At 43.7% G+C, this 71,003-nt stretch overlaps 5 protein-coding genes across 5 annotated transcripts; 3 read left to right on the top strand and 2 right to left on the bottom strand.

Annotated features, from left to right (window-relative positions):
- Positions 1-29,953: 29,953 nt before the first annotated feature.
- LOC118796097 (inner ear-specific collagen-like) lies at positions 29,954-34,138 on the bottom strand. Its single transcript, XM_036554928.1, has 4 exons — positions 33,724-34,138; positions 31,879-31,968; positions 31,481-31,552; positions 29,954-30,840 (listed from the first exon to the last, which is right to left on the bottom strand). Exons 1-4 carry the CDS (start codon positions 34,136-34,138, stop codon positions 29,954-29,956), a joined length of 1,464 nt encoding a protein of 487 aa, XP_036410821.1.
- A 4,463-nt stretch (positions 34,139-38,601) lies between these two features.
- On the top strand, positions 38,602-39,524 carry LOC118795290 (ADP-ribosylation factor-like protein 14). The gene has a single exon (XM_036553681.1). The coding sequence runs from the start codon at positions 38,875-38,877 to the stop codon at positions 39,175-39,177; it is 303 nt and encodes a 100-aa protein (XP_036409574.1). The 5' UTR covers positions 38,602-38,874; the 3' UTR covers positions 39,178-39,524.
- Positions 39,525-41,172: 1,648 nt separating this feature from the next.
- Positions 41,173-41,940, top strand: LOC118795671 (ADP-ribosylation factor-like protein 14). The gene has a single exon (XM_036554329.1). It carries the CDS (start codon positions 41,264-41,266, stop codon positions 41,858-41,860), a length of 597 nt encoding a protein of 198 aa, XP_036410222.1. The 5' UTR covers positions 41,173-41,263; the 3' UTR covers positions 41,861-41,940.
- A 1,524-nt stretch (positions 41,941-43,464) lies between these two features.
- On the top strand, positions 43,465-55,108 carry LOC118795502 (importin subunit alpha-3-like). The gene is made up of 17 exons (XM_036554024.1): positions 43,465-43,699; positions 45,361-45,405; positions 46,331-46,420; positions 46,696-46,725; positions 47,094-47,146; positions 47,785-47,880; positions 49,064-49,149; positions 49,558-49,644; positions 50,563-50,732; positions 51,075-51,119; positions 51,627-51,758; positions 51,850-51,978; positions 52,402-52,506; positions 52,772-52,843; positions 53,053-53,215; positions 53,348-53,442; positions 53,696-55,108. The coding sequence occupies exons 1-17, from the start codon at positions 43,631-43,633 to the stop codon at positions 53,792-53,794; spliced, it is 1,566 nt and encodes a 521-aa protein (XP_036409917.1). The 5' UTR covers positions 43,465-43,630; the 3' UTR covers positions 53,795-55,108.
- A 3,083-nt stretch (positions 55,109-58,191) lies between these two features.
- Positions 58,192-64,633, bottom strand: LOC118796096 (zona pellucida sperm-binding protein 3-like). Its single transcript, XM_036554927.1, has 9 exons — positions 64,448-64,633; positions 63,703-63,818; positions 63,305-63,408; positions 63,056-63,233; positions 62,748-62,865; positions 62,587-62,672; positions 62,042-62,193; positions 61,465-61,686; positions 58,192-58,613 (listed from the first exon to the last, which is right to left on the bottom strand). The coding sequence occupies exons 1-9, from the start codon at positions 64,631-64,633 to the stop codon at positions 58,192-58,194; spliced, it is 1,584 nt and encodes a 527-aa protein (XP_036410820.1).
- Positions 64,634-71,003: the final 6,370 nt, after the last annotated feature.

The following is a 71,003-nucleotide window of genomic DNA, read 5'->3' as shown; positions in this document are numbered from 1 at the left end:
AATATTAACCATTTTTACAGATTATATAAAATTAAAAAATAAACTTTTTTTCCCTGTGCAAATACTGATTTTGTGAAATGATTCAGGAAATCGATGACAGTTACAGCTGAATTTTGAATCGAGTTATTTTGAAAATAAAAAATAAAAATATATACTAATAAAAGAATGCAGGACACTACATTGGCCAATCTGCACTTTAAGTAACAATAATGCCTCCATCATATCTGAGTAAACCTGACTACGGCAACAACAGATGTTTTGGTGTCGATCCAGTTCTCATAACCCTTCTGTCTGCCTTAAATCAAGGGTGGAAAGAGAAGGGAGAAAGAGGAAAGAAGTGTGTGTGTGTGTGTGTATGTGTGTGTGTGTGTGTGGGTGTGTGTGTGTGAGAGAGAGAGAGAGAGAGAGAGAGAGAGAGAGAGAGGCAAGGGTGGGGATGGGGATAGAAAGGTGGAGGAAGGCAGCTGCAGATTTTTCTAGTAATCCATCTCAGACTCCCAAAATTTAAAACCTGTCATAAGATAACCAATTTAGTAGAATGAGTACATGAAGTAAATTAACTGTCCTCCTCTGGATGTTTATGTGTGTGTGTGTGTGTGTGTGAATGTGTGTGTGCGTAAATTTAAAGCTGACATGTTCATTATTTTTAGAAGAGTTCCAACAGTAAAAAATGACAGGACAGGGGCTCCCAGACTAAGATGGCGTTCGTTATGGAACCATTACACCGGGACACGTGCTATTTTACGTCAGTGACCTCACATGGCTCCAGAGTTTCCTGTTCATTTTCTGCTGTCTTCCTATCCGGCTCACTCTTCCTGCCATCCTTGATGGGCGATTGCAGGATGACGCAAAGCTGATCATTAACAGCAGTCGGCACTCAGGTAGCGCAATTAAAATGTCCACCCCACTGCTATCACCATTTCTAGTACATAGGGAATCTGTGGGAATAACAGTCCCATCAATGAAGATGATAGGAAGAAAAGCTCTCACCCATAGGTTTCAGTGATTAAATAATGTTCAAGGTAAATGTTAGTCTGTAACAGCAAAAGATAGCACCTTCAGGCCCTTAAATGTCAGCACATTCCCCATGAATATTAAACAGGATGCCTAATCTGCATGAACTGCTCAGTAGGTTTTAAAGTTGCTCAGCTGGAACTGCCGCCTCTCTCTCTCTCTCATTCTCTCCCATGAAAGATGGGGGATTTGTCCTGGAGCACCTTTCAGCTTAAGGCCTTCAGCTCCTCACGCCTCCTCCGTGAAATGGTACAGACACGCAAAGGCTGCCCACAGGGTCTCTGGACAAAGACTGATCAATGCTTCGATGAAAACATTTTGACAACAAACAACAAACAAAAAAAAAACAGGGAAGGTCTCCATGGCGATGGCAGGCTGACGGGGGCGGATCAGAGCGCAGGTCTGCGCCCCCGATAGAACAAGAGCAGCTGGCCGTGCAGGGGGGCCTATTCTTGGGAGTTTGTATGATCCTTAGCTGGCATTCATGTCGCCGTAATAGAGTCCATTCACAAGAAAACAGTCTGTAACTGTGAAGAAGCATCAGCATGATACATGGGGCCATATGAGGCTATGTATTTAGCCATGATAGCTGGAATGAGGAATATTCCTACTGATGTTAACCTGGCCAGCTCTGACGCCGGTAGAAAACATTAATGGTCTAAGCTTCCACTCACAGAGATGAGACAGATAATCTGTCCACGGGCAGCCATTGCCTTCATCTGTGTTTAGATTGTTTATTGAGATTTATTGAGTTTTCAATTATATGGCTGCTATGTGCTGTGCAATTAGTTTAATTTAATAACTACTGACTACATTAGTGTAAAATTGACTTGTACTTATCATTTAAATCAAACCGTACTGAGCTCTCTAACGACACCGAGTGTCTGTGCTGAAAGATCGGGTTGCAAATCCTATCTTTGTTGTTTTTGTATGAGCCATAACTCAGTATTGAATAGAAAGAGTGCATATGTTTCTGTGTCCCCGTTCATTGATTGAAAACAGCAAACCATTTTGATAGATTAAATGGAAGATGACAGCCTGGGTTGTTGTCATATGAGGGTTTTTTAAACCAAAACACCAAGTGTTAATATGTTCACTATAGCTGGTTGTGAATGTTTGTTTCTGTGTGTACATTTGGGAGGAAGGGAGCTATCGAGAGAGCAAAGCCATCAAATGGATTAGTCTTGGGTAGACAATGGGCTTAGCACTCAATCCTGTCTATAACACAGTAGGCGCAAATCAAATTCCCAAATGGATGGTGGAGGGCAGGAAGAGTGGAGAGAGGCTGATCAGTAATGTTTTCATCCATACTAGTGTGAGCAAGTGTACATGTAAGTGTGAGTGTGAATGTGTGAGTGTAAGTGTTGGTGATTATGTGTGTGTGTGTGTGTGTGTGTGTGTGTGTGTGTGTGTGTGACAGTATGTGTTCATGGACTTAAAGTCACCAAGTTTAGGAAATTACCCTCCATCTTCTACACACACCTCTCTATTCAGCCAATAAGAGTATCGTTTCCCACTAAACACCATGGAGTACAGCTGAGCAACATTATATTCCATTAGCCTTTGAAGTGTTGAACCACCATCCAACTGCTGACTGCATAACAAAAAAACTTTAATGGAATATATTTATATTCAGTGGATCACGACAAGAAATTGTCTTCATTCTTGGAAGAAATCCCATTCACTTCAGATAATAAAATCTCAGGCTCTGTATTGATTTTCGTCTCACTTAATGGGATTCTCAGGTCCTGTAAGGTCTTGGAATTAATAGAATATATATAAGTAAATACATCATTCCTGTGAAGCTGTTGTAATTTCATTGAAGCCAATTTCAGGTGAACAAACCGTTTAAATGAACCAGTCAGTTACCAAAGACCGACTTTAGAGATTGACAATAAATGCTTGTACATTAACTGACTTTTTCAAAATGTTTAAATTCAAAATAATATTATCCTCCATCCGTGCACGTTGATCAATATGTAAATGCTTGCGGTGAAGCAAAGACAATCTCATTTTGCTTATCTCGAGATATGTTTTCTAATGCTTTGTTTCTTGCGTAATAGTTAAAGTTGAGTCAAATACCTATCTGTTTATTGGATTTCCCTTGTTATGTTCAACCGAGGAATTAAATTAACTCTATCTGTGTCTGGCAGGCCTATGAGGGCTGATGCAAGTTTAAGCGGTGTAGTCCCCCTCTTCATCACCGAACACGAGTGCACCGAGTGCATTCCCAATTTTTACTCTCCCGCCCCAATGAGCAAAGGGTCATGGAGTTCCTGATGAAATCAATGAAGATGCATTGTGATTTACAGTGGTATCTCTCTGTTCGATTACACCCCCCCACACCGCCACCTCCATCACCACTGCCACCACCATCTTCACCGCATGTTAAAAATTCAGGACAACATGCCTCCGCACAGGAATCAAAGAGATATGAAACGTGCGCTGCGTGGAAAATGCCGGAAATGGAGGCGGAGGGAGGCATTTGAGCCACCACGCAGCTATTTCCCCCACGTCGGAGCAGAGGAACCGCGGGGTGAAAAAAAAAATCGACTAATGGAAAAACCAAACGCATTCCCCTCCCACATGTTTATAGTCTCCATCAACCTCTGAGTCCCTCTGAAGAGAGGGCTTCCCGAAACGAGGACCAGGAGCCTGCCTCGTGTCTATCCGGGGAAAATAAACCATTATGCGCTGATAACACATCGCCTCGTCTGTGTTGCTGCTGTGCTGTGCTTCAGTTAATCAAAAGAATGACAGTCAAGAACAGTGTGCGTGAGGACTGCAGGATTCTCCTCCCAAGGCCGAATGTGTTCAAAATAACCGTCATTCAGCAGCTTTAATGAGGGACATGATTCTTTCCCGTACAATATCAAAACTACTATGCCGTAAAGACAAGGTTTGCACGTGTGAAATCAGCAGGTGCGTCAGTGGCCGTTTTTTGCCATTAATTTCCAAAAATATCAGATTCACAATTAAAGCAGACTTTTTTAGTCATAGCAACTTACAAAGTAGGAGTACAGTGTGCATCCAATAAATTTACAGGAACAATGTAACACATTGGACGCGGTAGAGAGGCTAAATTTTTCAGCTGCTGCTGTTTGTTCAGCTGGCACTGCCTACACTGTTGTCTTTGAGCATTTGTGTTTTTGAACTTGCATCCGCTGAAAGGATGTGTTGCTTCCATGCATTAATATAATGGGTAGCTGTAACAGGTGCCTTGCGAAGGTCAGCTAAGGTTTTGGCTGTGACATCAAAGGGCTTGTTTATAATAGCACATCAGATTTAAATAAGATTTCACAGGTCTGCTTGGCGGTGACTTCATCTGGGAGGACAGAGAGAGAGAGAGAAAGAGAGAGAGAGTGTGTTATTGCATTTGAACAAGAAAACAACAACAGTAATGATGGGAACTGAGGACGTCTTACAAACCAGAAAGTCAGGAGTAATGCAAGGTCAAAACTTGTACCGTTGCCAAATTATAATGAATTCTGGGATAGCAATGGCACTTGGAAGCGACTCAGCTCCTGAGACAATAACTTATTTTAATACTGAGTCACTTGAGAATCCCCCTTGGAGCCTGCATAACTTCAGCTCTGAGCATGCATTATCTGCTACGGTCATTTATGAAATTAAAAAGGAAGATTTTGTGCCAGCACAGAGATTATTGTAACATGTCAATGTTTACTGTGGTCCAAGAGCAAAGTGAAAGAACCAAAACTATTATCCAATATCTATTCCCTGCAGAACTGTTTTCTTTTTCTAGACATCAGTGTAGTTTATGCTACCTGGAAACTGATATGAGGTAGGGGATATTTCCATAGAAAGATGAACAAATATACTTCACTGTGTATTGTTTTTCTAAGAAATGTCTGCCACCTTGAGATTCGCTCAGCACGCATCTAACAAGGAATTCATCTTCCAAGAGCAGCTCTCTCGTTCAGAATAGTAACACGCAGGCAATAGACAGAGGTCACCTTGCAATAAACGAAGGTCAGTGTCGCCAGTATTATACCCTTCAAGAGCCGATGTCATTGTCTGCAGCTCAACAGTAGCTCCCTTACTCTCCACAGTCATCCTGTGTAAACGGAAAAAAAAAAAAAGCGCCCTGACATCAACCTTTCACCTTCCAGCAAGGTTTAAGGGCTGCTTTTAGTATGCAAAGAGCCCCAAATCGTGTAGCAGAGGGTATAATTAGAAGTGTGCTCTGGAGCTAGAGGTTGTGCAGCATGTTAAACAATCTCTCAGCTTCAGCTCCTATCAGCCGTTGTGCAGAGCATCATGCAGTGTTTTGCCTATTTGCAAGCACCCCAGAATAATGACCTCAGACCTCAGTCTGGGAGAATTCATTCAAGGGAGAAATTTTGTCTCGATGTATCATGCAGAGGCTGACAGTGAACCTAGAAAGAATCGTTTCCTATAAAAAGATACGGCACAAAAATCACCACAGAGCCACAGAATTTAAGGAAAATAAAAATCATTCAGGCATAGAGGCTCACAAACATGTACACGGAGGAGTTTCCCTTTGAGGCATAATGTTACAAGGATCAGAAATATAACCATTTCATCATGACCACCGTACCGATTTGGACTCCTCGTGACAGGGCCGAAGGCTGCTACTTTTCTAGAACGACATGGAACTCCATGTTCTTTCCTGCCACTTCTAAATGGTACCACCAGTGTTAGGAAGTAACTAGTTACATGTAATGGCATTACGTAATTAAATTACAAAATATATGTAATCAAAGTAATCAAAAAGTAATCAAATGTAATAAGTTACATTACTTTGATGTAGTAATTAAAATAGATGAATTATTATATTATATATATATATATATATATATATATATATGTATATATATATATTATATATTATAGTAACTAGTAATCTGTAACCTATTACATTTCAAAAGTAACCCTGGGTACCACTCTCTTAATGAAATGTCATGAGTCATTCATCTTTCATTCTTCTTGCCAATAAAAACATACTGTAAGTACCATACAGCAGTGTAGTGGAGGGGGGGGGGCTACAGGGACATGGCTGGCACTGTGTGTCAAAGCAGTGAGGAGTGTGGGTTGAGAGCCGTACACACTTGCATTCACTGCTCGATATGTCACTAGAAGAATTTCTGAGCGAATCCTGAGCAGGAAACAGTACAGAATTTTACCTGGATTGCTCCTTTATTCATGTAGCTCTATAAATGGATACAGGAGTACAGTAATGTGCCCTGGATAAGGATGTGCTATGTGCAAGTAACAGTATGTCATATCAGTGCAGCAGGACCAAACACAGCCTTCACTATCTGTGTACTCAATGTGCATTTCCATACTGTGTTGCTGTTTGATGTAAATCAGCAGTGGGGATATAACATTTTAAATCTTCACCATTTAGTTCCCATCTTCAAAGGCAAAGATCTTGCTGATACGCTGTTGAGGTAAATGGCTTTAAATGTAGTTATAAATGCATGACTGTCCTTGCAGCAATCGCAGGGAAAAAAAATGACACAAATGACCACATTGGCAGATTGAAGCAAAGGATCATGTGACTTGGGAGCAGCGAATAATCAAACAGACGAGTTAATTTAACAACCCACTGGGTTTGAATGAAGTCCTGGTTGGAGAGAGCTGAGTCAAATTACATGTTTCTGTCGATTTAATTTCGATTTTCCCCAGAGCAGATAGCTGGAAGGTTGATGACATTTTTTCCAGAACTCCCACCAGGGTGGAAAAACGTGTGCATGGGCCACAACACTGAACAAGGCAAACCCCCCTGGGAAACCATTTTCAATGGACCGTGGCATGCTGGGAATTGTAGGCTCAGCAGGAGGATGAGTCCTTTGTTTTTAGTTCACTGTTTTGCATAAGTGTACAATGAAGTAAAACTGGATGCACATATATTGTTGCGCATATTATCCAGCTGCAGATATGACAATTCTGACTGAAAATACTAGATGCAATGAATTTTTCCACATTGAGAATAAAATCCTTTCCTTATTTTAGGTCATATTTTAACACATAATAACATATACAGTACTGCTCCATCTCACATAAATCCTCCGCCTGAAACAAGCAGCCAATCCTCAGAGAGCTCTCCCTTCCTTTGATGCTGAGGTCACAGCTTTAGTGCCGCTTTCACGTTCTCACTGCGGTGATGGCTGTCACAAAAGCATACGCACACATCAACACTCAGCGCGCAAGGTGAACACGGGTTCACAAACCCCCTGCCGGCACATCAAACGCGGCTCACATCAGCCGGGGTCTCTCACAAAAGACAAACTCCTTAAGGGGCGAAAACTGCAGCGGGGAGTGACGCAACGCTTCAGAACAGGAGAACTATCTCAAAGCATCTCCGAAGAGGAAAAAATAGCAAAAGGAAGAGGAGGAAAAATAAGGAGACCTTGCTTTTGAGTAGGCAGCATATGTTAGAGGGAACACCTGCTCTATTAGGACTGTCCAGATGTGTCCACACATCATCCACACTTAATCTAGACATTGAAAGAAAGATAGTTATGCTCTTTTTCTGCAGAAAGTAGATAAGAAGCAGAACAAGTGTTTACAAACTCCAGAACACACTTTGGACACTTTTGGAACTTGTGTAGGCTGTCAATATGACCAGTGATCCCAGCCTTCTGAATCCATGGGTCAAGGAGTCCAATGGTGATATTTCCCAGGGACACAAGAAGACTAATTGTATTCACTTGCACGGCTGGTCAGCACAGCAAAAACTGCTCCAGCAAACAGAGACAGCTTCCCACCGCATAAATTTACAGTTCTGCAGCTGATATTTTGTACTGCTATTTAATGTAAGACTGTTCCCGCCTCCTCCCCTCGCTCATTAAAAATGGCTTGGAAATAATGCTGTCACTTTAGACAAGTTTTGCTTCCGACATTTAGAGCGATAATTACAAACAGACTTTGGGGCTGTTGCAGAAGGGACAAACCACAATAATTTGCTGTCACGGCGCAATTGTTAAAACATTAGACTGCCTTTACATTTTCCACACACTAGAAACCTTTAATTAAGTCATGTTACATGTTTCATGCAAACACGCCCATGCAGGCACACTTTGTAAATGGGCACACACGCCCTTACACATATGCGCATGATTTAGTCAGCTGTGGAGTTCCTCCTGCAAACACACACACACACACAATCACAGTTTGTGAAGCCATTGGCACCAGTGTGCTGCTGTGTTTTCCCAAGACAAGATCTATGAGCCAAGATAAGGATTGCATATGACACTTCTTAAGGAAATCAGCGCACTGCAAAGACGTCGAGCTTCAAGTAATCAAACTTTCCTAATTATCTGAGCTTTGCTATCCAATTAAACATACGATACATCAACAGCTCAGCAATTATCTGAGATTACAGCTCATTAGTGGACGATGAAGAAACGTTCTAATTATGTTCGTTTTTTGTTCTTTAAGCAGCAGTGGCTGTGGTTAGCTCTGTCTACAGCAACACTGTCATTATATTACTTGTAGGTTGTTCGTTACTTGTACGGCTCTGTTAACTTAAAAATATCCCATTGGCAAAGATGTCATACAAATGTGGCATAGACTGAATGACTTCAATAGCGATGCCTGTCAAGTGGCCAGTTTTACACAATGGTCACCCACACTATTAACTGTCTCTATTCACATTCATTGCAAAAACTGCACCTTCAGATTCACAGAGAATGGGCCAACGCAGGTTTCATGAGTTTGTGGAGGAAGTAATTAATTCATTTATATATTTCCCCAGCGGAGGGAAATTATTATCGCTTGCCCCGTCTTTCATACAAAATCGGTATTATTCACCGACATGATTCACCAGACGCTCTTTACATTAATAATCGGAGGGGGAAAGAAAATCACCAAGTGTTTGCGAAGAGCTTCTCATCTATCATCATAAATAAACCATTTAGGCACGATGCTTTCTTTAAGGTAAATAATCTCTTCAGCTTTTATTGGACAGATGGAAACAGGGCTCTAAAAAATGATCACCCGCAGTGGTGAACATAAGAGAGAAAAATCCCTTCGAGAGCAGCCACACACAAGCTCAGATATAAGAGGAGGGAAGACACATGGACGCAGGAGAGACTTCATCCTCCTCACCTTTCCCACTTTCCGCTTCCACTTCTTAACACCGCTGCTGTATTCTTTTCTCTCACCCCCCACAGCTGGATCGTATTTTATTTCCTCCCATTCCATGAAAATGTGGGCACAAAATGTTTCGCTGGGGGGAAAAAAACATAAGCTATAACCATTACAATGATGAGCAGTAAAAAAGCACTGACATTTCAGCCATGTTTATACAGTAAAGTGAGCGCTTTGTGCCCGTATTTTTACACTGCTCTTGCTGCGTTTCTGAAACAGCCGGAATTGGGAGTGGAGTCGGATGAGTTTCATCTGCGTCAGTCGCTGGGTTCAGCGCTGCACACCTGTGAGATAGATGACCTTGTGCATCAAGGCTCTGACATCACCACACGTCCGTCTGCCCGCTGTTCAAACACTCCCGTCTTGCCGTGCTCCCGTCTCTCAAACACCAGGCATGTTGATGATTTCTTATCGGGACGTGTGTCAGTACATCCCCTTGACCTTTCACAACACAGAGACAACACTGAGTTATGCGGGTGCCGAGTGGTTCAGTTAGTGAGGCGCTCATTTTGAGCGCAAGCTGAGCCATACACCGACAGGTTTAAAGACCCTGTAAGCTGCATAGGATCCACAGTGTTGGAACGAGTTGGCCACATTCTGACGGGGTCAGAAATAGGTAGATAGGGTCTCGCCCATCTCACCGCTCTCAGACACCCTGCGATTAGTCAAGCGCCTGCGAGTTGCCCTGACGATGTCAGTAGGACCCAATTCTCCATTGAGTGCCCGCTTCACTGTGGCGCGCTGTGTGACTTTGGGTGTGAAAAACAGCCGCTGGCTACGTGTGAGTGTATCGGAGGTTTGTACTCGTCACGCTTCGGCACAGAGGTTGTCACGGTGAGAAGAGCTTAATCCTCAACTGGCGATTCTAAAATAGGATTGCAGGGAAAAAGCATTAAAAACAAAACACTGTGTTATAAAGCTGGCTATCAATATTGAAGCCCCTGTGATTGGTTATGGCAAAGCCTTATAAGAGAAGAGGTGATAAGCATATTCAGTGGTAGTATATATTTTTTTGCACTTACATAAGATCAGAACAAATACAGGAAGAGATAAAATGAAAAAAACAGCACTGAACTGAATGGGTTGGCTAGAGTGAAATAAGCTGACATTTTACAAGTTCTCACTATTCACGGTAATGTATATAATATCTCAATCATTACATTCTGTCACACTTTCTTCAAAAGCAATTACAGTTTAAAAGGCCAGACAACCTTGTAGAACACAAATTGTGTTTCACTCACTCCTGCTGAAAAAAATTAATTTGCAATACAAGACATTTTTCACCAAAGAGGAGAACAGGCAGTATTCAGACAACTAGTAATAAAAAAAATTGCAAGTACAACATTCTCTGAAGGGAAGATGGTCAAATAACAAGCAACAGTCTTGTCTATTCTATTTCTCTGAGCATGTATAGGGTTTACAGCGTGACAGTTCAAAAGATTACACCAATACCACTCACAGAGCTGTCTATGCAGTTAAATGGCAGGGCTGGATGTACCCATGTCATGCCCTTTTATATATGTGTGTGTGTGTGTGTGTGTGTGTGTGTGTGTGTCTGTCTATTTTGCAGAAACCTCAACCATATAACTGACTTTTGTTATTTAAAAGCACTTTTCACAGAATGCTAATAATGCCTAGCATTGAAAGCACAGTGTTCTTTGTCCCCTGCCACCCTCGCACGGATTGCAATTCTCAGTATGTGCCCCTGGAATAATGCGCTAAAGGTCTGACGCTTCACTGTCTAATGAGATGAGATTTGTCTGAACCAAACCTCGGCTTCAGAGATTTAACAAGGGTTAATGAACTGTAATTAAAAAAAGCGTGATTAGGGATGTGCTTCAGTCTGCAAACTCAAGAAGGCCCTTCAGTGCACATCACAGTGATTTTTTTTTTTAGAAATCTAATCCTCTCGTTACAATGATGTTGTGTCTTTGATTAAACACGCCCTCGCTCACCCCTACCTGGCCCCCATGACAAGAACCACTGGGAGATAAACAGGGGGGAGGTGAGGGGGATCAATATTTAGGGTCAAGCCTTCAATGCAGCCTGGCGGCCAAACAGGCTCGTCTTTCACGAGTACCTGACCAGTGTGGCCTGACATTCCCACTGGGGTACAAGGTGGCCTCCTACTAACACAACGCAGCGAGAGGAGTGATGGCAGTGCCTCTGCCAGAATAGCCACCACAGGAAACAGCGGGCGAGGGGGGGCGGGGGGGTGACATCCCATGAACAGCCTCTCAGCGCACAGCAGCAAGAACAGCGAGAGCGGCAGACGGCTTACGCTGAGAGATCCCCAAAAGCGAAGCGGCACCCCTGAAGCGATGAAAGACGGCTCGCGCCCGCTCCTGTCCGCCTCTCTCTTGTGCGCGCTTGTCTCCAATTTCAGGCCGTCTCTCGCTCCTCCTCGGTTCCAGTCGCCTCCCTCCCGTCGGGACCCTCCCTTCACACAGGGAGAGCTGAGAGGGATATGCAACAGGAGGAACAGAGAAGAGGCACAAATAGGGAGGAAAAATCCTATTCCTATCCTATCGCTGGGGTTGGGCTAAGCGAGGCATGAAAGAAAGGCGGGCTTACCGGGGGTGTCCCACAGAGCTCGGCACAGTTACACCACTCTCATTTCCTCGTCTGCCTCACGTCCCATTTTAATCCGCCTCCCCCCACTTCTGCAAACGTCCCCTGCTGCAACCCTGGCCTTTACTAAAGCTGAGTCCAGCTCGCAAAATACCACAGGGAGAGGCCTTTTATCAAGCCCATTCTAATTCACTGTCATTGACTCACCAACTTTTAACAAGTAACTTCTTGTGGAGGCTTCAAGCAGCTAATGCACATTGTGGCTCTAAGTATTGGATGAGTCCTGAAGAACCCCCGAGGCTTGGGCTATGAAACAGGACTCGCACGGGCTTTCAGCTACTTTCCTTGCTTTCCACATAGCGCAACCTGAGACGTGATTGGATGGCTAAGCAAAAGAGGCACGTCCCCCCTAAGTGAACAAATTATACTGAGTCTAGGAACTGACACCTTCTGTAGCAAACTCACTAATGGACTGTCTCTTAAAATGGGAGCAGAAACAGACGGTTCGGACTGGAGAGAAATGATGTGGAACAACAGGAACAGACCACTGAAGGTGCTGCAGAATGATTTTCGAGCCACATAACAATGGGCTTAATCAATGGGAGTTTTGCTTGCAGCTGGCCGAGAGCAGTGCGTTATTCAAAAACTCCAAAACTGGAGTGACTTGCTTCCACCGCAATGCATTATGGGGGATGTGAATTTAGCTACCCATGTATTACCAGCAGATCCCTCGATATATATTTTCGTATCTTGCTGGGTGTGTCTAAGTGAGCTAACAGGATAACTGTTGTGTAGCGTTGTGAACATATCACATCGCCTATACGTGTAATGGATCTCACTATCTGTTTGTCATTTAGAGGACAGAGTGGAAAGTGGAGAGCCTTGTTGATGGAAGTTAGATCCGTGATAAAGTCACCATGCCGGAAAAAAAAAGGATGAGGACTTTGAGAACGGCGAGCCGATAAATCACAGGTTTCCTGTTTGGGGTCGAAAAGGGGGCACCTTTGATGACATCAGAGGCATCTCCCGCCCCCGCTGGGTCTCGGCATGCATTAACGTTATCGCGGCGTGTTCATAAGCCACCCTGACGCCTCGGAACACGGGTGCATGCTGTGCTCCGTGGACGCCAGCTTATCTCCCGTGCCGCCAGAGAAATTCTAGACTTAATCCTCGGCAAAGACGTTTTCCCTGACTCTTTCCTGCTGTCTCGCGTTGTATCTTTTGAACCTAATTCAATCTGTCTGGCTGTTCTTTCTCTTATGAAAAGGAGAGGGGTAAAAAACAAGGAGAAAGGAGGCGCAAAGTAGACAATGGCAAAGAAAGGGGAAACAAACAGATTTCCGGGCAATCTAGGCTCGTGATCGACTTGCTTCTCATTTACACATTTGTGTCTTTTCCAGGTTTTGATCTGCGCTCATCCGGTGCTAATCCCAGCTGCCTTGTCATTTTTTTTCCCATACTGGTTCCTGTTGAAGTATGAATCTGTCACCATAAGCTAACAACATCCCTGCAATTTCAGACTTTACGTGAATCATTGTGAAATAGTAATTTATGCCTTTGTACCTCAGTATTTGAAATCCAAAAGATAAAAACTTGCCCCTGTATAGGTTTCACACAACCCTGTCATAGGGTCACTTGGGAACGAGGCACTCTATTAAATTCGATTGGCTCTAAAAAGCATGTCCAAATGGTTTCCCTGCCCTTTGACCCCGCAGTCCGACAGCGTAAGGATTTTATCCCAAGGAGGTGTTGAGTCGGGTTGGATTCCGCAGTGGCCGCTTTCCATTCCACAATCAAACTGTCAATTCCAATCCGGCGCCACAATTGGACGTCCTATTGAGTGTATTCGTGCAGGAGGGGGAATTAGAACCTGAGCAGGGTGAAGGGAGATGGATTTCAACTAGAATGGAACTGAACAATGGAATCAATCTCCCGGGCCCTGCCACCAAGGCTGATCAGTGCTCCCGTGTTTATAAAATTATTACAGCTGACACTGCTAACGTCGGTGAACGAGGGCAGGATTGAGAGAGGGCTCAAATTCTCAACCAAAAGGAGAGCTGGGTTCCTGAGTGAGATGCAGAAGCGTATTTCTTTTGACTGGCTGGAGCCCCTGGGTAACGATCTTTCAGAGGGTATGGACTCGGTGAGGTGATGGCGCCATTGCCAAGACAGCCAGACCCGGCCCATAGCTGATCTGCTGACAGCAGGCTCGCAGACTCACTAACATTCATCTGGACATGGATGCCAAGATTATACTGGAGTCGTGCGGCACTCTAACTCACTCTCACTCCCCCTCTCCCTCTCCCTCATGTACAAAGCAAACACATACAGTATGCGTCATCCTTCGAAAATGTAGATCTGAGAGCTGCTGTGTCACCTCTGTACATTTTTAATGTGTTTATAGCAACACCAACAGTTCTGCTCGGACAAGAAGCCCTCATGTTCTGCTAAGCCAGTCACCTTTTCTCTCTGGAGGTTATATTCTGAATTGCATTAATCCCATCCAACCAAGGCAGCACCCCTCTGGACTATATCCTGTCCGCTTTGTCCTCCATTGCCCCGTTCCTGCCAACAGCCTCACCCCTGGCAAGAAGGAGGGAGATGGCATAACTTAACATCCTGGCCATGATCTTGGAAAGCAGAGATCAAAAGAAACACATGACGTTTGTTGCTTTTTTGTGTGTGGTTTGGGAACAACAGCAAAAAGCCTCACCTCGACAGAAGGCGAAATAGCTGATTATTATTTAGGGAAAAAAAACAGCTGCTAGCAAAGAGAGAATGTCTCTTGTGATAATCATGTATTCTTATGAAATGTTCTTCAGCAGCAGTCATTAAGGAATCATTTGTTGCGGGCCATTTAAAGGTCAACGCCAGACTTCTCCTCTCAGCTAGACAGAGCTGCCATATAATCATGCGGTCCCTTTTTCAGAACACAAAGCACACACCTGGGCTTTCAAAAGTAACCCAGCCAGCTTCAGTAAGTAAGATTAATTATTCCTTCATTCTGGGTTACCATGGCAACCAGCGTGGCAAGACCCAAATTTGATTTCACTGGCAGTCCAGCCAGGCCTTCGAGAATGTGAGTGCTAAATGGTGAAAGCAAAAAAAAATTAAATTGAATGAATTTCATTATTGCGAACAAATATTGACAATTACTGGTAAATAATTTGCCATTGCTGTTATGCATTCCCATCAGATATATAATGCTGTCTCGGTATAGCTTCTGCAGTGGCAGCCATGTCATGACACAGCAAATAAGGCAGATAAATAACAAAATTTGTACACAGGCCGTGAGGTTGGGGAAGGGCATTTGCTCAGCACCTAAATTATGCTAATATATACATAAATCATCAGATTGGTTTTCATTTGTCAAGGAAGCACTTGGTGCATTTGCCTGGACTTCTGCTGTAATAAGACAGCAATGCACAAAGCCGGTGAAATCCTCAGCCCCAGCTAGTCCAACAGGGACACTTATGGGCAGCTCCTGGAACAGCAAGCACTTGCACAGTGGCCACCTGATGGATTGTGGGTAGTGCGATGCTATGAATTATTAAACATGCCCTGCTCAGTTGAAGTGCTGGCTGTCTCTCGCTCTCGCCACCCATAACAGTATTCTGTCAATGGAAGGAAATGATCTGATACGGTCAAGTTATGCTAGACTCTGACAAAAATGCCTCGCTCTGTGCGAGTTTCAAAATGTCTGACCTTAAGGCGTTTCAGATTATTTTCACTTCTGCCGTGATGGGGGTAGTGTAGCCGAAACATGAACCATTATCCATGAAGGTCAGATATTTCATTGTCTGAGCCAGGTACTTTTGTGATTTTTACTGAATCTCTTAAAGAGTGCTGTTAATATGATACACTGTCTTTCTATGATCACGATATGTTAATATGTCACCTCACCTTTCTTAAATAGTGGTATGTTAATATCTTTCTTATGTAGCAATGTTAACATGACATAACTTGATACTAAAAACCAATACAAGGACATAAACAGTAAGATCAAGTCTGCAACCTGCTCAAACATCCTTGCTGATTATACTTCTGCCAGATCATTTTGAAGGCCTCAGACTAGTTTGGTGATAACCCAAACATTTTTGCAGTATTGCTTAGTTTTAAAATATTCATCTGTTTGCAAATATGTCCCTATTCAAAGTATAAACAATCTGAAATTGTAATGACTTACCAGTCAGCAAGGCCTTTTAAACCAACAAACCTACAAACTCTGCTGGAAACAAGTTTCAAGCATTATATGATCCTTTACGCAAAGCATCCAGAAGAAATTAAAAGTTTCCATCCACCCATCCATTACATCTTAAATCCATGAAAACCAGCAAAGTCCAGGCAGGAATCCAAATATTCCACATTAAAACATGTACAAAATGAAGTGAAATCCCTCTTCACACCACATCAAGAGGTGTTAGAGTTAGGTGTTAGAGTTAGTTTGGTGCCACACAGACCATGTGTCCAGGCTACTCAAAAATTACCCACAATCCTTCACTCACCCAGAGCCTACTAAAAACTATGAATTGAGGTGGCCCCAACCAGAGTATAGAAACTGTGCTGCCTTTTTTTATTTCTGTCCATTTTATTATTATTTTTTTATTATTTTCATGTTCAAAAGAAATGAAATTACAGATAAATGCAATTAATATTCTTTGATAAATTGCCAAATTTTGGCTCTGAAGCAGCAGGGCTGCTGGTGACATAATGATTTATTTTGTGAATCTGATGCTGGTAAATACAGAATCGGGGTGAAAGAGACAGTTGAGAAAAGCATGAGTCACAGTGAAAGTTATAAAAATGGTTTGCCCACGTAGTCAGCTTACAACTTTTAAGATATGCTTCTTCAACCATGCAGTTTCCATGGCTTATGGAAAAAAGCAATTTCTCTTAGATATCATCTGTAATATGTGTGTGTATGGATGGTAGGCATGCTCACTGGCACATAAAAAAAGCTATAGTCAATCCAAATAAAATTATTAGACAAAAATCTGATACTGTTTGTTTTGTTCTGGTAACTTCCTGCTTTCTTGCTTCCTGCTTCCTTCATCTTTGCCAAGACTCAAGCTGTTTTATTGAAAAATGCATTATGTCTGAAAGACATGCCTCTAGATAAGAAGCAGCCACTTGTGGTGCTGACACAAATACTATCTTGCTCAACTCAATCTGAGCCAATAAAGGCAGACCAGAATGTAAATTGGGTTCTCTGTCTACACTTGCTATGTGAGGGACAGTTCAGCCTCCCCACTATCTCTTCAGCCATGGTGTTCATCTTATAGCATATGCCTCCTGTTCAGTTTCAGAACAACAATCAGCTGGAAATACGTCTTTAATGACCAAAAAGCTACATTTGTGGTTTATTTCCATTTACTCAAGACTTGTTGTACAGCAGCTTGTAAATGTATCATTTAGGTTTTTTTCCAGCATCTTTCTAATTGTTCATTTTGGCAATACAAAACTTTGCCATAGAGGCATACCCATATCCAAACCCATCTTTTCTGGGTTTGCAGACATGTTACACCTGATACCTGGCAATTGCAGATGTATCATTAAGTGTTAGTAAGAGAGTGGGAGTATTCTGGTGCACATATTTCATAAAATCTATTCAAAACAGCCGGAAAATGGTCATACACCATGAGTTGAGCCTTACCCTCATCATGCTAACAAATGACAATGCTTATTGATTGTTACTTGAGTCCCTTTTCATTATTGTCCTTCATTTTGTGTTGCATGTGATGAACCTCCATGCATTCAGTGAAGTTCTTAAAACTGTGCCAGCTGGGACCTTGTTAGCTTCCAGAACTGCATGTTCTAACTCTGGTTGGCTAACGAGTGTGTGCCTTTCTGCCAAAGTCAGGGCACCTGTCTGCCTCTGAAAAACTTGGAGCTTGAAAAAAAAATGTTGGTGTACCACGCAAATGAAGAATAAACACGAGAAATGAAATGATCTGAACCTGCCCCCTTAAAGTGCTCTGAAGCTGCATCCAGAAAAAAATTAGTCCACAGATGGCTGGAACATTGCATCGTTGATGTTTTCTCTGTGCTGCCTCGGTTTTTATATTCACCTTCTTCGGGGCTCTCCAGAGAACTGTGGCTGAAATGTAGGCGCTACCTCTGCTTAATTAGTTTCTGTTTTGTCTCCATTTCAAAAAAAGCGAGGTCAGACCTGCCAGAGGTGGAAGATGGCACCATCACAGCATGAAATATGAAATATGAAATACATTTGAAAGTAAGACACATAAATAATCATACTGTGAGTGATCCTTGGACTTATATGCCTGCAGCTCAACTTAAATCTTACAGATTCCATAACCTACTTATACAGCTGGAGCAGCTGGGGTAAAGTAAACTTTAATAACGGCTACAACCACAGTGCTCAACCTTGGATTTGAACACTTGTCCTTCAGGTACCCGTGGCCCTGAACACAGCATAAAATGGGGAACTTCAGACTCCTCAGGAGATTGGTTAGGTTCCAGTTTATCAGTCTTCAAGTCCCAGTGATCCATAAACATCTCATGAAGTTAATTTCTTTTGATTTGATGTTACCTTCATGAAAACTGTTTCTGTGAGAGGAGCTTTGATTTTTGCAAAAGCTTTGGTGAAGTAAAGAAGCATCAGCTGTACTCTTTAAAACACCTTACCCACATCTGCACTGTTTGCACATTTCTAAGAATTAAACAAAAATTTGTCCTTTCATATCTGAACAATGTACAATATTGACTTCTGTCTTTTCTATTCGTGTTATGCTAATGTTTCCTTTTTTAAAAGCTCATTTATCATAAATTGATATTTCAACTGGAGTTTTTGGCAGAACGGCCTAACAAGAGTCTACTGGCTTCAATATTGGTGTCAGCCTTCACAAGAATAACAAGAAATATCATAAACAAATGCAACATGCAACATTAATATATTTACTTTCCATATTATGATCACCGCACATCATCACATTACCTTAGCCGTGTGCTTTGATGGACGCCATGGACATCGGAGACCATGGGTTTAAATGAAAGAAGCTGCAGCCGGCAGCTTTCAGTAAATCAACGTGGCAGACACCCACCAGCCTAGAAACGGGCACGCCTCATCAAGGCCTTCTCACGTTGTGCTGAATCATGATCCGCCCCGCGACCTTTCATCCTTTACCACGCGCTGCCACTGAAGAGCTTGGAAGTCCTGCCTGTAGGGTGTGCTGTGTGTTGGAAGGGGGGGCGCTTTGAACTTAAGCAGCTCAGAAGCCACAGTAACATGAGAAATGACTTATGAAGATTAATTAGGCCCTTCTCCGCTCGTGCCCTGGAGCTCTTTCATGTGTTTTGCAATTTTAGAAAAATAATGAAGAGGCCTCTTGAATATTGGCGGTGGGTGCTGAAATTTGAATTCTGAGCCATAATTAAACAGGCCAGTGCCCAGCTGGGGGAAAGGAGGCAGCGAAGCTGAAATACCGGCTTTAATCAAGGCGCGCATTTCTCTCATTTTTGTGCACATTATTTTGAAGACCTGCTTGAGAGAGTGAGTGAGAGAGAGAGAGATAGATACAGAGCAACAGAGAGAGAGAGAGAGAGAGATGGAAAGATCTCTAACACGTATTAATCAGCTAGCAAAGGGGTTCAGGATGAAGGACTTTTATCTGCAATGTATAAAAGAGGTGACAAATTGGGCACCAATAATTACACAGGAGTTTATCTCGGAAGTCATCTGGGGCATGATTCTCTGCAGGAGCTCGCGTGCTGGTGTCCAAGCAAAACGTCTTCTGCTAAGATGCAGTTCTTCCAAACGAATGCACAGCTAATGATGTTTACACCCTACATGCTCCGGTACATAAACATGCCCATCAAATACCACATTGAATTAAACAAATAAAAAATCATTTGTTTCAGTTTGGTATCAAGGATTGTTCTATAAAACTTCTCAGTGTGGAATGACACAAGCCTGTAATCTGTGTCCAACACTGTTGTGTATTTACATATTTATCAGTCAATCTTTTTTTATGCAGTCTTTGTTGCTGACCTCCTTCTGCTGTCCCCCACAGAACAAGTCTCTGCTGTGGCAATGTGATCAGAATTGGACCCTGGCAGCAAACCTAATAAAAATAACTCAATAGTTCCACAAAACAAAAGAGCCAGACATCCACACTTGTTTCTTCATTATTTTTGCAACCAGTGCAATAAGGTGCTTTTATATGGCAGTGAAGGCATCAAAAGAAAAAGGTAATCGAGGTATAAAAAGATAAATTTCAAAAATATATTGACTACAATCTTGTCCAAAATCTTTAGGGGTGTAGCCCAGCGTTTTACGCTTAATGATAGTGAGCTATGCAGGACTGCTCAGTCAACAGAGCTACATTAAATGGGACACGTTTCCAAACTGCATGCAGAATTCTGTTTAAACACTACATACTGTATACACTGAAAAATACTGAATAATGCATGAAGGGCAGAATTAGGCTGATATCCAATGCTAATAAATATTCATAAAGAAACACGAAAATTTCTGGATGCAACTCAGATCAAGTCCCTCAAGATAGACTATAATGTAAGGCACTGAAACGCAAGAGCTGAGCCCGGAAAAAGGAGTCCACTCAGAGAGCTGGCACTGCCTATCGCCATCCATTCACAGCAAGAGAAAAAGAGGCAAATCACTTTACCTTTCCAACAGGAGATGACAGGAGAACAGAGACACCATCAATCAAGAGATAGGTGATGGCACACAAAGAGGAAGGGGATGTCCATGGACAAAATTCCTACCTTTTTTGGCATTACATTCAATACCCAAACCTCTTTATCTTTTTTTTCATAATGGGAAAGCATACACGTGAATTGCTCTGTATTTCAGTGAAAGTAAAGTAATGGCTTAAGCATCTTTGAATCTCTCTGAATGAGGCTTATCATGTCAGTGAGCAATACCTGCACGCTTAATTTCTCTCCCCTGCCAGTACGAGCATTGAGGTGCGCTTACAGCCCCACTTTGCTGACCTGATTTTGATGCATTTCTCACTTTGTGCTCTGCCATCGCCACCATTTTTCTGGTGTTAGCTAACAGGAGGTGTCAGGTACCCTGTCTTTTGCACATATCTGCCAGACGTTGTGCCTTTCTCCTTGCAAAGGGAGGCTGGTGGCCCAAAGAGTGGGCCAGGATCACCAATAAAAAAAATATATACCACTGTACTTATCATTCGCAATTGCTTACTTAATGCAGTTATAAATGACGAGTAAAAGGCCGATCTAACTTTGACTTTTTACTTGACAATTAACTTTCCATGCCGTTCTGGCTAGTTATGCATTTGCTCGTTTGAGTGCTATGTTGTGGGCAGTTCAAATACTGAGTGGAACGTGATCGTAGCACTTAAAAGAAAGGTACTTGCAGCTGCAAAGAGAGTATAAATGAATGATATTAAAGTGTCTCTTCATCACAACTTTAGCACAAGTGAGCCGAAACGCTTCAGGTGTGACTCTCAGCGCCCTGTTTCCGCATCCAACATCCTGGAAGCCCTGGGATAGGTTGACATGATTCAGGACCATTTCCCTTTCTCCTCTTCTCCCGATCCCTTTGCTTGGCTGAATTCTTAATGCCCATTAACCTGTCTCCATCCATCCGTGATGCAGAGAGAGAGGGAACACATCAGGTCTTATCATTAGGAGTCTCTTATGAACCGTGGGAGTGAGATTGCTTCTCTCCTGGCCCGGAGTGCGGCTTCCTGTTTCGTTTTTGTAATGCAGCATTCGAGAATGGCCACTTTAGAGAGATGGGATGTGTGACTTTGGTTTATAGTGTGGGGTTTAGAGTTCTCTGAAGTGTTTGAATGAGGCACAGTTTAAACAGGTGGGACACTGAAGGTTTCCAAGCCTCCCTGCACAGACTGTCCAAATACCCCTCTAAAAATTCTATTTGAATTTCTGTGTTAATAGCAGGGTAAAGAGACTGAATTGTGCATACAGTCGTCATCTGTGTCACCGTCACATTTGGAATATTAAACATCTTTCCTTCTTTAGTGACAGATGGTCCCCAATAAAAGGGATTGAGCAGAGCACCATTCATTTCTGTGGTCACAAAGCTAATGGTGTCAGGCGTGTTGCTTTTTTACCAGCAATTACTGAACAATTAAGTGGCCAGGAAAATTATACCACAAGGACCCAGACTTCAGAAAGAGAAAATACTACCACTTTGGGGAACGCCAAATATCATCATCTCAAAATCATGGAAATGTGGGAGACTATGATATGTAAATATGAATGTTGTTTTTAAGGTTCTCTGCATAAATAGCAGTCTGCTGCATCTGATTGTTCTTTCCATTTTTTGGACAGAAGAGCACATTAAGACATTGCAAATGCAGGCTTAAGATACCCGTTTGTACATGAAACAGCTCAATGTGGCCTCCTTTATATTTTTATTTTGGAAATGCTGGCACCAGGGATTTTAAAAAATGCTGTAGATGTCTAGAAAAATAATTACAAGATATTTTAAAAAGGTAAAACTGCATGTTCTGAATTAATACAGTGCATTAATACAGTGGTACATTGCCTCCATATTTATACCCCTGATTAAGTAGGTCTAAAACATGATATGAAAGAAAAAATAGATGCATATTAAATCACTTTTGTAGCTTTTCAATGTTATATTTTAATTTTAATAACATTGGACAGAGCAAATCCAGATTGTTCGCAAATAATGAATTTTAATCCAAGAAACATGAAGGTTGTATTTATTCATAGCTTTATGTAATCTTTAAAACAAAACCCAGCAAAGGAAATCTGTACCAAATATCTGCCTATTGCAAGTTCAGTGGAAACTTCTGGAAATTTACAGAGCTATATAAAAGTTTCCTGTTACCCTATGGTATAAAAGGAGGTAACACACAGAGGTTCATCAGTAGCATGCAGTGGCATGGTAAAGGTTAGAGAGCTATCTGAAGACTGGAGGTAAATGGTCGTTGACCTTCATAAGTTCTGTAAATCTATAAATCTGTAACTGTAAATCAATTCACACAAACCTGAACGTACCAATTTCCATTGCAGTGTTCATCATGTAGAAATCTATGGTTACTGATAAAGTGGCAGTCCTGCCGTGAAGAGGCTGCATGTATGTCATGCCACCATAGGCTGTGAGACAAGCGGATAGGAAGGCAATAGGTAAATCATTAGATTACATTATCATCGTTTAGCAGACGCTTTCATCCAGAGCGAATTACATAGGTTGCAATTTTTACATATTACCCATTTGTACAGCTAGGTATTTCTTGAGGTGACTTTGGGTTGAGTACCTTGCCCAAGGGTACAGCAGCAGTTTCCCAGCAGGGAATTGAACCAGCAACATCTCGGTTATGTGCCCTGTTCCTTCCCACTATGCTACACTGTTGCCCAAAGAGCCATTCAAAGCTGTATGCAAGAATGTTACATTTTTGATCGGGTTGCAAGGAAGAAGCCTCTTCTGAAAGCAAGCCACAAAAAGAGGCATTTGTGAATTTGTCATACTGCATGTGAATGACTGAATGTATTGGAAACATGTCTCATGGTCAGAGAAAAATGAAAATTGAGCTTTTGGGGCGTGCTAATCAGATTTATGTTTGGCATGAAAAGATGAACCTTAATGTTGAGAAGGAACCCACAGCCGCTGTGAAATTCGGTAGAGAGAGCAAGATTTTCAACCACCAGCATCAGACCCCTCTGAAACAAAAACAAGGGATTAAGTTGTGACAGTGTGATCCAATGTGGTAATGGGATGCTAACCTCCAATTAAACAGCAAAGGGAGGGTGTTTAAAGCCACTGCAGATGAACTAAGGATTAAGAAATTCTCATCTCTCATTTCTGCTGCTGTAGATATTTGCTTACGGCTGTTGTTGTGATGTTTTTTTTTTTCTTTCCCAAATCATCTCGATGTTTCAGTGCCTGGCTTTGACAGGAGAAAGCATTGTCTTAAGAGGGGTTTAAGCTTAGGCAATCAGCTCCTGTAATAGGCAGGTAGAAGGATCTCAAAGTTGTGTGGTTTTTAGTTGTTTCTCAGCACAGTGCTCTGAAACTGTTTCACTGAATTGCTCGGGGGTTTAAACCACAGGGAACAGGTTTTTTTTCTGTTATTATCGTCACCTTGCTGGTGCATCACCTGGCGACGTGGCTCCTTTCTGTCTCTGTAATCTCAAAATAAAACAAAGTGCCCGCTTTTTTAATACCTTCTCCGGCTCCTGCTAGAATCCTGGCCAAATAAATACGTCTGAGACTTGGGGAATAGCGGAACGCTTTCGACCGTTAGGCACACGGCGTCCTTTTTGGTTCAGCGGCAAAATCTTCGCGAGAATCAAATGGATCACAGAAGATGTGCATAATTTTGCTTTCTGGGAAACGTTACCTGAATACATTTTTAACAGAGGTTGTGGAGGAGCACTTTCAGGTCCAAGCATGTATTTTTCAAGTGCTTTAAAAATTGCCTTGATGTTTAACAACACACCAAACCAGGCATGTCTGGATACTCATTATATTACATTACATTACATTGATTTAGCAAACACTCTTATCCAGAGTGACTTCCAGCACAACAGAACATAAGTATATCCATTCAAGTTGAATAAGCTACAGTGTCAGACTAGGCTAACAACATTTCCAAACCAGTGAGTGTGAGCATCACACTATTCAAGCTCTGCCACAAGTTAACATGTGAAAGCTGACAGAATCCAAAACACATTGCAACACTACACATAAAATAAACAGCAGCACAATACTACAAGCAGCAGGTGATACTCCTTGTAACATCAGGCTGGCCGAGCAAAAAGAATGAAAACACTTTTTTTTTATTTCTCCCAAATGCTAATTCAGTGCTGTCCTTGCTTTTTATTCATGTTTTCCTGATACAACTTAATGCAGTGCAGTGGGATAGCTGAGAGTCTGTCTCAGGGTTACAGAGAAGGACGAGCGGTGACGGAGCCGTCAGGTAAAAACATGCTGTCTGTTAGCCGTGCCGCGGTCCCCGCCTGCAGGCCCGGATGCATGGCAGAGACTCACTCGGCAGGCACGGCCTCCACAAGAGCCTATCTCACCAGGCAGACAGGTCTATATTCGCTCGCTCTGTCAGTGCCTCATCCTCACGGGGCCTGGAAACAGACAACGGGAAACAGCGGCGGGAAAAAGAATCGATGAGCAAGCCGCTGACAAGCGCAGAAAGCTCTGATGCTTTTGCCTTATTATAAAAGAGAGAAAGGAATGTGTGCAAGTGTCTTCGAAGAAAGACAACTATTATTATTCTTAAAAAAAAAATCCCTTCCACTCCATCTATCCAGTAATCATTCGCACTCAGAAAAAAATGCTGACATCATTTCCTCATTTCCACTGCTAACCTTCTCCCCAGGACCTACTACAACCATTGTTTGTTTTATTTGCTATTAAAATAGGGTTAATACAGACTGTGACATGTACTTATTGGTGCCAAAAAACAACTAAATAGCTCCATCTATTTACAAGGCTACTTTACTTCCAGTTTGGCAGCAATAAGTGGATATATCACAGTGTCTTAACTCTCTTTTAATAGCCCTTGCTGCAACCAAGGAGCATATCTGATCTGGGGATGTCTGTGTGTAATGGAAGATTGCCAAAAACCAAAAATTAAAGTTCTGACTTTTTTTCTAGGCAGTAAAATATCCTCATTTATCTTGGTAACTTGCCAGTTTGATGTCATTTACTATCAGACCTAGCAACATTACTGTTCTGATACTCCTGGCACATTTGCTAGCGTGTAGGCTTGCGGAGTGCGCGCACTACAAAACCGATTGCAAACTCAAACTGCTTCTGCAATTCTGGCAGGGCAGACAAAAAATATGATGCAACTGACATGTCTCAGAAAGTATCTCTCGCTGTGATTTTCAAAGTTGTCCGATGCCCAGTGACTTTGACTGTTAAATAAAGGAGATAAAAAAATACAAATATTAAAGGGAATCTTGCATGTATCTTTACCAAGCCAGTGAAAAGTCACTGAAATGTGATCTGAGTGGGAGCCCTGTGATAAGTTTTGTGCAGATAAACACATACAGGCGGCTTCTGAGGGAGACATCATAAATAATTCAGCTGAGACCTCATTAAGCGCGTGTGTGTGCGTGTGTGTGTATGTGTGTGTGTGTGTGTGTGTGTGTGTTCGTGCACACACATGTTTGTGTTCAAGTGCACATTTGTGCTTGTGTGTGTCTGTGTGTAAACTGTCTCGGGGTGAACATGTGTGTGTTCATTCATGCATGTGCATTACATTGTATGTGTGAATTCTCATGTGAAATGCATGTACATCTCCGTGCGTGTGCATGTGTGTGTGCGTGTGCGTGTGCGCGCACGTGCGTGTGCGTGTGTGTGTGTGTGTGTGTGTGTGTGCGCGTCTTTTCCTTCCTCTGTTGTTGTGACAGCCATTCTGGTCTCACGTGCACTGTGAACACAGCAGTTCTGCTGCAGAAGAATGAAGTTCAAGGAGTCAGTGCGAGACGGCTGGGCCCGTGGAGCCTGTGTGGAGCACGTGTGAGCGAGCCGCCAACTGTCTCCTCAAAGTGGGGCACACTCGCCGGGGGAAACGAAAGGGGCGAGACAAACCAAGGAGAAACCAACCCCTTCTGTTCTGGGTCTCTGAAGGATCGTATAAATACACAAGAAAGACAGCCAATCAAAGAGTCAAAAAAGAAAAACAAGGAGGCCGTGAGGTAGGCCGCTGGAGAGCCGTGACTTCGCCCCTTCCTTATTTTTGTACATCACCCTGAACCTCCTACTCTTCATATAAAGCGGGTCTCAATAGTTTCTAGAACATCACTGGTAATGCGGCCAAGTCATGTGCAATAAAACTCTCTCACAGTTGTATTTCTCCATTCACCAGAAGTGGTTATATGCACCAGAGGGTGTTGCATTTGAATACTTGTTGGATCATACAGATGACAAAGAATGTCAGGGGAAGTTACAAAAGACACCATGGAAAGAGAGAGCTCCATAACAATGCAGCTGCTTCTTTCATACCTCCAGGTTCATTCATGTGCAGCAGCGGCCCATTAGCAGATACCTCTCCTCTGCTCTGTGTGATTTAGTGAGGTAATGATTTTCTTCTGCCAAATCAACCTCAGTGCTCTATTACTTTTACTGTGGTGATTCAGTACCCTCTGGTGGCCATGCTTTGCTATGACAAGTGTTCGCTGCCTCTACCATGTCCCATTAATTGTGACACTGTCATTTATTCAGCTGGGTGCTGTATATCATCCACCTCCTGCTGTAGATACATACAGTGTTATATCTCCATTAAGAACATTTGCGTGTTTAGCATGTGTATTGAACACCCGTTAAATACAGAGAGGATCCCGAAAGTACAGAGGAGTGACGCCGGCAATATTGATGTCACCGGGGTGTGGGAGTGTAATGCAGCATCTGAGATGAAAAAGACAGCGGGGTTGGGGGTTATATATCATACTTAGACTGTGTCTGCATTGGCCTGTGTGTGCACGTTGGCAAAAGCAAAAAAAAAAAAAGCCTTTCAACTTTTTTCTTTTTTAAATCTCATGTCAGATCAGCGTGCAGCCGCGCACACGGCGTGCATACAGCCCCGCTCGAGCCGCCTTGTAAACCTGTATTATTTCAGACCCAGAGGGGAATGCGGGGGAGGCGGCACCGGGCAAGGAGGGAGGGGGGGGGAAAGTTTTTGTTTCCTCTCCTTCGCCACCATTAGGCCTTTCAATCAAATAAATATGTAAGCGACAGGCCTCCTTTGAAGTCCTCAGTCAGCGGCGAAACAGGGCTCGTTTGATCTTGATTAGTCCCGGCGAGGCTCTCAGGTTGCCCGCTCGTGAGTGCTTTTCCCTCGCTCCGCGTGTCTCTCTCTCTCTCTCTCTCTCTCTCTCTCTCCCTCCCTGCCTCTCCCCCCACCCCCCCGTGCCCATCTCTTCTCAAAGGCCTTTGTGTGTGGGCAGAAAGGGAGAGTGAGCCGGAATGGCAGCGCCGCCGACGCGACCCGGGCTCCGATACCCTCTCGGCCGCGTCTCCGGTGGCGCGAGTGGGCGGGGGTGCCTGCCGGCCTGGGCTAAAGATAGGGAGGCTTTTACCAATTAAGCCTTTCATGGAGAATTAAGTGCCCGAGAGCCGCCGGCCTCCTCTGCCAGGAATTTTCCTCATGCTGTCGGTGGGCGCGGAGGTGAACATCGCCGGTCATTCATGGGTTTGCAATATTCTCTGCGTCTGTGAACACACATGTTTTTTTTAGTGTATGTGTGTGTGTGTGTGCATATGTGCAAGTGCTTACACTGGTGTGAGTGTGTTTTTGATGTTTGTGTGTGTGTCTGTGTGAACCTGTATGTATGTGGGTACATGTGGGCTGGTGCATAGGAGCAAGTGTGTGTGTGTGTGTGTGTGTGGGTGTGTGTGTGTACATGTGTGTATTTGTGTGTGCATGTGCATGGTGGCGTACATGTATGGGTGCATGTGTGTGTATGTGTGTGTGTGTGATTCTTTCACTGTTCATTGTTGGTCACCTGTATCATGCATGTCATTCTCTAACCTTTGCTTCTCAGTTCACAGGAGGAGCTTAATTTAGTGATGAACAGCGTGGAATGATGTTTGATTTTAGGCCCATTTTACGGCACGTACTGCAAGGTCTGTTTTATTCAAGGCTGCATGCCCATTCTCAAGTACACAGAGTAAAATTTTTATTTCAACTCTTGTATCTGGAGAAAATATTGATTTTTTTCAGTTTATCGATTTTTTTTTGTAGATTCATTTGAGCAAATTAATTCAATCTTTCAGGGCTAGCCTTAAATCTGCCACCTTGTTTGAACCCCGATTTTCAAAATCTCAGCATAAACTGAAAAAAGTTTCATCTATAGTCCATCACTAAACATGCACCCACAACCAAACACACACACACATACACACACACACACACACACACACACAAACACCTACAGCACACACACACAAAAACACATGCTCTGTTTCTGCCTCTGTCACGCTCCAGTTCCGTGATGTCATCCGCAGTGACACCAGCAGAGATAAGGCGGTTTCAAGGTGCTTTCCATATTACTTGTCCACACAGCGTGAACGGGGCAGACAGGGCACGTGAAAGAGTCCGCTGGATAACATCAAAGCTCTCAGCTAAAGTGCACTGGAAAAGCACAGAGAAGGCCTTTTCAGGGACAGAACTGGGGCGCTGATTACACCAGAGAACCCCCCCCCCCCCCCCCCCCCCGAGATTTGTCACAATGCGGTCCGTCCTTCCGCTCAAGTAACAAATTGAAACATTTATGCTTTTGTGTCGCAATGCACACAAGTTTGTCACTTCGCTGGAATGAGTTTAGATTGGATCTGGGCCTCATTTCATACCTACTGGGTTAGCAGCTGCTCTCACGCTGCACAAATGTGTTATTTATGACTCTTAAAAAGGCATGTGGGCTCAGAGATGGCGAGAGCACCCTTTGAGCTGTACCCACTCCGACATTATCTGGACACAGCAGCCTTCGGAGAATAAACATATTATGGCCGCATCATTGATTCTCCACTGTAAATGTCAGGTGCAGTAATATTATTTACCTCATTCCCGTAGCTGAGGAGTCTCTCTCAGAGCAAACTAAAGGGCCTACATTTGCTATATTCATAAACATATACCCATGGGCACATAAACACACACACACACACACACACATCCGCCTACGCACCTACACATAAACACACACACACGCGTCCACCTACACATATACATATAAACACACACATACACTCCTACACAGAGTTGACTTTTTCCACTGTTGATTTTTTTTTCAACTTTTGATTTGCGGCATGATTTTATTTAGTTTTCTAACATCGCTATTAGCAATTACAACATGATAGATCTTTTATGAATTACCATTTTGCATTTGCAAACATTTCCATTAGTATCGCCCAACAACTCTGTCCTCGTGGTACCCAGCTCACAGCGATCACTACCATCGATTCATCCTTAGACCTTACAGCACGGACCAGGTGGAAAGATTCACCACATAAACAAATCAGAACAATCTACACAACTTTTACAGGTCAAAATGTTTTCGCCGTACATTAGTACAATGTTAGCTCAGAGGGGAGATACGCAGGGAGACTAGTTTTGATAGTTAGTAACATGCATTTCTTGATTTCTTTCTTTGCATGGTGGGTTACACTCCCTCTGCTGTGAAACACAGCACAAGCCTGATCTATCCTCCAGGCTAATGAGACTCACAATGGTTTTCGGGGCATGGTGATGAGGGCGTGGAGGGGAGGGCGTGGTCAGGCCTTGTCGGCGTAGAGCAGGAAGCCAGAGAAGGTGCTGTCATCCTCGCTGCTGGAGTACACGCCATTCCAGTCCCGTAGAGTCTCCAGCCACACCTGGTCGCCCGCGGCCAGCTTCAGCAGCACGGTGTTGGAGGCCTGGTCGATGTCCTGGCCGTACAGGGAGTCGCGCGTGCGCAGTTTGCGAGTGCCGTTGACCACCAGGGCGGCGCGCAGCGGCCGGTTGCGCACGGTGATGTGGTAGGTGAAGACGTAGACGCCGCCGTGGGTGCAGTTGAACTTGCTGACGTTGAGGTCGTAGTGGCCCTCGTCGTTGTAGAAGACCTTGTCGAACTTGATGGGCAGTCCCGGAGGGGGGAAGGACTTGCTGGGGAAGAGGCCCACGCTGAAGGCCGAGCGTACCTGCACCTCGCTCGCCCCCCGCGGGCCTTTGAGCCCCCGCAGGCCCCGCTCCCCCTTCACCCCCCTCTCACCTTTGGGTCCGACTAGCCCCCTTACCCCCACAGGGCCTGGCGGTCCCCTGGCACCCGTCTCCCCTTTCGGGCCTGGGGCACCCGGCTCGCCTTGCTCCCCCGTCGGGCCTGGGAGCCCCTGAGTCCCGTTCATGCCGGGAGGACCGGGGTCACCCCTCATCCCCGGGGGGCCTGGGTCCCCTTTCTCCCCCTGGTCTCCCTTCTCCCCGGGCGCGCACTCGCCCTTATCTCCCGGGTCACCCTTCTGCCCCTTCTCTCCGCCCAGCCCACGGGGTCCCGGTGGCCCGTCCTTCCCTGGGTCCCCTTTGTCACCCTTAGAGCCATTCACACAGGTGTCGCCCTTCTGACCCGGTTCACCTTTAAACCCGGGGAAGCCGACATCTCCTTTCTCACCCTTGGCGCCTGGGTCACCTGCCAGAGTTACAAACAAAATAACACAAAAGGGTTCTGAGATCAGTGGATCGGCAAAGCTCACTCTTACACATTCTTACTGTTTCTCTCCAAGGGTGTACTGACATCAGTGAATGTGCAGTACCCTCTCTCACTCAATCTTAAACCCTGGTCACACTGAAAACACTAAAAATATCTATAATGAAAAATCTTTTCAAATGATATTGAAGTTCAAATGAAGAGAGAAAGTCACACCACAATGCTAAAAATAAATATAACAATGAATGTTAATGACAAAAGTAACATTATCAGAACTGGGAAGCAAAGCTAAATTAATTAAAGCCAGGCTTTGAATCCTAGTAATTGCTTTGAATACCTGAGGTTACATGCTTTAAGACAGTATAATAAACCTTCTGAAGCAGGATTAAGCTTTGTTATGCTATACAAAGCCGTTACACATAATACAAAATGTTAACAGCATTGCTTTTCCTCAGCTGCAGATTTAGTATTAATTGATACCTCACAATTACAGTGCCAATACCTTGCACAGAAGCACAAAACATCTATTTTCTGACTGTGAACAATTCTGCCATTCTTGCTTGCCAAGGCCTGTCATTTCTAAAGCACAGACCTTAGATCAGTCTGGGACAGCATGACCTACCTTTCTCTCCTTGTTTTCCTGAAATTCCAGGGCTTCCAGGAATTCCGCTGTCACCTTGGTCACCTTTGTCTCCTGGCAAAAGAGAAAGAGGAGGGACAGGGATGATGTCTGTCTTCCTCTGCTGGGACAGAATGTCATAGTGTGTGACACAGACACTTTGTTCAGATTTGATTGCTGGCTGGATTCTCCTTTTCTCTTTTCCCACAAATACCATGCCGCTTTAGGCTTCAGGCTGGTTTGGTGAGGTGGGCAATCATAGCTCAAGATGGAAACCAACTAAGAGAAGCAGCCCTATATCACATTCATGGTATAATCACTTTTACAGACAAAGATGTCAGTCAAGATCCAAAAGGATGTATGATTAATCATGAGGTGTGACAGTGTGACAGGAAACTGACCTTTGTCTCCTTTCTGTCCTTTAACTCCAGCTAGACCTGGGGGTCCAGGAAGACCCCTGGGACCGGGCTCTCCCCTCTCTCCTTGAACACCTGAAACACACAGAGAGCAGAGCAAATCATGACACACACCACCTCTATACTGTAACACACATTAACCCTTCATGCGACATACGACACGCATCCATACCAAATACACCATAACACACATCTACACCATATACACCATGCACATTAATGCTGTACATGCCATACCACACACCAGCACAATTCATCCTATACAATACATAACACAAGATACACTAAAACATGTGCCAGCACCATACACACCATAACATACCCCAACATCACACACACACACCAACGCAGTATTCACCATGAGAATTGAGAGTTACGAGGAACATAACACCATGAAAGAAAGTCAGAAAAGATGACACCTCCCACATAAGACGTGTGTTGTTCAAGTGTTTTAAGCTCCTTTAAGAAGATGAAGGGGTTTGAAATGACTTAATGTCATATTTTGAGCCTGATCACAAAATCTCCGAAGCACTCGTATTTCTGAACATGCCCATTGTGTCCCCTCAGGAAATGAAACTCTGCTTTAAATATTTCCTCAACATGTGAAGCAGAGCACATAATTCCCAGACGTCAAGCGAAAATGTGGATCTGAATAATTTAACCAGCAGTCAAGCAGAATGCAGACATATTATAAATAAGCCCCTGGAAAGCTACAAGCTGAGTATCCATTGCCACAGCTCACATGTATTTCTGAAACAGTCAGAGCCCGGCCTACAAAGAGTCCTTCAATTAGTGTTTGTCAGAAGCAGTTTACAGCTATCCCTCTTTCCCTCTGTGGATTCAGGCAGGAGCGGGAATGGGAATGCTTCTCTCCTGGACAGTCAGCTTATCTCCGCACTCCAGAGCTGTGTTCAAACTTAAATCCGCAAAGCCCAGTGGCATGGCAACTAGTTACGCGTGACACAGACGCGTTTTAAAATGCTGTCCCCTTGCTTCTTCACCTGACTGTCCTTATCTACAGTCTCACAGCTCAGACACCCTGCCGAGGGGCAAACACATTCACTGCGTGTAGGTACTGTAATCTCACCTGAGGTTGTCCTGAATAGCCTCTGGACAAAAGTTAGTGTTTGGATTCCATCTGTAGCATATTTCATCATGTATTTTTGCACTGCATACAATTTAAGTGGTTGATTGACCTACTATGCCAAATGCAATTTCCTCAGCCATGGGCACAACACTGTTCTGTTCTTCTAGGACTTCAGTGCAACTCAGCTCAGCTGCTGAGCACTACAATTCAGATGCACAAGGCTGCTAAGCAGATGCACAATGCTACCGTGAAAATGCACAATGCCACAGTAAAAACGCAGAGCAGCTGTGCAGTCACGCAATGCTGCTGTGCAGACACACAGAGCCACTGCGCAGTCACACAACGCTACTGTGCAGACACACAGAGCCACTGCGCAGTCATACAACACTACTGTGCAAACACACAGAGCCACTGCGCAGTCACACAACACTACTGTGCAGACACACAGAGCCACTGCGCAGTCATACAACACTACTGTGCAAACACACAGAGCCACTGCGCAGTCATACAACACTACTGTGCAGACACACAGAGCCACTGCGCAGTCATACAACTGTGCAAAGCCACAATGCTGCAGAGCCAGCACTCAGCATGACTACATGCACATACACAGTCAGAACATGAAGAAAAGAGCACAATGTGCCCTCAGTGGTGCTGGGTTAGATGGGAATAGAGATGAATAAGTTAGGGAAGCAGTGACATTTGTGTATCGGAACCACGGTTCCATCGTATGTGTTCATCACCTGGCGCTCCCCGCTCCCCAGCTGGTCCTGGGGGGCCTCTCTCCGGGGGGCAGCACTCGCAGAAGTTGAAGAAGCACTCATTGTAGTCCAGGGTGTAGTTCCCGTGCGGGGCTCCGGGGGGCGCCGTGGAGTCGGTTTGGTACTCTGGGAAGGCGTCGTTGGGGAAGGTGGTGCTGTCGGTGGGGGAGAAGGTGAAGGCGTCCAGGGACTCGGTGGTCTCCTCATAGCCCGTGCTGGTGGGCATGCTGGTGGTGGTGGTGGTGGTCTGCACGCGCTCCATGCGGGCGGGGGCAGAGGGGGGCTTCTTAGTGTACGGCTGCTTGGGCCAGCGGGTGGTCTTAGCCACGGCATGGGTCACCAGCATCGCAGTCAATGCAGCAGCCAGGACGACCAGGTGAAGAAAGGACATTCCCATTTCTGTATTTAAGTGTCTGAGCAGCAGAGACAAGTGATTTTTTTCGCATCATTTTTCACTAGGCTATTTCTCTAGGCTAGTCACACATGCATTCACATTGTAATTACTGACTAGGCAATGAGTTCCTTCTCTTTAAATTGTTTACATTTTATTACAGAGTGATTCATATGCAGCTGGAATTATATATTCACAAGAACAGTTGGTGTGATTTCCCTAATTATTGGGATCACCCTCATCATACCCATAACCAAGATTGGCCCTTACATATAATGATGAACACCTTGTACTTTTCAAGTAACGCCTTTCAGGGACATCTCTGACTGCTTCTTTGACAAGGACTGTGATTGCTTTTACTGCCAAGAGATTGGCAGTAAGACAGGAATCTATAAGGAATCTATAAGGAATCTATAAGGTATCTATAAGGTTCCTGTCTTATCTATTATAAGATAGATATCTTAGAATATCTTATATCTTAGAAGTCTGTTGCCGGTTACAGAACTGGGCCTACAACCCAAAGAGTTCAAGTCGGACTCAGGTGGCACCTTGTCACTATATCAGTATCATTGAAATATGCAATGAATAAGCTATGTAAAGTCACCTTAAATGAGGCAGACTAAGTAAATAAATGATAATGTAATCTGCTGTCTGATGTACATTTTCAAACAGAATCCTGGAAAAATGCAACAACACTTCTTCTAATCTGACTGGAGAAGCAGAGGTGATATTCATACTTACTTGGATGAAGAGCTGTATGTGGCTTATTCCATTGCCTGATGACACTTTGGTGTGTACAGACCTTGCCAACTCTGGCCATCCCTTTTATTGGCCTCTACCGCGTTAGGACATCACCACTCAACCAATGAGAGGGCGATGGAAGGACCAAGCTGGACACCATTGGCTGACAACCAGAGGTGGCGTTAGGGAGGGGGATGTGAAACTTGAGGAAATGCTAATATGGTTAGGAGTGTATCGTGTTGGACTGGGCTGAACCGGCCGGCCCGTTTCACATTTCTGGGTCCCTTTGTGACACGGGATACAACGCGCTCCTGCATAAAGCCTCCACAAAGAGACCGGCTGGCGGCAGGGGCAGAGGCCACTGGACAATCCGATACAGAGGGGGGGCTCCCCTCAGCATCCAGTGCTTGCTGGCCGGGGATTACAGCAAAGAGAGGCTGGAAGGACCCAACTGTGACACGCACTGGACTCACGGGCAAGAACGACAGAGCTGGCCAGAATGGCCGAGCTGGCCAAATACCACCTCCTACCAGCTACAAAGAGAGAGACGGGATCACATTCTTCAACTTCAAAATGACCGCAAACACCTGGCAATGTCCAAGAGACATGAAAAAGATCAAAGCATAAGCCGAGGGCCTGAAACTATTGATAATCTTGATCCGGGCGGTCTCAGAATTTGCCGGTGCTGACCACAAGCGGGGCCAGTGGTCCCGAAGCAACCAGAACCACCTGCCCTTTTGCCTGTGAAACGAGCGCCCATTACTTCATCACACCCCAAAAAATGCCCATGCCAATCAGCCTGTCTGGTTTTAACCCACGCTAAGTCACATAACACATTCACTTGACAATGACATATTCTCTTAATATACTGCCCATATAGTTGTGAATAATGTGTAATATGTTGAGTGAATATCACAGATCACACATATTAAGAATTATATCCCATTATAGCACATCATACTGTGAAAGCAGTATGGGAACCATATTTCATTCAGGGTCATATTTTATCATACAAAGGCAACATCACACTTCACAGGCTATATTTTAACTCAAGGACTCCAGCAAACAGATGAAATTGAACATGAATGCATATTTAGACGACTAATTTGTCATTTTTTTATATTTGGAGTTCAGAAAGTATTCAACTGTCTTATTCAATATATTCAATTATACTGAAAATGTTCATGGAATCTTTACAACATTTGATATGCGTGGCTTTAGCAGAGATCAGATGAGGGGCAGCATCAATTTGTCAGTGTTATATGAAAGTGGCACCGTGGAACAGCCAGTAAAACGGAGTTTCCATGACGCATCATGTAACAATTCCCCAAGTTAAGGCATAGGTCTGAGGAGTGGAAAAGAACAGTACACAGACAGAAAAGGATGGAGAAAGGGGGGAGGGAGGATGGGGAGGGGCAGGGGGGAAGAGAGAGGGGGCTTTGTCTCCGTCCAAACAATCGAGGTCCCCATTCGATACCCAGAGCACTCTCCTTGATTTATCATTCAAATTGAACCGTGTCGGAAAAACAGACATTTTATCCTTGCGGCCTTACTTGATTTTAACTTAAATGCCAGTTTTTTTTAAAGTTCAAGGGAAGTGTAGATTTAGTAGTTCTATCGAGTGACCAAAAAAAAAAAAAAAGAAAACGATCTACGATCACAATGGACATTGTTCACCAAGTCTCTTTGTCTCTCTTTCTTTTTCATGCTTTTTTCATGTTTTATTGGCAGATTTTTTTTATTATTTTTCAGAGACCTTTAACTCACATTCACATATTCTTCTGCAGTAAGGAATCCATATTTTTTCGTACCCATATTTATAAATATTTCATTTTAACTACCATTTGAAATATTGATGGATTGGTGTGCATCTTGTGCTTTGGCTTGGTCTTGCTTGGTCTTGAGTCATGGCATTTATTCCTCAGTTTTAGTCTAGGATAATTAAAGTTAATGTAATTTACTGTACAATTAATGTTATTCTGGGGATGACAGGGAATTCCAGGTGCTGTGGCAGGCTGGTTTCCATTTTTTCTTTTTTGTTTAATTTCCTAGCTTTGGTATGGTTTTCATGGTTTAAACTGAACTGAACCGAAAAGAACGGAATTGCCATTTATTTCACTGTCTGAAACAAGATGGACCTCCAATCGACCGTCCATTCCTTTACTGATGGTTTCGTTCTCTGTTAGGAGTTTTGAAAGAATCAGGAGCTGGATGACAGAATCTGAGCTTGAAGTGTGAGGGTAAATCATTTTGCAACATCTTCTGCACATTAAAATTTCTCTGGTTAGTGCACGCAGTAGACTGATTGGACAACTGCATTGAATTTCCAGCTGTACTGAATGCAGAGCCCGTGTGTTAACTCACACATTACCTTAGCTTTTACAGCGCATTGCTGAACTGTGGGTCATCTGCCTGTTCTTCTTCCCCTGTGCCATAGGAGGGCGTATGGAGCTCAATTGTGCGCAAAATTACATGCCGTGACAGTCAGGTTGAAAGACCGTAGTTCGGCTCGTTTTGAAAGCTGATATCTGTTCAACCTAGGTCCACCGTCAAGCAGACTCATAAAACAGGAACCCCTGCCAACTAAACCCAACGTGTGAACGTTGTACTGGTTTCATGCCCATATTCATATCCCTTGCTGTTTTATTTTTTTATATTTATTTTTATGTGTTATCCATGTATTTCTTAGTTAATTTAGGTCTTATTTTGATTGATTATTCGTTTGCTTATTCGATAGAAAACATTTCACATCATTGTTTCATTAAGTTCATCACAAGTAAAATGACGTAATACTACCAACAAAAGGGTTTAAAGTAAATAATTTGGCCTCTTAGCAAATTAATTTATCATTGGTTTGGTGTTGTTGTTGCCGTATGTGTGTGTGTGTGTCTGGGGGGGGGGGGGGGCGTACCTAGGTTAAATCTGTTTACAAAATATTATATAACCAAATGCTCATGTACATAATGGATTTGGTTTTATAAGATGTATTAAAAAAGTCGCTGTGCAAATGAAAAAAAATACAGTAATAAATGATCGCTGATCACCATTATCATCGTCTGTGTCACATTTTTGGTCTGAGCAATAGTTGCTGGCTGAATGGTCGAAAAGAGGCAGTTGCTTCTTTGGCGTGATCTTCTCAACACTTCACATGTCTGTCTAAATTCAGTTAATGCTCGGGGTAGCGATTAATGTAGTGTTTGTAACGTCGTATCAGTGGTCAAGAATATTTTCTTGGAGACTAATTTGCCTGACAGATCCGAATGTCTATAAACAGACTATTATGATCTGAATGCACTGTCTCGCCTACGGCACGCCACCTGAAACTCATTACGCTTTAGAATAAAAAGCATTTTGCGTCATAGCTCCCGTTACGTAACGGTGAGAATTGTTCTTCGCTACGTTTTCCTGAGTGATTGTTTTAGTTTTGTCTAATACCCAGCCACAAAACCTGACTCTATCATATAACTATAAATGATGTCTGTGACGTAAGCGAAGAACATAGAGTTCACTTCTGGGACGTTAAGAGGCCACGAATAGCTCTGTGACTGTATCATCCCGTTGAAGTGAGTAACCGTAAACCCGTACACTAGCTAAATATGTAACAGATTTCATGGCTTACATACTTTCAACCAGACCGCGCGTATGTCAAGAGGTTGCCTGTCAGTACGTAACAGTTGATAACAGGTGCATCCCTCAGAATAGTGTACATTGTAATATAGGCTATCAGATTCTTCAGATATCATAAACTCGCGTTGTCACACAAAAAAGCTTTACCGAAAACCGAACGAGTCACTGTCCATCTTTTGAAGATCCAGCAGCTGGTTTAGTTTATGGCCTTCAGTCAGGAGCTCTTGTGACACTATTTAAGAGGAATTCACAACCGGCGTCTAGTGAGATACGAGAACACTGTTAGAACAGTGTCGAGCAAGTCGAACGGAGCAACTAGGAGAGAGAAGCTTTGTTAAATAAATCAAAAGGCAGGTGGGTACGATCCGGGCAGAATGGGTTTGAAAGGTTCTAAATCATCAGCAGAAGCTCGCGCCTTTCTGATGGGCCTTGACTCAGCAGGTAAATCCAATCTGTTCTGTAAACTGAGAGAGTCTCTGTTTACCGTCCGGGCGGTTGAGTATGTGGAGATGGCGGACACGGGGCACACCGCGAGAAGGAAGAAGCAGAGGCGGTCCCACTGGACGCACTACGGACAGGGCGCACCAGGACTCGTGTACGTGGTGGACGACCCAACGGGAGGCGTGTGGATGAAGCCGAAAGAGAGCTCGGACATATCTCGCAAAAAGAACGCTTAAAGGATTGACTTTGGCCGGAATATGGAAACACCTCGTTTTAAACTGTGACCCACCAGCTCGGCCCATGGGGAAGCAGTGGCGCCCACAAGAAGCGGAATTTCCAACTGATGGACGATTTGTGCACCCGCACATGATCTCAAGATAGAATGGGGCTGGAATAAGGATAAAGGGTCTCCACGCTGACATTGCCAAAGGCACTGTGAATCGTAATATTTGCGAAACTAAGCAGAGGATTTGTAATTGATGGTTGTTGGTCCGAAACTGTGTAAGTAGCCTAACTAGACTGCACATGGTTGGTCCACCTCGTCCTCACCTTCATGAGACGAGGTGATGAATTTATAAATGGACACCAGATTGCATGAGCTTTTGATGGAAGCGTCTTCATTAAGGCGATGTAAACTAAATACATCACTGTATTCTATTTTGCATCACGTATACTGCCTATGTTTTGTTGTGTTATTAAATTGTGACCTTTTTACAGTCATGGACTGTGTGTATAGATCTATGAAATGGGGTTTGTTTGGAAACTGTTCTCCAGATTTAAATTTATTATTCACAGTTTCATTATGACAAACGTATGTGTTCAGAACAACTAACGGTGTGGATTCAACAGTCATCTTCATCACTGTATTTCACAGAAGGGACTCAGGCGATGTAATTGCTGCATTGGGATAGCTTTGATTGTGATGTTGAGGCTTCTTGACGTCCGTCCTGTACAGCCTCAACTCCGCAGCGTTGCGAATGGAGGTGATTGTTCAGAAAAGACAGGATATTTCGACAATGTTCTAGGCTGCCGTGTTTGTCCGATTTCGCTCAACCGCGTTGCGAAAACGAGCTCACTAGTGTCACCATGTGGACAGGCACTGACACTGAGTAGAGACGCAGCTTTTTTTTCTCCCTTTAGCTTCCCAAAAAGGGGAACAAAGGTTACTGTGCCAAGCCGATGTGGTATGTGTATACAACCGTGATCACGTGCATTTAAATGAGGTAAAGGAATACTTTGGAGGAAAATGTTTTGCTAGTGTTGAGTTGTACCAAGATTAAAGATTAGCCTACAGGTTTAGATTACAAGGATTACAATTAACACATTTGTTATTTGTCATTAACTTTTCAAGAACTGTGTAACCCTCTCATTATTGTAGCTAGATATCTGCGTGTCATCGTATCAGTGAACATACGCAACTTATGACTCAAAACAAAGACTGTATTTTGTAAGCTTTTGTCCTGGAATATACATATTTAACATATTTAACAAAATTTCAGCATTGTAAATCGCATTTAACACACCTCTCAAAGGCGGTTATTAAATAATTGTTATCTTGTTAACTGATTATTAAATATTAAATAATTTCATCATTAATATTTGGTAGTACAATATGATATGTACACATAAATGCATTACAATTTGACAATTTAGCCTAGAGACATTTTGTCGAATATGTGTATGTTGATTAAATGAAAGCGTGTAAAAAAATAAACCTGGTGTTTTAATCATTGTTTGCATTTCTCAAAACTAGAGGGGAAATCTGATTAAGATATACCAAACTGACAGGGTGTATGAATACCTCAGTTGCCATGACCACTGCTCTATCTTTAAAACAGACTTGCTTGATTAATTTCAGGGTGCGTTCCGCATGTTGCTTATCATGCTGAGCTTTGCCCTCTGGGATTGCCCGTAGTTTTGAACATAATCATTCACAGCATTCACAACTAATGTAGTGTGAGCTATCACAGTTTAAAGTGGATATGTAGCCTCATTACTGTCGATTGGGAAGGCCTATACATTTTTAAAATAACTGAAGTTCCAGAAACCGGTTTTGTAACTGAGGGTGTGGTTTCATTTTACAGTCTTATCATAACAAGAGTATACGGTTCCTTGTACTTTGCCCCCTTAGATATCCATCTTTATTGGTGGGCGTCCTTTCACAAGTATGATTCAAACACCCAGTGTCCACAGGACAAAGAGGAATATAAACAGACATTACTGGTGGCAAAAGGACACACGGAATAAACCACGAGATTTTAACTTAATTTATTGTTAAACTCGAGATTCTGTCCACCTGTGGCCACAGCTCAGCCATACTTAATGGGTACACAGAGCTCCAAAGAAGCTGAAGCTCGAATTCTGATGCTCGGCCTCGACGCAGCGGGGAAATCTACATTGCTTTACAAATTAAAATATAACGAATCCGTTATCACAGTTCCCACCATAGGATTTAACGTTGAGATGATCGAATCGAAGAAGAAGACCACCGCACTAACAGTATGGGATATCGGAGGGCAAGACAAAATGAGGCCCCACTGGAAGGATTTCTACCAAGACACCTCAGGACTGGTGTTCGTATTGGACAGCTCCGATAGGCGGCGACTAGATGAAGCCAAGAGAGAATTCACCAAAATCCTGAGAAACGAAGCGCTAAAAGGGCTTCCGGTGGTGATTTTCGCCAATAAGCAAGATGTCGCCGGGGCAATGTCCGTTGCTGACATCACGGAGAAGTTCAACTTCAGAAAGACGTGCAGCGACAGGGACTGGTTTGTGCAGCCATGTTCGGCCATAGCCGGCTCGGGACTAGAAGACGGTTTCAGAAAGGTGCTTCATCTAGTCAAGACTTCATCGGATGACAAGCTTAAAGACACTGTGCAGTATTTGAGATCTAAATCCATTAAATCTATGAAAAGATGATTTCGGACTATATATTAGGCTATTGTTTGAGATGTCAAGGAAGATTTGTTATTTGTTCGGTTGGGACATTCATAGAGGTTACCCGGTTTCAGTCCAGACTCTGTTAATGCACGCTACCGCTATTTTACTACACTGTGTCTTGAAATGTGCCCTTTTTAAAATATAATTGTGGTGTATGTGTTTCATTCTCTCTCATTTCTTTCTCCATATGCCACGTAAACATCATTAGTCTACATGTGTTTTTCCTCACTGCTGATATGTGTTCTTTTGAACTGCCTAACGTGAACCCTTCAATACCTGGATACTCATATTATTGTGTCTTAGGCCCAGATTATTGCTATCTTTCTCCTTGCACATCATTGGCGATTTTTCACCCGTTGTCACCGTCACTGTTGTAGCCTAACTTCCCCCGCCCCGTTCAATTAAAGTGACGTTAACTGACAAGCGAGAGAAATCAGCAGGCAAAAAGTGACGCTATTAATGCATTATGGTAAGACTAGCTCCATTAACACCCTGTATCACAGACAGCCGTTTATTAATAGAATTATATTTGGCACTTCCTCTCGCATCTTTTTTCATCGGTATGAATGATGTGTGCCTGACACCACCAAGACCAGATGGCGAAAGAATATTATTAGGCCATAGAAAATTCTTGAAGTGACCATAAGGGGTTGGGCTTCCTTGCCTGTCGCCTGCTTGACGCCTTGGTTCTGGCGACGTCTGGTTTAGGTGTCTGGGATGTGCACATGTTATGAGAATACTAAAAGGGACATTTTGGTAACACTTTACAGTAAGGTCCCGTGAATCGACCACACAATTGTTTAAAGTTATTAAGATTATATGAACATGAATTAATTAGGCCTGCGTAGACGTGCCTGTCCTAAAGGCAGTACTCACCCCTTAAAATTACATAGGCCTATGCATAATATATTAATTAGCCTATTGGTTAAATAATACGACTTTAACATAGAGTGCTACAAAATTAAATATAAAGATTAACATTTATTAAACACTTTGCAGCGTCTGCCTAAAGTAAACAACTACAATTGGCTTTAAAGGTAGCTCATATAAATGGCTTATGAATTTTCAGCGAACATGAGTTAACACTATAAAGAATTACTGACTTATTCAGCAGTCTTTGTATACTGGTGTCAACTGTCGTCAACTTTCTGACACCACTAAATTTAATATTAGTAATGTTTTAATGTTACATTATAGGCCTACCTCTTGTGCATGTTAAAATTTGTTGCCACCAAAGCAAAGCTAGACAAAGCAGAGAAATACATCTAGCAGTGTAACATTTGATGTTATTCTAGTTATTCAGTTCTCTGGATAGCAGTGTGGTATACTGGTTCAGGGACTGGGCTTCTCACAAAAATGCTGCATGTTTGATTCCCACGTGGGGAAGAATCAGGGCTATTTCACAGGCAGCATTTACAGGCAACAGATTGGGGAAACTGCCCAAACCTGTGAAGGTGACTTGGATATGATTATTGGCATCAAATAGACAACAGTGCTACTTTAGTAGAGCGCCACCTTCTGGCAGGACGGGTGCGTTAAAGGAGAGAGGCCCTCCTCCGTTGACCAATCAGCGGTAAGGTTCCCCCATTCTGTGGCAGAGCGAGGCCACCGGTGCAAAACACTACCTTAACCTAGCTGTAGCTACGCGGAGTCTGAATATCTCGTTCGATTAAGTCAACGATCGACGAAAGAGGAATAAGGAAAAAGGCGGAGAACATCCTCAGATATTATCACAACGCATTTTTAAACATGGCCGACAACGACAAACTAGATAACCAGCGGATAAAGAATTTCAAAAACAAGGGTCGAGATGTGGAGGTAAAGTGTTTTGGCTTATGCGTTTTTCTTTCCGTGCGCAAGGAAACGAGCCCGTGTTTTCAGTTTCCTCTCTGAAATCTTAGGTGATTTGTGAGATGATCTAAGTTTTCAGCCCGTAGAAGTCTGGCATTTTATCTTTCGTGCGATTATTCAGATTGAGGCCTAATTTTGCGAGGCACTTGTCTATACACCCTCGCTAAAATGTGAGTCGAAAGGCATAGTTACTGCTTGTAGCTCTTTTTAAGGCCCAGCGCTGACAGGAACAGTGAACGATACCTGATCTCTTGTGTTATTCTACTGTTTACTTGAAAAGGTGGATTATTTTTGCCTTTCAGCAAGGAAGTTATGAGAGCAGAGCGTGTCCCAGCAGTTTAATTTAGGTAGCTGCCCTGGGCTAAGATTGCTAACGTCAGGTCTGTTGACTGGTGTTGCTGTTTGTAAAATGCAACAAGCAAGCTATGATAGAGATCTAAACAGCCCACTCGTAGAATATGTTTCAGGGTAACCAACGTTGTCAAGCCAGCGTCGTTAGCTAGGCTAATAACTTGCTACAGATACTTGATCGGGCATTGCGAGAAGCAGAGAAACTTAAGAACGTTAGCTAGCTAGCTGTGATTTACGGTTTTAAAACTAGCCATCTCGTAAAGCTGCGTAGGTGGATAGCACTAGCTAGCTGCTTGTCCAGGACCGTAATTTCTTGTAACGTTACGATGGAACGTTAAGATGATGGAGTGTTGATTTCTTGCATGTGGTTAATTAAGTAGCCAGTAGCTTACTAGTTACTGACTAATATCGTACGGCTGTATTGCTAATCATGAAACTTGCCAGTTTGCGTTGGGCTAAGTCTTTACAATTCTGTAGTTAAGAATGTCGTCTTAACTGGGGTGAATGACATGTATTTAGAAGTGTTTGTAAGAGAAAAATCTGTAGCTAGCTCTAAAAATCTGTTGGTTATCTACAACATCTATAAGGGTTGGCTTGATTGTTTCACTGAAATCTGTGTGTGTATAGGGTTAATGAGAGTGTTTGCGCGGCTGGTAAGTTAAAAGAACGCGCGAAACATTCCTGATCTTAACCTCTGATCTGCCCCGCCCTGCCCGTGCGTCAGTACCGAGATGAATTTTGTGTATAGCTGGCGGCACGCATGGTAGACGACCTGAAACTACTCTGTTTATTCCTTTTTGTGAGGCGATTTACAGAGTTTACATATTTTACATATCCGTTCATGCGTCTGTTTTTTAGTGCTGCGGTTAGTCTTAGGTACCATCCTAACAGATGAAACGGTGTTGTCTCACTGAAGATTCAAACATAAAACCTTCTAGTTATGCGCACAGTTCCTCCGCGTATGCTTGTACAGCTGCTATTCCGCATTGCTACATACTTCTGAAGTTATCTGTCAGAAGCCACTGAATCTCTCTCCATTCCAAGCATACTCCACCTGGGTCATCCTCCTCTTCCCTATCTTGACCCAACTTTGTTCATGATGCACACATATATTGTCAGATGAGTATGAAAATTGTTATGTATTAAGGTTTTACAGGTGTGAGGAATCATCACTACTCTGCCTCTCTCTCCCGCTGCCAAATATTGTGGGTCTTGCTGTGATTTCCTTGATAGAGATGATACAAAGTGTTAACACTGTCATCTTTTTCCATTTGCAGACGATGAGAAGGCAGAGAACTGAGGTGGTGGTGGAACTCCGGAAGGTACATTTTTTTAGTATTCCTAATACATGTATCTATCTTCTGTTTTCATTCTGTCAGTGTAATGATAATAAATGGTGCTCTACACCTCTCTCTACTGGCCCACTGAGTTACTCAATCTAGGGGATCATGACCTTTTCAGAGGTTACCAGCACAGATCAGCCCACAAAGCTCCCAAATTTACAATTGACCATTTTAGCTGCTTAGAACCAAAGAATTCCAAACTGTCTTGTAAGACCTAAAACCACACCCTCCTCCTCCCCCAGCTGATAATGTAAGCCAGCCTTTCTACCTGCCAGAGCTTTTCATCATTGCGACTGGACAAAAAACTATGGGAAGAAAAGCCACTTGATGCGGTGGATACCTGTGTCATCCCTTAGAAAAAACCTTGTATCATTAAGAATCATGTAGTGAAGCTTATAGTTTATAAGTGTGCTATTTGTGCACGTTAACAATGTCATTGTGCTGAGGGAAAAAGCATAGCTTTATCTTTCAGCTAGTCATTCTCCATTGGGGGGATTTTGGCGCATCATCACTAGCTGTTTTTAGTTAGCTGATTAGCTGATTTTATCACATTGCCAAGTCTCACTGATGAAGACGTAAGGTCAAAGTCTTGTGGTGTTTAGTGTATTATATTTATCATGGAGCTGTATGTGGGGCGAGAAAGCAGATTTTTTTATTGTTCACTCTAATGAAAAGCCCTGGCTGATAGTGGGGCCTGCTCACAGCATCTGCTGAGAGAGGAAGGCTATGTTTAGGCGTGATAACTTCAGACTATCCTATTATGGTTAGGTATGCTCCGTTATGTGTGTAAAAACTCTATACCGATTTAAAAAAAAAAAAAAAAAAAAAGCAACATGAAAATGACTTTTTTTTTGACCGGACTACCCTGTCAGAAGTGGCTGACTTGTACTAACCGTCCTGACAGAACAAACGAGATGAACACCTTCTGAAGCGGAGAAACGTCCCACAGGAAGATGTGTGCGACGATTCGGACATAGATGGGGATTTCCGAGCGGTAATAACGGGTCGGACCCGGGCATCATCATTGTTACTGTGCACTAGTGAAATGCCAGGCAGATGGTCCAGGCATTGCCTAAAATGGACATGATATCCTGTTCATGTCCTGTTTTAAGTGCAGAGAATACCTGAAAAATAAAGTAATTCTATGCCAGGATAATATTTGTCTTTAAGCCTTTTGTACCTTTGTTTGCAGTAGGTGAACACTATAATAGTTTACTGCAATAGAATAGTTGCTCTTGTGCCCAGTTAATTGTATGTTTTGTTTTGCAGCAAAATACTTCTTTAGAAGCAATAGTGCAAGTAAGTTGCATTTTTATTTAAACACACCCACTTAGTGTACATTGTCACATTAATGGGAGAGTAATGTTGCTCTAGATATAGGTTTGGTAAAAAGATGAACAGGGCTAAAGAGAAGATAATATTACTGATGTAAGTCAGTAGTAAGATTTCATACAAAAGGTGGTAGAGACCTTTCCAAAAGCACATGCCATTAATTACCTGGGGCATGTTTGGCAGACCCTGATTGGGCCACAGTCCTGTGGTAATGCTTATATTTAGTCTATAAAAAGAGTTTGTGGGGGTCTGTGACATGCCCCCTCTGAAGTCTCCTCCTGTGTTGAGATGTCCTGAGTCCTGTCCTGTCCTGTTCTGTCCCTCCTGCAATTTAGAATGCCACCAGCGACAACCAAGGAGTGCAGCTGAGTGCCGTGCAGGCGGCCAGGTAAGTGTCGCCATGGGTACGTCTTCATTTCCGACACTGAGTCGCAGGCACCTGGTCTCACTCGGCTCCTCCCACTAACAATCAACAGCTCTGTCCAAATGAGCCAGAATAGGTAGCATTGTGTTACCTGTTCATTAAGTGTGTGCTCTTACCCACAGCAACATGCAATGCTGTCATGGCATAGAGACATTAAAAAGGAAGCCATGTGATTGTTTAAGCATTGACCTACATTTGTGCTTTAGTTTGATATTCTTTTAAAATGTGTCCTTCCTTGTGTCTTCTTTTAAGAGCAATCTCAAGAGTCTGTTGGAGTGTTTTGTTCTTTTACTGGATTAAAAAAAAAAAAAACAATGTTTTTGCGAACACCAGTTTCATCTGGCACCTGTGTCAGTCAATGGCCTTACATAATGCTCTGTAAATATCACTGTGTCCCTTGTGGTGTGTCCTTTGGCGCAGATGCTGATGTTTAGTTGTTTGTTCTGGAACTGAAAGCCACCAGCATTTGCGCTCCACTGTCATTTTAAAAACTTTTTTTTTAAAATCCTTGAATGAAAATGAGGACTGCATCAGTTATTTTTTACTCTATTAGGCTCTGTTTTCACTCCAGGTTGCATGTTTTATGTTTTTTGTTTTTACAGGAAGCTGTTATCAAGTGACCGCAACCCCCCTATTGATGACTTGATCAGATCAGGAATTCTGCCAATCCTAGTTCACTGTCTGGACAGGGTTGATAAGTAAGTCTGAACAGTGTTTTTTTTTTTTCCTCCTGATAATGGCTTGGAGCTCTCTGCAGTGGAACAGTTTGGCTTCGTTACGCTGAGTTAGGGGTGGGTCTGTTGCCAGGGATTCCTCGTGCGCTTAGACAGCCTGGGGCTCATCGCTTGCCTATCGGCCGCTCGGATGACATCAGTGGAGCCGTGTCTATCATCCAGTCAGTGCCTGCGTCAGTAAAGTGCAGTGTGGGACTCATGTCAAGAATATACTGGCACGAAGGCAGTGGCTATCATAGGATCACGCTCATGGCAAGTGCAGGTTGTCGCAGTGAGGCAAGTGCACTGTATAACAGGCAGTTCCGAAATTCCAAAAACCGGTGATTCCACTTCATTCTTTTGCTAAAAGAGGGGGAAAAGCTGTTCAAATTGCATTCTGAATCAGTAAATGTAGCAGTGTAGCATAGTGGTAAGGAGGTTGCTGTTTCAGTTCCCCGCTGGAGCCCTGCCATTGTACCCGTGGGCAAGGTACTCAGCCCACAGTTGTCTCAGTAAATATCCAGCTGTGTAAGTGGCCAGCATGTAAAAACCGCAATCTATGTCAGTCCCTCTTAGTGTCTGCTAAATGACAATAACGTAACAGCAGACAGCTGCTGAGTACGAACAGAGTGGCGATGACAGGAAGCCTGACTGGCAGTGACTGAACGTGCCGCGTTGGAGCTGGTCCATGTGTGAGGCTTTATTTAGCTTCAGTGCCCTTTCACATGGCTTCTGTGTCGTCTGTTTCTGTGAGCTGCAGCTGAAGAATGCTATTACAGTAACAGGACAATGGTGCACAGAAACCCTCCGCAGAAAGCTGAAGGACACCAAGAACCAGATTCCTTGGAAGTTTGGAAGCTTCTAGGAAATGAATAGCAGTCTCTTTCATTCTAATCTAAAAACAAATAAGCCAGTGTAAATCAGGAGGAAAAGTTAAACATTGTGGTTATTACTCAGTGAAAGTAGATGAAATATTTTTAATTGAATAACCCCCCCTTCTCAGAGAAGGAGATGTAGATTGTAATCACGAGGAGTAAATGGTGACTGCTGGCGTGTGAGAGGGAGGCTGTGTGCAGCACGTTTGCCTGTCTCTGAGTGTGCCCATGCTTGTGGGTGTATGTTTGCATGTCTGTGTTGTTCTAAGCGTCTCCTCCTGCTGCCCCTACAGTCCGTCGCTGCAGTTCGAGGCGGCCTGGGCCCTGACCAACATCGCCTCCGGCACCTCGGAGCAGACCCAGGCTGTGGTGCAGTCCAGTACGTACCCCCTCGCCCCGCTGCTGACCCCCAAGCTGTCTCAGCCGGCTCCACCTGCTGCTTCTCATTCACCACTCTCGCCCCCAGTGCTGCAGTAATTGTTCTTTGCAGTATGCATTTGGTCCAGTGTGTTACTGCTGTGTCATTCTCCCATAGAGTTGTTAATTATCTCGGCACATACCCAGGGAGTAGACACATTCACAGCCAACCAGGTTTTACAGATAAGTTCCTACACATTAATTGACCTCGTTGGAGGAGGAAGACTGTGATTGATGGTGATGATGTTGGGTGTCTTTCCTGGATGTTTGTGGATGAGGATGATGATGGTGTCTATTGTGTCTGCCTTTAGATCATTTTGGTAGTTATGATGATGATGGTAATAGAGTTGTGTGTCTCGTGTGTCCGTAGATGCAGTTCCCTTGTTCCTGAGGCTGCTGCACTCCCCGCATCAGAACGTCTGCGAGCAGGCTGTGTGGGCCCTGGGAAACATCATTGGTGCGGCTCGCTCGTCTGTCTGTCCTAAATCAGTCTTGCGCTCAATGCTCTCTGATAGCCCACTTTAGTTGCCTATTCAGTGCTCATGCATTATTGAAGCATTGCTTTCGTTAAACTGTCTATTCATAATATAGCTGCATGTTGATAGTCTTTTGGGGGTGCTAGTGATTTACAGTGGGGTTGCTGAGCGACTCAGTTAAGGCCCTAAGGCTTATGTTCAGGCCTGTCCACGTCAATAACCAACACTGACCAGGAGCCCACAGCGTTCGATCAAACTGGTTTCGTTCTGCTGGGGGATCTGCTCTCGTCACCCTTCAGGGAAATAAGCCTATCCCTGATTCAGCATCTCTGACAGTCTGAAATATAATTGTTTTAAAATGTTAAAAACAAATTTAAGAACAATTTATTTAAGAACAGTTAAAGAATACAAGCTGATTTGAAAGCCTTTCTTGCATTTAACCTTGCATAACCTATTCAGGCTTTCCGGTTCTAATAAAAGCCCATTGAATTACTCTCCCCACTGTAAATCATTTGCATTTGCTCCTTCAAAGAGTCTTCATCACATCAAGTTGTAATGCATAAATATGGAAGCTGAATAGGCAGTTCATCAGTGCACTGGCCTTGTGTTAGGGAGCAAGTGTGGAGCAGCCGGTTTCAGAGCACAGTCCTCTGTTTTGAAGGCTTGCATGGTGATCTAAAAAAGAACTGACCTGTATGGACCGAGAAGTCAAGTGTCAATATAGTGCTCGTGCATTGGAGAAGGGGAGTGTCTCACTGCTGGCATGGTGTGCGAGGAAAATGCAGATTTCTCTGTCATGAAAACCCCTGCTTCATAGCATGCTTACCTGCTAAACTGTAAAGGAAGAACCAGCAGCACGGGGTTGTGGAATTTTTGTGAACTTGACCTTTAACCCCCAGGCGACGGCCCCCAGTGCAGAGACTACGTGATCAGCCTGGGCGTGGTCAAGCCCCTGCTGGCCTTCATCAGCCCCTCCATCCCCATCACCTTCCTGCGCAACGTCACCTGGGTCATGGTCAACCTGTGCCGCCACAAGGACCCGCCCCCTCCCATGGAGACCATCCAGGAGGTACTGCCTTGCTCTGTGCGCGTGCGTGCGTGCGTGTGTGTGTGTGCGTGCATTCATGTGTTTACTCTGAAATTTGAAAGTTTTTAACCTTAACACTTATTGTTACTTTAGAATGTAACAAAGAACAGAGCAGATGCTTTTTGACAAAATACCAAAATTTTAATTATTCACAGATTAGATTTAGGAGTGGTGCGTTTAAACAAGATGTTGAGGTTAAGGCATGTTGGAACACAGTTATTCTGACTGTTACTTCTACTGCCTTAAGTTTGAATAACCCCCAGTAATACATCTTAGAAATCCTTTTAGTGTCTTCATCTCTGTCTCCGTTTCTCTCTCTGTCAGATCCTCCCAGCCCTGCGTGTCCTCATTCATCATACGGATGTGAATGTGAGTACAGACGCTGGTTACTCTCAGGCAGCTCTGGAGGCTTCATACAGGGCTCTGTCAGAAACCGTGTCTCCAGGCAAAGTGTACCGTTGTGTAATGAACCTGGCAACCGCAACGTAAGGCAAAAATGAGAATAACCATGACAAGTGCTTTCGGGACTTTCAGAAAAAGCTGTCCTCCTTTTCCTACCTTTTAAAACAAAACCTGATAATCGTAAAGGAAAGTGTGTATGTGTCACTGGGGGCAGTGCCTTTGCTGATGTGTGTCATGTGAGTAAACCAAGAGAATAGCCAACAAAACTTTATGAGCCAGCTAGCAGGCAGGGGCTGTCATGTGCTGTTTCAGTTTTCATCCAGTCATGGTGGTTTTTTTTTTTGGCTTGATAGTGCAAAGCGGTGCATATAGATTAATATTATTAAATTGACACATGGCAGCACCAGTCACTGAGAGACCCACAAAACCTCATTGATCATAATGACCGCCTCCTTGCTTGACTTCCCGTTTTAGATCCTGGTGGACACGGTCTGGGCTCTGTCCTACTTGACGGACGCCGGGAACGAGCAGATCCAGATGGTCATCGACTCCGGAATTGTCCCTCAGCTGGTGCCTCTCCTCAACCACCATGAGGTCAAAGTTCAGGTAGGAACAGAGCGCTCCTTTAACAGAAACTCCTGACCCGGAGCGCCCAGTGAGCATGCGCTGATCCTCTGATTGGTCGATTGGCTCGCAGACGGCAGCGCTGAGAGCGGTGGGGAACATCGTGACCGGCACAGATGAGCAGACCCAGGAGATCCTGAACTGCAACGCCCTGTCCTACTTCCCCGCCCTCCTCACACACCCCAAAGAGAAGATCAATAAGGTAACCGAGACATCTCTGTCTGTGATGTAACCTCACTCAATGAGAGAGTTAGTGTTGTGGCTGCAGTCGGGTATAGTCGGCGTTGTCAAGTTCAGCTGCTAGGGGCCCCGGTATGACCCGACCCGGAATGTGACCTCCAGCACAGCCAGCCCAGCCTCCTCCTGCCTGTCTTGACCAGGAGTTAACTGTTGCAGTGCATCGTGGGCTACAGAGATCAGTTTGTACTGTGTCAGTCTCTTAGAAATGGATGTGCTGGTCACACTGACCACAGAGGTCATGTCACATGACATACAATATGTATGTGTATATATTTATTTATTTTTTTTACCAACGTGTTGAACATTGACATTTTTGATGGAGAAGTGCTCAGTGACCTGACCCCTGAATTTGTGTGACGGGTGCTGTTTCTGTCCTGTCCTGTAGGAGGCAGTGTGGTTCCTGTCCAACATCACAGCGGGGAATCAGCAGCAGGTGCAAGCTGTCATTGACGCCGGCCTGGTGCCCATGATCATCCAGCTGCTAGACAAGGTGCACCAGCATTCTCCAAACCCCTGCTTTCTCCCTTTAACTCCCCTCACTTAATCATTCTCTCTTTTTCTCTAATTTCCTCCCTCATTCCTTCTTTCCATTTCTCACAGTCCTTACCCATATAATGAAATGGCTTCAGTGTCAGGATTAGAACTGTGGCTGTTGAAATGCTTGATGCACTAGCCATTGCAGTTTACAAATTTGAGTGCTTCAGGGATCTGTTTTCAATAGGTAAGTAATAACAAAAAATCTGCTTTGGCCACAGGGGGATTTTGGGACCCAGAAAGAGGCAGCTTGGGCCATCAGCAACCTGACAATAAGCGGGAGGAAGGACCAGGTAAGATTTCCCCCACCCCCACACTCACCACATCAAGCAGTTTGACCTTTTCAGTTCATAGTCCTCTTTCCTCCCCAACCCAACTTCCCATAAGCAGAAAAGCCCCCCCGTGATAGTTAGTGCTGATGGTATTTCATTCCATCTTCAGTTTACAGTAATGGTCATCTGAGGTGCTCCATTAGACCGCATTTGCATGATGTGTCCACCAGGTGGCATACCTGATCCAGCAGCAGGTGATCCCGCCATTCTGCAACCTGCTGACAGTGAAGGACGCGCAGGTGGTCCAGGTGGTGCTGGACGGGCTCAGCAACATCCTGAAGATGGCCGACGAGGAGGTGGAGACCGTCGCCAGCCTGATCGAGGAGTGTGGAGGTAAGGCCCCTCCCCTGTTCTCATGTGATTGGCCACTAACAGTCTGATCAAGGAGTGCGTTGAGTAAGGCAGTGGTGAAGTTATGATGCAGTATTTTAAGCATTGCCTAATTCTGTTACTTTTCTCCCTCAGGTTTGGAAAAAATTGAGCAGTTACAGAATCATGAAAATGAAGACATCTATAAACTGGCCTATGAAATTATCGATCAGTTCTTGTCCTCGGATGATGTAAGTCCATACTTTAGGGCCTTTCATTTCCTCTGTTGATCATTGCTCGTTTCATCTCTTACCCAGATTCTCTTTCACTTTTGTCAAAAAAAATGGAAATTGTAAGGGAATACTCTTCCAGAAATGTAATGAGCTGGAATGGATTGAGGAAATGAGCTTCCTAATGACAGAGAATGATTTGTTTGGGTCCTTTTGAAGTATCACTGTATGACTAAACGTTTTTTGTTTTTTTTGTTTTTTTTTGCCTTTTTAGATCGATGAAGACACGAGTCTGGTGCCTGAGGCCATCCAGGAAGGAACGTATGGGTTCAACTCCTCCACCAACGTGCCGGCAGAAGGGTTTCAGTTCTAGACCGTGTCCCCCCAGTTCTGAGTGTTTGTGGGCAGTCTACAGAAACTGAGAGAGCAAGCGAGCGTGAGAAAGAGTGCTAGGCCCATTGCTCTTGGCGCGTGGGCTTCCGTGGCTGCATCTGATCTGAGAGGAAGCGTGTGAATTTGGCGGGGGCCGGCCCGGACCGGGCTCTGGGCCAGGGGGGTGTGCCTGCGAGGAAATGAGTGTGAGTGGTTTGATGCTGTGGAATGAAAAGTGAGCCATCTACGCCGAGCGCTCCGTGCGACGTTTCAGAGTGACCGCGAAGCTAATGGAGGCGTCTGCTGAGCGGCGGTAACACAGTCAGTACAGGGTGGGTGTCGGGGAGGAGCAGGACTTGGGCTGTAAGGTGGTGGCAGGAATAAAAAACACAGACGCATGGTGAAATGAATGGAATGCCCCGAAAAGAAATCGTTTCTTGGCTTTAAGGGTCCAGCAAGCTGAGGGGGCGGGCAAGGGGCGGGCAAGTGGAGTGCCTGTCGCGCCCTCTCCCACCCTCTCGGGCCACACTCCAGGTAAACGGACCGTGCGTTTGGCTGTCTGAATCCTGACAAAGGGCAGAGCTCACCACCTCCATCCCTCCCCCTCCAGGGCCGGCTGGCCTGCCCACTCACCCTCCCACGAATACAGGGCAGGGAGAGGCAAATTCAGGCCTACAGCGCGCGTGTGCGTGCGGTGCACGAGAGAGCGAGAGTGACGTGTGTGTCAGCGCGTGACAAGGCCGGCCAGATTGAATGCGAGCATATGCAAAAGAAGCGGGGTGTTAAAAAAAAAAAAACGTATCAGGAGAATGCTCGATCACATTCTAACCCCATACAGGAGCTATATCAACACACCGCAGAATGAATGAGGTCAAGATGACATCATTGTAATTCCTTTTCGTGTGCGTGGTAGTGAGTTTGAATTTGGAAGTGCGCTCGTAGCACGCAGTGTTCCGATGCTTGGTGACACTTCCACTGTCAGTGCCTTTTTAGTTTTACAGCTTTTATTTCAAGTGCTTGTATGAGGAACCCCCCTCCCCACCCCCCCTAGTACACTCTGTACTTTCCCACCTAACGGTGGCTTGATGCTGTGTGTACATGTGTCGTCACCATTCTCAGCCAAATATGTTCTCTTTGTCTTGAAGTGGAAAAAAATTATTTTGCAACATTGGCATAAAAAAGCTTCAGCTCACTAGAGCAGACAGCCATTTTAGTTTAGTTCATACTTTTCACTTTGGCACTCTCCTTGTACGCTGCAGCATAGTACATTTGATTGAGTTATTTAAACATTTTGTCTGCCTGTGTTTCGGCCCCCCCCCCCCCCCTTCTGGATTTACTTTTTCATTCTCTGATGCTGAAAATTGTAATTCGTTTGTACTCTGTGGCCAGAGTCTTGTCTTGGAAGCAAGGCTTAGATGCATGAATCAAAGGCTGCAACACATTTAGTGTAAAATCGTATCATAATAATCACAATAAGTTCAATACAGGCAGCCACAAACCGTTTCTGTTGGATCACTTTAGGAAAGGGGGAAAATTTTAAGAAAGAAGGCTGTGGAAGGAGATGGAATGCTATTGGTGTGGATGAACCCTTATCTAAGATTTATCTTTACTGTTCAGGACATTCCAAAGGGTTCCCCGCTTACAGCTTTTTTGGGTTTTCCATTTATTTTGTGTTCTTTAAACTTCATAAACTGTACAAATGAATATGGCAATGGTTACAGTTGTTGGGAGTATTTTGCAACATTCCATGTAACTACGGTGTTTTAAAGAAGCAAATGAAAGTGGCGAAATGTACAGCTTGCTTAACCTGTTACTCTACAGCCTTGATTGTCCTTGTCAAAATATAACAACAAATATGCTCTGCCTTTCTCTTCCCATGTGTTGTATCTTCTGTTGTCTCGTGTTCGTGATCCAGAACTGTAAGTGTACTCATTAGGAGATCCGTGGCAATGCCGTTCTTTACACCGAACTGCATGCCTTACAGCGAGATGCGCACACAGAGTTGGAGCAATGAAAGGCGGTGCCGCCGGATCCATTCGCTCCCCGCGCAGTAGGCGTTTCTCATTACGCTAACGGACAGCTGGGTACCGAGCAGCACAAGCCCTGCGGTCTGTGTGCACCGTGTTCCCGTTAAGTGCTCTGACAGTTCAGGCTGAACAGATATGGCGGAGTGTTGTGCTATTGGATGTTTAACCTCCTGTGGGTTTTTGTTTGTTTCTTTTTTTTTTTTTAAGTCTTGTGTGGAAGTACAAAAAATGCTTGGCAAGAGAGCTGCAATTAGTCATTGTTACATTGACTCTACTGCATAGTGTTCAGATCTTTCTCAATGTAGATTCCGCTGCATCTGTGTTAAATTCGTGCATAGGTCAGTAATGGTGTGTGCATTTTTATAATCTAGTGGGAAATACCTGTAATTTCACAGGCGAATATTCATGACAGGTCAATCTGTAACATCGTAGCCCATATTTTTTCTGTGTGTAATTTTGAATATTGGAAGTGAGGAGCAGCAGGATAGTCGTCAGAGGTCCGACTAGGCATCGTAGAAACAAGTAGGTTTCGTGTAATGGTAAATTTCCATGCACTGCTTGTTAATACATTCACACATTAGCTTCGGAACTGTAACGTAGCCATACAAACTTATGCATAGCCGGCACAGTTGTCTTTCTGGGCTCCTGGTCACAGGGTCTTTAGCACTTAAGTTGCTGTACTTTTAGTGTTCCAGTAACATTTCAGCTTTATGAATTATGAGTGTGTCAGATGAAAACTCAGGTTTAGTAAGCATTTCTGCTTTTGCTAGAACCTCTTTAATCTACTACTGGCCATTAATCTGTATTGCTGTAAATTTATTGGTGCAGCTTTTTCCATGGTAAAATGCTTTCTGCTCTTGTTTCACACACCCAGTCGTCATTGTGTATCAGCAGATCACACCCAAAGGGCTCAAGTTTGCCCCCATGACTGCTGTGCAGTGCATTTTAGAGTTTACCTGCGATCTTAACCACTTCCCTTTTTAGGCTTGAGTGATGACAAAGTACTTGGTGTTTGATTCAAGTGAACTTCTCAACTTGTCAAGTAACATTTAATGGATTTCCCAGGTTTGAAATGCTCATATTTTAAAGGCCTGTTGCCCTGCCAGTGACTAATTACACAGAGTGGGGAAAGTCCTTCAGAGATTCTCAGGAGTAGCCAGGGCCAAAACGCTTCGCTGAAGAATGGCAAGATTCAAACATCGTCCTCCGGTCTTCACTAGAAATTCTGTATTTTAGCAGTATTGTTTGACTCAGCTGAATCGAATAAATTATTTTTCACCCAAACCAAAACGGAAAAAAAACAAAACTCTTCTCTGGCGAGCAAATCATACACTCCAGTAATAACTATACGTAAGGGTAAAAAAGGTTTAATGAGACTTGAGACGAGTATGCTTTATGTTTAGCTCCAGATGTGCTGTAATTAACCAAATACTATACTGTATTCTTCAAATAGGCTATACCAAATTTACCTTCTGAATGCATACCCTAATTACGGCAATAAGAAATCGGGTGTAAGGACACATTTTAATACAATTTTCATTATTTTGATATTTTCAATTCACATTTAGATTGTTAATTCGGTGTTTAAACTTGGGTTGCTTATTCTTAGAAGTAAAATATTTATTTATTGAATTTGTCCATTCACTCTTTGTTAAAAGAACGATAGGACCAAACGTGTTTTGACAGCATTCTTCTTTCTCTCATTTCTTACGTGAGAATAAGAGCCTACTCCTTTTTCTGGGTTCTTCCTGGCTGATGTGTAAGATTTAAATGCTCTTATAAACGCTTTGTTTGTTTGCAGAACCCTTTCTCAGGCCACTCGCTGTCTTCTCTATGTGCATGACGCCGTTTCATGCAATTAAGTTGCAAATTTGCAAGGTAACGACATGTAATTCCCTTTCCATTTCAACTTCCATGTTACTGAAAAGAAAGGCAAGTAGCTGTACAACTGGCTTCTACAGTCAGTTTGAAGCAGAATTTTAATACTTGAAATCATAGCACAATATTTCTGATTTGATTTTGTGCGGCTTTACGTACATTCATGTAAAATAGGAATATTTCAATTTCTTGGCAGATCGCCTATCACTTACATTTAAGCTTCTCATTCGCTTAAAAAACAAACCATCGTAATGTCACCAACATGCACTCTGCCCTAACAATACTGTTACAACACATTGTCTCATACTGTGACACTTATTAGCTCAGAAACACTAGATTTTTATAGAATACCTTGAATTTTTCACATATATGACAAAATAACTATATATAGATATATATATTTTAAAATATAGCTATGTTTGCTCAAAGAGAGTTCAGAATGTGGAGACAGGTACAGGGGGGTAATGCTGAAGTTGGGCACCAGTGCGTCCCGTTAACTTACTGCCGCTGGTGCCGCACGAACCCGGGGCACCTCGTGCATGGTCTCCTCGTACGTTGGCAAGTATTTCACCTCATCGTACGCGGGCAATGGGACAGTTGGGGTGACATCTCCGAGGGTGCGTTCAGGTACTCGCTCCAGCAGGGAGTCTTGCGACGCTGTGGCATGTCCGCTGAGGAGCGAAGGCTCCTGTTGCCTTCGGCGGGGTCTAGGGCAGACGATGCGCTGGATGAAGTAGCCCATGGCGAACAGCAGCAGAAGGATCAAGATCCCGGAGAGTTTCCGCGTTATCCAGCCCATGTTGCCGAAAAAGGTGTGCAGCGGGTGGTTGCAGCAGCGCTCGGTTGCACTGCCGTTGCCTTGAGCACAGCATTGCTGGTCCTCCCCGCGGCACACGGTGTCTCCACACTTGAGTGCTTGGCTTACAGAAATCACAAGTACAGTCAGAAAAGTTAAGCACGATGCTGAATCTTTTGATAGATAATGCATACTTTGTTTTTCTTTTTTGTGTTGGTTGCGTATATTGCCCGCTTCCCTTATTTTATTAATTTTTTTTGTTTAATTCTTTTTTAATTTATTCTTTTGCAGCTTTGTGAGTAGCAGAAGTTTAGATGCGCCCCGATATGAATACGCACGAGAATCGCCCAGTCTGCCTGTTCCTTCACAGTTTAAGCTCAGGTGCATGCTGATTAATGTTACATCATCGTGAAGCTCTGCACGAGAAGGCAGCCAAACGAATGAACTTTTTTTTCTTATTTATAACTCCTTATCCTTTTCCTCCTAGTACGTTAGAAAGCTAATTTTTTTGAACGATGCTTCCTTAATGTTCATCTTCCGAACATTTTAGCGCACGCAATTGCTAGTCTCACAACACAGTAGACGTGACTTATTTGTGCATAACTGTGCGAGACAAAGAGTCCCACGAATCTGCTATTCGGTGAGACGGAGCGCAAAATGGGAGGCGATAATAAATCTCCCTGCAATTAAAAATGCATGATCCATCGATCGTGGGTTTTAATGTGCTTTTTAATGCGTCCCATCTCCATTTGTCGCACGGTCATGGGAAATGTGATGGGGAATCGCGGAACGTTTTTCGCATAAAACTTTGTTTGGAACAGAAGCTCTTAAACCGCGAGTCCTTTTCTAATTTCCTCGCGCGGTGGAAGTGATGAACTTAATCATCATCAACAACAAGAACTACAGTAAGAACAACAACAACGGTGCATGAATTAATAATATCGGCGTTTTGGATCATACTCTAGAAGCCAATGTTCAATCAATTAAAAGTCAAACCACCTCTGTGTCTTTTAAGGCCGCCTATTGTTGATTAGTGTAAAATGCATCTTGGCCCTGACCTCGACTTGTTTACGGATTGTACAGACCATTGACTCCATGAACTGAGTTTTATATCACAGAATATAACGATGAAAAGCATCCACACACAATCTGGTATCAGTGGCTTCACAGTATTAACACGGAGACATGTGAGTTTGGAAGAAAGTACACAAGTGGCGCCGGAAACCATCGATATGATGTCTCATTGCCACTCCAAAAATCATGTGCAACAAAACCTGTAAATCGATAGGCAGTTGGTGACCAGCAGGGACACCGAATGAGGTAATGGCGGCAGCCTGGCGAGAGGGTCTACGATGTTGATAAACGTGTTTCTTTTGACTGCGGCAGCTTGAGGCTCTGTCCTTGGTACTGAAACCACACACATCCGCACCGTGTTACGGATCCTCTGCGAATACGTTTCCGCGTGAAAAATGGTCATGTGTTCGAAATTATATGCGATTATTTCGTCCAAAGATTCGTCTAAAGATCTGAAAGCAGCTAGTTTGCTGAAGTGAAAGGGTAAATGAAAGGTAGAATTGCGATTAGAAGGAGCACATTTTACAAGGATTGTCTCGAAATGTCCACATATAAATGAAATTGTGGGCTATGCAAGTCAGCCTGACTGTTAACGAAAAGGTACCAGTATTTGCAATATCCAACAGGTGAGAATGACAGTTTTTCCAAGGTAACAGCCCGTAAATCACCATAACCGCACAGAGAACAGGTTAAAAACAGCAACGCAAAGGACTAGCACACAAATGGATTCTAGCTAAGCCTTGCTGCACGGACCTGCACAATCAGTCTCTGCTCCATAGGGTAATCTGACTCCAATTTGTCATTCCCGTCCCAAGGATCTTACTCGCTCACATAAGACAATTATGCAGAAATATCTACCATTTCATTTAGAATAGCTAATGCTGGTTGATCCTTATCATTTCTCATAAAGGGTTGGGGGGAGGCAAAGCACAACAAACAAAATCTGATTACTGTAGCATTATGCCATTAAAACCACTGGAAGTGGACCAGCCTGCTTAATCTACTCAGTGTCGTTTCTTGCCTAATCTGCCTATTGGATACAATGGTGGCCAGTAGTGATGGCTATACACACACACTCCATCATCATGACTGAATTTCATGCTCAAGCCATTCAAGATTGCAGTGCAGCTAGTCCCAATATTTGAAATATTTGAGTTGCATTTTAAAATGTGCACCTAGGTTTTTCTGAACAGATCTTTGTCTTGAGATTTTGGCTTTACCCACTTCAGATCCACCAGTGCATGTGCTGCAAAGATCATGGTCCCCATAGTCTGGATGCAGTGTTCATGAGTATTGCTGCAGTATTGTTTGTCTGGTGCAAGAGCAATACTTGAGTATCCTAATGCCACTAGGAAGACTGCAATGGGCTGCTAAAAGCTACTTCTGCAGAGAGCAGCTATATGCAATGCTCTGTATCTGGAGATATGGATTTGCCTTCACATGTCTAAGAGCTGGAAGTGAACACACCCTCCTTTTATGGGCAAGTTGCAGAAAAGCATGCCCAGTGAGAACAGGCAAGCCTACCCTGTGCTTTACCCCTCCAGGCCCAAACTAACAGCTGCTTGCATTTAGGATACAACTCAGACAAACAGGTCATTTTAAAAGGTTTTTAATTTCTCACTGGCATACAGATCCATTTTGTGCCCATGATCACCCTGGAACAGTACTGGTTCAAAGCAGAGAATGACAGTTTAACATTCAGCTTCCAGAAATCATACTGTAGCTTTCCCCATTTGACACTCCATCATAATGCTGGGTGTACACAATGCAACTGGGTAAGCTTTAAGCCTGGTCAATCCACCACAATGTCTTCATCTGGGACTGCTGGAGTTATGACAGTGGTCACTGCCTCAGGTAGAGGATTATCTGAAGGGATGAGGGCAGAATCTACTTCACCAGATGCAACATCCACCAAGCTATCCAAAGTGTCCACATCAGTAGGAGGGACTGCAGTAGTGTTCTCTGAAGTTTCGTTCAGCTCATCCAGGATAGCCACGGTGACCGCGGAGCTGTTCACCTGATCAAGTGCATCTAGGGTGTCCACAAAAGTGCCCGACTCCTCAGCCATGGGGAATGCCAATTCATCTGCAGTTTCAAATTCCTCAGTCAGAGGGATATCTGGGGCATCCGCAGCATGAACAGGGGCACCCACAACAGCAGCAGGGTCATCCACTGAAGTGTCCTCCTGTTCAGCTGAAGGGACCTCTGTGGCGTCCACCAAAACGCCTGCTGCGTCAGGCATGTTAGCTGGAGCACCCACTGTAGCGCTAGCCTCCTCAACCACTTCTGACGGGGTGTGCACAGAGGTGTCAGCAGTCTCAGCCGTAACAGTCTCCGAGGATGCCTTCTGCTCCATCGGAAGGACAGTCAGAGGGCCCATGGAGGCCACCCTTCCCCACCCTGAGGGCAAACACATCCATCAATGCCAGTCACACAAAGCCCCAGACAGATCCATCCAAGGTACCAGCCCCACCTGCTTTTGGGTCGGTTCCCCTTTTCCATACACCCGCGTTCGCCATGACTTTGCCATAGCGAACCGGCGCGCTTGGGGAACTGGGGGGGCTCGACCCAGCGGACGCGTCACAGCCGCCACACACCTGGTCATTCCCGTCTGCAGACATCCACCTGGAAAGAGACCACAGAAAGCTTTAACCTGCAACAGAGCGCATATGAGTATCATTTTAGATCTTTTGAAATGACCATGGGGGCCCCCCCATTTGATCCTCTTTGGTTTCCCGCTATGCGATATTTGAATCGGCAACCGACACCAAACAAAAGCGAGATGGGCAATGTGTTGAACAGAATTCAATCAAGTTCTTTGGAGGCATCACCCCGAGGTGAGGAGTGAATTTTGTCTGAAATTTAGCCAAGTCAGTTGGCAGAGGAGACATTGTGAAGTAACAGCGCATTTGATCCATTTATGGGGCCATCAGTTATTGGCATTTGGGTTATCTCAAAGTGTTATTGCACCCATTTGACACACAAAGCATCCCTCGTCACTGCCTGCAGACAACCCACCTTCCATCATACCAGCAACAAGCCCGATTCCCAGACTGGGCACTGAATCCGCTTGGCACGGCCTTCAGGAGACAGGTGATGTAAAGCTGTAAGGGGGAGCGGAGTGGTCAAAACCAGCAACAGACACAAAGCAACACGATCGCTTACAAGAAAGCACTTGCCGAGCTCCTGGCATCCCGGTGGAACCTGAAGGCATCCAGCATGAACTGGAGTTTGTTGTCCTGGATTCTGGACATGAAGTGTGACCTGGACCCTGTTAACTTGCCATCAGTGAGGCACCTAGCACGACATCAGCAGGAGGCAGGGTACTGAAAGCTAGCATCTACAGCTCAACCGTTTGCACCGTCCCATCCAATCCAGGGACCAAGATAAAATTATCTACAACTGGGAAAGCCATCATTGATCCAATCGATGTACCGATACATTGGGGGGGGGGGCAGAGTCTACACCATTCTCGGGAGTTACTCACCCATTGTTCTCTATGAACGCGTATCGCGGACTAGAGTTCACGTCAGGCTCCAGGGTAGCCAGACAGGAGTCCACGAAAAGGCGGAGAGGCATGTGGTGGTACTGGTTGACAGAGGCTTCTAGGTGCATCACATCTCCCAGGTAGTAAATGCTGGAGGACCTCACAGAGCTCCAGTCATCTGCGGGGAGGTCTGGGAGTAAACAGCCGAGCGGCCTTTCACCTGACTGCATCACACAGACCTGGGCTTACCAGCCATGAGTCTCAAGGAGAAGTCCAGGAAGTCCTCTGCAGACTGGGTAGTAGTGAAGGGGACCCAGGTGGGCAGCAGGGCAACGCTGTTCACACTGTACTGCCTGAGAACAAGCAAAGGTGGCCATGGGAAAGCACCAGAGAAAGCCTCAGAACTTAAGTGTGCCAAAAATCACGGGATACAAATGTAAAACTGACTTTCCCCATAACAGGAGGACAATACTGTGTATACTCGCACTGCTCATGCAGGTGAGATCCTCGATCTTTACTGTTGAAAAGGCTGGGGAGAAGAGAGCTAAGCATTTGGTTCTCCAACATCTTTAATGGAGGCAGAGGACATTTCAGGCATGGAGTGCAAATTGCGACAGGCTACGGTAGTACTGTAAACAGGGCCTCACCTTTGATAATGGCACTCAATTACAAATTCAGTGGTTTCAAATCGAATGATGCCATCTGGAGAGGGCTTTGGCGAGTAGACAAGTTTGTTCGTGTAGGTCAGTGTATCATCCGTTAACTGCAGTGAAGAAAAAGTTGCCTCAGACTTCTGGAAAACTCCATTTGGAAGACCACTCTGCTCTCCATTGTGGAAAGTGTTTACAAACAATGCAAAGAAAAAAAATAGAAAAAAAAAAAAAACTGGCAATATGCCCAAGCTGCATAATTGCCCAATTTATGGCACCCATTCTTACCACAATTAGTGCGCCATACATTAATGCCAATAGTTAAGGGTTAACAGGTAATGTAAAGAGGTTAAAAGCCCGCACATCCCTCCCATCAAAGCAGCTTGCTTCAAAGTTCAACAATGTCAACGAAAAAAGCCTATTGCCGCTTGCCCAGAACCCATTCACTTGCCTGCATTTTAAGATTTTTCCATTTTATTTATACCCTAGTTTACAGTATTGCACTGGTGCCGTTCCCAAAATAAATTTGTTATGCTCCATCAACAACACCAAGGTGAACAAGGTTTTCCTACAGACAGCAAAAAAAAAAAAAAAAAAAAAAAAAAAAAAAAACCCCACACCCTTCATTGGTTCAAACAAATCGGACAGCCTATTGTATACCCATTATGGGGGTTCAGGACACCACCCACAGCACTCCCTTCATAGGCCCATAATGTTGATGGTTGCAGGCTGCAACACTTACTTTAAGCTGGGTGCCACAGTCTGCCAGCCCAGCGAGGATGGTGTACTCTGCATCTCCTGATGCCACAGCTCTGCAGGGGGGTTCAATCGGGGAGCCCTTGGGCTGGGGGTCCATGCCCAGCCGCAGGTCCGCCCCGTCTATCGGGATGCCTATGCCAAACAGGTCTGCCATCACTATGATCTCCATCGCAGATTCATGGCACTTCAAGACAACTGGCAGTTGGTCAGAGCCGTCATTTCCGCCCTTGGCTATAGTGGGGTATTGGGGCACAGGAGAAGGGGGTAATTCAGGCTGCTGTGGTTGCCTGGCTGGGAGTTTTCCCTGGCCACTCGAGTTGAGGAATACAACTGGGGGATAGGATTCTGCCAGCAGAGAAACTAGCAGCAATCCAGCAAGCCACCTCAGCATTCTGTTTGTAAACCCCATTCAAGTTACCAATACAAATTTGCAGGTTTACCAAAACCACTACCTCCCGCACATACCGTCACCAGCATTTAATACACTCAAACTTGCTGTATGCTTATTTAAATTTACACAAGGTGTTGCAGCTTCCAATGGTAGCCTAGGCTGAGGAACCCACACCAGATGCAAATATGCATCCTGATTAGTCTAATTCCAGGGAGTCCTGAACCTAGCTGCTCTTTGATACCAGCTGCTCATTTGAGCAGTTGAAATTGACCATTAAGACTACTACATTGGTTTACACACACAAAAAAAAAAACCAGAGTTGAGGGCATATGAACCAGCAGTGACAATGACGCAGATGGCTAAGTGCCAACACCAGTGTTGTTACCCATGGTGAATTAATTTCATATTTGGTCTCCAGCCCCTGTTGTAAACAGAAGAATTGAATTTGTTTACCGTATTGACTGGAGCCACATGTGTTTATAAGCGCGGGACTGCCTCCTGATTGCTAGTAGTTGTGGTAACAGCTTCCACACAGGTTTGAAATAATCGTTTAAGGGATTGCCATCAGAATCGTGCTTTGAAACTGCAATTACGTCAGTTCCTTATTTGATTGAAGGAATGGATTCTGGTGTTGTGATTAGAGAGCTCTTGATTAATGTTTCCAGTGAACGCTAGTGCTGGGGGCATATTGCGGATTCTCAATTTCGTTCTAGTTTAGTTCCAAGTTTTGATTGGGCAGTTAACTAAATAACTGATATGGATCCGACATTGCTGGAGGTAGGTTAGGTACGGTTGTAAGTGTGTTCGCGTTAAGAAATTATGCAAGTAAAGCTATTTCTAGAACTTGTTTTCCACTTTTGCATCCGTTTAGCAAATTAATACATGCTTGTTTTCGGTTTAGTAGTATGTGGGTAATTGCAGTTACGATTATATGTTACTTCCTTTCTTCAACTGATCCACACAGCCGTCTGTTATCTCTAAATCACGTAAAAGTCCCATTTATGATAGGCCTACAACAATCGCGTTCCTTCGTGAAAGTAATGGCTTTTTATGAACAGTGATACAATTTATAGAGCTTTACAAAGGTTCAGGTTGGCGAATTGTTAAGTAGTTACCAAGTAGGTTTTTCCGTCGTTGAGGGCCATAGGTACACCACTAGATGTCAGTATTGTTTAATTTTCAAGTACAAGATCGTGTGCTGAATCTGATGAGATATTGTGCTCTTCTGTTGGGGAAAAAGACTTCTCTGTCATGATAGAGCTATTAGTTTAGCCGTGTCGTTCAAAGCGGGGAACACACATCAAAGTAAGGAGCAGTCCTGTTTGCCAAAATCCGTGCTGACATTAAAGTGGACGCGGATTTTGGCTGTAGCTGCACCGACTGAGCGGAAAGGAGAGGAAGCGTAAATTTTACAAGTTTAACCTAGCCCTCGTTCCACCTCCCAGCTGGGGTCGTCTTTGGTTCATAAATCTTTCTGGTGTGTCCGAATAAGAAATTCGGTTAAAAACGCAATTCACAGAACTCAAAGAAGCATTGCAAAGGTAGAAATTATAATTCCAGCATGCTGTAATGATGTCAGCATCTGATTCGGGCGGCCCGCAAATAGCTTTAACGCAATGTTTTGTGACGTGAACTGTTGTCACAATGTATCATTGCTGTACTGTTGGTTGTCCCCTGCATTGTCATCGCACTGGTCCGCTACTCGACGGGGGTCTGCTTTTCGCTTGGGCTTCCCCAAAGCCGTCCTGGAAGCCACATCAACAAAGTCATGTGCCCTTTTAACGTAATATGCGTTGCGGTTTGCTCAAGGTTCCACGCAGTGGATGGAAATTTCAACGCCTGCATGTTGATGCAGGCGTTGAAATTATGACTATACGACTAAGCAAACATGATGATCATTAACAGAATATACAACTCCAATTCAAATGAAAGGGTGCTTTCTTCGTGCTGCTCATTTCTCCAGTCAAACCTTTTAGAAAATAAAAACTTTTTATAAAGATTGATCAAGGTTAAGGCCAAAAAACCCTTAAGGTGTTCAAATCCTTTGCATTATCATGGGTAGACTCTAGCAGTTCACCCCAGTCATCAGACACCGTTACATTAGTAGTTCTCAGTCTGACTGCAGAACATAAAACAAGATTTCACACAGATTCCAATCTACGTCCTTTATTATTTTCATGCACATGTCACCAAGCGGTGCATGGAGAGTTGGAAATTTGATTTACAAATCATCACACACATCATGGAATTTAACAAATTAATGAATAAATACATTAAACCAATGGAATAAATATAACATACAAATTAAATACTAATGACAGCATTCCTTTTCATATAAAAAATGATCCACAATACTTAAATATCAAAACATATGCACACACATACTCACATGCACTCCAAAAATCATAGATTAATAAATACAAAAACAGTTGAATTGTTTTCTGATAGCTGTGCTGGTGTGGTTCTTTTTGAGTGAGGTTTGTAGATTACAAATACTGGGTAGTTGTCTGAACTTTTGGTGTGAGCAAAGGTTCAGTGAGATATTTAGCAGGATTGGATGTGTTAAGCATGTTGGTTCTCTCTACACACACAACACCCGCCACTCAGTAGCTGGCTCAGATTTCACATGCTGGGCATCAGGACAGACCCGGCAAGAGTGGTCACTGTGGTCATGGAGAAAAGCAGCATCTCTTTTGCTGTGCTTGCCATAGTGCCTGCAAAGTCCGGCATCGTTTTAAGTCCTGGAGATGCGCGAGCACCTCTTGAGTAGTGACGCTGGTGATTTGATAGAAGAGGACGATGAGGATACAAACTCCTGTCCTTGTCCACTACAAGAGTGATGGAGCTTGCTGTTCTGTCGATGAGGATGATGATGATGATGATGATGATGTTGGCAATAATGAAGTCTGTGTTCTTGTATCTCCTAGATATGATAGCGCTCATGACTTGAATATGACAAATCTGTTGTTGATGATGATGATGATGATTATGATGATGACAACGATGATGACTCATTTCAGGTTTCCAGCAGGGAAGTAGCTTATTGGTGGTTTTTTATGATAATGATGATGACGATGATGATGATGATGATTGTGATGATGATGATGATGAAGACTCAAATCTTGTTGTCTCCAGCAGCAATGTAACCCATGACTCGGTTGATGGTGATGGCTCGAACCTGGAACCCTTTTAATACTCTACACAGCTGTAGCCTCTCATCAAAAGTATTGCCCGGACCCGGGGAAACCTGGATGGGAGAATAATATGCCATTGCATGATGTAAGAGATTTTGAAACTTGACTGAATTTACATCAAATTTTGATCTTGGTCTGTGTATTCCAAATAATAATGACTAAATTAATGTCTTAAAAAATGAATAAAAATGAAAATACAATGAAAATTTAAAATGGACAAGATACTTTGAGAAGGAAATAAAGTTAACCAGCAAGGAAAAGAGCTCACCATTATTGCAGAAGCACCACTGGGAGCAGAAGATGCAAAACAATGCTGTTTGAGGAAAAAATAAAACACAAATAAACCAATTACGCACAAGGAAAGCATAAGTCAGCTGGTGTGAAATTTCATTTTATAGCAATCTACTCCTGCCACTACAGACTCTAAAAATAACCATATTAGAAAAAATGTGAAAAAACAAAAGCCACAGATTGATTGATTGTTAGTTTATAAACCAAATCAATATTAAATAAATTATCTCCATATGCAGGTTGGACATTTTCTGCACACATTGGTTCATATTGAAGTTGCCCTTGTGAAAATGGGAAGGAAATGAAAGCCTTGATGCAAGTGCATGGCTTGAACATTACATGAGGCACAGCTGTGTTGTGTGTATGCGTGCGTGCGTGCGCGCGCGTGTGTGTGAGAGAGAGATGTGCTGTGCTGTGTTCTTCGTACCTCCATGAGTTCATCAATAACCCTGACCAGGGTGGAACCCGGGGCATGACTTGGGTACGCTAGCAGCACGCTCCGGTAATACTGCAGGTCCTCCATGATGTTCAGCAGGCATTCTCTCTGCAGGGGGAAGGGGGCATGGACAAGCCATCAAGAACAAAACCGAAACTGATTTTTAAAGACCAGCTTTAGGGTGAAGGGCAGAAACGTACCTGATTGAACTTGGTGCCTCTATAACCAGGGCATGAGGTATCCTGTCGAGTGAAATGATATTTACAAATGAATCCATGACAATTAATGAAAAAAACCTGTATTGGGCAGCAGTGTAGCATAGTGGTAATGTCAGTGGATGGAACATATTTAGCACTTTAGCTAGTATAATAGTTGAGAAACAGACAAACCTGCAGTGAAGCATTCAATGACCATAGGATTAAACACTGAACAAGTATCCAAGATCAAGGAGTTATGATGCCAATTCCGGATATTTCAATCACAATTTTACAAATGCAGGTGTTGTCCCTAGCCTTTACCTTAGAAGGAATCCACAAAGAAGATCTGTTCATTTTTTTAAAAGGCAATAAAATGGAATCATTTGAAATGATTTTATGCTTTCACAGTAATTGAAATCCCATGCAAATCCCAAAATGCATTATGCCATTTTTCCCTGTTTCTGGATGTAACAATCTCACTGTACAGGCTAGGAACTGAGGACACAAGGTAGCAACGTTAAATATTTCTGTGATTAATTAAGCAGAGGCATTGGATAATTCTGTATATCGTAAAACGACTGTATAACGTCATCAGTAATACGAGATTGTGGCTTGATGTGAGTTGCTTTGACAAATGGCATTTTTTTAGAAACTGGAAACAATTTTGGTGGCACATGTCAAACTTTCTTACTGGACTATACAATATATTAGGGTGAGTTACATAACAGATGTGTACTGTATGTTAGTAGTATATGTTAAACGGTAATAACATTTGCCAACAATGGGTGGCGCAAGTAATCTGTGGTCGCACCTGTATGACCTACGCCTTTAATCAGGATAACTTTTAGTTAAGTTACTCATTATAACTTATAACTCAAGTTAATTTCGGAAATGAATAATTATGTTTCCCGTGTTTCACATATCATCAACGTACTGAAATCGTATTATTTATGTATGTATTTATGTCTTCCCTAATGCAGGTTGCCTTACCTGTCGATGTCTTGGCACACAAGCAGACACAGTTTTAGTCCTAGTGTTCAACTCCATATTCTGCTCCGTGCAGTTTATTCCTCTGAAAAGATCGCCCTGTATTGGAACAAATTGAAATGTCCTTATTGATACAATACTCGATCGGTACAATACTGACAAATCTTATAATCTCTGAAACACATTAACCACGTATAAAATTAACACGTCACTTACCGGCCCAAGTGCCACTCTCACGTTGTCCAGCAGTGCCCTGGAGTATGATACGCAGTTCTTCATGTTCACAGAATCCGGACCGGCGTGCGCTCTGACCGGGTTCCCCACGCTTACGTCGCATAGCTGTGAGAAGAGCCCGACCGCGAACAGCCACCTGACGAAACCTGAGCGGGGACGCGAAAAGCAGCGCGTCACATCACATCTCTCTCCACATGCTATCAAGACCTGAACGAGCGCAAGCGCTCAAACGAAAGTTGCAGTCTAACTTAAGTTGCTCAATGTTGCTGTCAAAGACCTATTGCGCAAAGAAAAACAGTGTTTTCTAACAGCAAAAATTTTGTAATATAAAATAACTGCAATTTAAACTTTGTCAGCAACATTCTTTACTCCATTTCTTGTACCTGCTTTAGTTAGAAGAAAGAGAAAAAAATACGTATATTTTCCCATAATATGGTTATTGTGAAAGGTACGATAATACTCACAAAGCTTGACGTTTTGCTGCATCATTGTACCTGTCTGTCACTTTCTTGAGTGCTTTCTGCCTCTGCCGTGATTATATTTATATTATCTACAGGGTGGGGCGTTCCCCTTCAGCAACAGCAACAGCAGCATCGGTGGAAATAAACTGGAAGCATGCCAGATAATATGGCACCCTTGTGTAATTTCCTTTTAAATGTAGCAATAATTGAAAGTTCTGAACAGGAGTGAAACTGGAAATACCGGTCCACACATTTTTCGATTCGCATGGGCTGTGATTTCATGCTCGGCGGTGCAGCGACGCCCGTCGGCCCCGTGTCACAGAGTACCAAAGAAACCCCAAAGCGGTC

The sequence above is a fragment of the Megalops cyprinoides genome, chromosome 20, assembly GCF_013368585.1.
Source record: "Megalops cyprinoides isolate fMegCyp1 chromosome 20, fMegCyp1.pri, whole genome shotgun sequence".
In the NCBI taxonomy this organism is placed as follows: Eukaryota; Metazoa; Chordata; class Actinopteri; order Elopiformes; family Megalopidae; genus Megalops; species Megalops cyprinoides.
Note: the sequence above shows the minus strand (reverse complement) of the source record. Positions and strands in the feature narration are given on the sequence as shown.

What these genes read in the sequence shown, in the direction of transcription:
- LOC118796097 (XM_036554928.1), bottom strand. Translation starts at nt 34,138, where the DNA reads ATGGGAATGTCCTTTCTTCACCTGGTCGTCCTGGCTGCTGCATTGACT. An exon ending in AGGACAGAAAGGAGACAAAG is followed by an intron (nt 31,553 to 31,878) that starts GTCAGTTTCCTG and finishes CTCTTTTGCCAG; the next exon opens with GAGACAAAGGTGACCAAGGT. An exon ending in AGGAAAACAAGGAGAGAAAG is followed by an intron (nt 30,841 to 31,480) that starts GTAGGTCATGCT and finishes TAACTCTGGCAG; the next exon opens with GTGACCCAGGCGCCAAGGGT.
- LOC118795290 (XM_036553681.1), top strand. Translation starts at nt 38,875, where the DNA reads ATGGGTTTGAAAGGTTCTAAATCATCAGCAGAAGCTCGCGCCTTTCTG.
- LOC118795671 (XM_036554329.1), top strand. Translation starts at nt 41,264, where the DNA reads ATGGGTACACAGAGCTCCAAAGAAGCTGAAGCTCGAATTCTGATGCTC.
- LOC118795502 (XM_036554024.1), top strand. Translation starts at nt 43,631, where the DNA reads ATGGCCGACAACGACAAACTAGATAACCAGCGGATAAAGAATTTCAAA. An exon ending in TGGTGGTGGAACTCCGGAAG is followed by an intron (nt 45,406 to 46,330) that starts GTACATTTTTTT and finishes CCGTCCTGACAG; the next exon opens with AACAAACGAGATGAACACCT. An exon ending in ACCATGAGGTCAAAGTTCAG is followed by an intron (nt 51,759 to 51,849) that starts GTAGGAACAGAG and finishes ATTGGCTCGCAG; the next exon opens with ACGGCAGCGCTGAGAGCGGT.
- LOC118796096 (XM_036554927.1), bottom strand. Translation starts at nt 64,633, where the DNA reads ATGGAGATCATAGTGATGGCAGACCTGTTTGGCATAGGCATCCCGATA. An exon ending in ATTGAGTGCCATTATCAAAG is followed by an intron (nt 63,409 to 63,702) that starts GTGAGGCCCTGT and finishes GCTTGTTCTCAG; the next exon opens with GCAGTACAGTGTGAACAGCG. An exon ending in GGGAACCGACCCAAAAGCAG is followed by an intron (nt 61,687 to 62,041) that starts GTGGGGCTGGTA and finishes CGGATGCCCCAG; the next exon opens with ATATCCCTCTGACTGAGGAA.